Source organism: Bidens hawaiensis, unplaced genomic scaffold (assembly GCF_021521415.1).
Source record: "Bidens hawaiensis isolate Kalapana, Puna unplaced genomic scaffold, B.hawaiensis_p1.1 tig00007410_1, whole genome shotgun sequence".
NCBI classification, from domain to species: Eukaryota; Viridiplantae; Streptophyta; class Magnoliopsida; order Asterales; family Asteraceae; genus Bidens; species Bidens hawaiensis.
The window spans coordinates 1,043,336-1,115,424 of NW_027491514.1; the positions used below are offsets into that span (position 1 = coordinate 1,043,336).

Sequence of the window (72,089 nt, forward strand, 5' to 3'; positions counted from 1 at the left end):
CAGTGGTACACGAATTTCCACAAGTTTTCCCAGAGGAACTTCCTGGATTACCGCCAACCCGACAGGTCGAATTCAGAATCGATCTATTACCTCAAGCTGGCCCTGTTGCTAAGGCACCCTACCGACTTGCACCATCAGAGATGCAAGAATTATCCAACCAGTTGCAAGAATTGTTGGATAAAGGATTTATACGTCCTAGTTATTCCCCGTGGGGTGCACCGGTACTATTCGTGAAAAAGAAGGACGGAAGCCTTAGAATGTGCATTGATTACAGGGAGCTGAACAAGTTGACAATCAAAAATAGGTATCCTCTCCCCCTAATTGATGACCTGTTCGACCAACTGCTAGGTGCAAGCTATTTCTCAAAAATTGATCTTAGATCGGGATACCATCAGGTTAGAATTCAGGAGGAGGATATCCCAAAAACCGCATTCCGGACTCTCTACGGCCATTACGAGTTCTTAGTTATGCCTTTCGGGCTAACAAATGCGCCAGCAGTGTTCATGGATCTCATGAATCGAGTCTGTAAACCCTACCTCGATAAATTCGTCATCGTGTTTATTGACGATATTTTGATATACTCGAAGAGTAAAGAAGAGCACGAGCAACACTTAAGATTAATTTTAGAGCTTCTAAATCAGGAGAAGTTGTATGCAAAATTCTCCAAGTGTAACTTCTGGTTACAAGAAGTGCAATTCCTTGGTCACGTTATAAACCATCAAGGAATACACGTTGATCCAAGTAAGGTTGAAGCAGTTAAGAATTGGCAAGCGCCTAAATCGCCAAAGGAAATCCGCCAATTCTTAGGCTTAGCTGGATATTATCGTCGATTTATAGAGAACTTTTCCAGCATCGCCCAACCTTTAACCCTTCTGACCCAAAAAGATCGAAAGTATGAATGGGGTGAAGAGCAGGAAACGGCGTTTCAAACGCTAAAACAAAGATTGTGCCAAGCGCCGATCTTAAGTCTCCCCGACGGAGACGATGGTTTTGTCGTGTATTGTGACGCATCCCGGAGAGGGTTAGGATGCGTGTTGATGCAAAATAATAAGGTTATAGCCTATGCTTCTCGACAGTTAAAAAAACACGAGAAAAATTACACTACTCATGACTTAGAACTGGGAGCAGTTATCTTCGCACTTAAAATCTGGAGACATTATCTCTACGGTACAAAGTGCGCCATCTTCACCGATCATAAAAGTTTGCAACACATATTCGATCAGAAAGAACTGAATATGAGGCAACGAAGATGGGTCGAGTTGTTAAGCGACTATGACTGTGACATCCGTTATCACCCCGGCAAGGCTAACGTCGTAGCCGATGCCCTGAGTAGGAAGGATCGGGTTAAGCCATTGCGAGTGCGAGCACTGGAAATGATAGTCCAGTCGAACCTTTCGGACCTGGTTCGAGTCGCTCAACGCGAAGCGTTGAAAGAGGAGCATTTGGAAAAAGAGGGACTTTACGGTAACGAGAAGAATTTCGAAAAGCGCGTGGACGAAATTCTCTATTTCAAAAATCGGATTTGGATCCCGACCCTCCATGACCTTCGAGAACTAATCATGGACGAAGCGCATAAATCGAAATATTCCATACAACCGGGATCGGATAAAATGTACAAGGATGTGAAGGAGTTCTACTGGTGGCCGGGTATGAAAAAGAATATAGCCACATACGTTGGCAAGTGTACGACGTGTGCGAGGGTTAAGGCGGAGCACCAGAAACCCTCGGGGATGTTACAACAACCGGAAATTCCCGAATGGAAATGGGAGCAAATCACGATGGATTTTGTGACACATCTCCCTAAGACGTCCCGTGGACACGATGCAATTTGGGTAATCGTGGATCGACTAACCAAGTCGGCACATTTTATTCCGATTAGAAATAATTATAACACCGAAAGACTTGCGCAGATTTATATAAATGAAATTGTGTCTCGTCATGGGATACCCATCTCAATCATCTCCGATCGAGATAGCCATTTCACCTCCAATCTTTGGCAAGCTGTACAAGAAGCGCTGGGAACGCGTATTGATCTAAGCACAGCTTACCACCCTCAGACCGACGGTCAGTCTGAGAGGACCATCCAAACATTGGAGGATTTGCTTCGTGCATGCGTGCTGGATTTTAAGGGAAATTGGGATCAACATCTCCCACTCGTTGAATTTTCCTATAATAACAGTTACCATAGCAGTATAAAGGCAGCACCTTATGAAGCATTGTATGGACGGAAGTGCCGATCACCACTCTGCTGGACTGAAGTGGGCGACACACAGGTTATTAGATCAGATCTGGTCCAGGAAACGACCAGCAAAATCCTTGAAATTAAGAACAATCTGAAGGCCGCACGGGATCGGCAGAAGAGTTATGCCGATACCCGTAGAAAACCGTTATCATTTGAGAAAGGTGATAAAGTGTATTTGAAAGTATCACCTTGGAAAGGAGTAGTCAGATTTGGAAAGGCGGGGAAGTTAGCCCCTAGATACATTGGACCATTCGACATTACTGCAAAAATCGGTCCTGTAGCATACCGATTAGAACTGCCTGATGAATTAAGTGCAGTTCACAACGTGTTTCACGTGTCGAACTTGAAAAGGTGTCTGTCGGATGAGACATCGGTGTTACCACTAGAGGGTGTCCAATTAAACGATAAGCTTAATTTCGTAGAGGAACCCATAGAAATAGTGGACGGGAAAATTAAGCAACTTAGACACAATAAGATCTCGTTGGTCAAAGTTAGGTGGAACTCGCAACGAGGCCCAGAATATACATGGGAACGAAAGGACGAATTTCGGAAGAAATACCCCCACCTATTTCCTCAAAAGGAAGTAGTTGACGCGTAAAATTTCGAGGACGAAATTTTTGTAAACGGGGGGAGAATGTAACGATTCCGGCAAATTCAGGTATACCCTAGCCGGAATATACCATTTATGTGTTATTTAATACTGAATATATAAATTATAATGTGTTTATACGAGTATATAAGATTCACAAGTATGAATTATACTCGAATGTACAGCTAGTCGTATTGGAATTACGATTAACCGATGAACGATTATTGAAACCCGATCGAATCGGGGATTACATTATAGACGAAATATATGATGTTTAGTAAGGTTTACGAAGTATTAAGGCTACGGGATAAGTGAATTATAGCACAGAAAAAGGATTTCGATTTATTGGTACGTCGGTACGATAAACGAAACCTTTAACATCAAACCAAGCAAGAGAAGATCGATCAAGCCGAAAAAGATGCACAATGACCGACAATATGATGTGTTGAGTCAATAAATGTCATGGTTTAAGTTTTTAAAGTTTTTAAATCGGTTTTATGTAAATTTTATTTTTAAGCCGAAAAACGACCGTTTTAGCCTCGTTTTAAGCCGAATTAAGTGTTTAACCGAAAAACGAACTGAACCAGGTTATCCACAACATTATCCGGATTACACAATCCAAATGTGTGGCCAAGGTTTGAGATGTGGGCCCCACCCCACACCATACATGGACCGATCGGTCCATTTGGTGCACACACACATTTCATTTTCTTTTTCTAAACTCCCAACTCCACATTTCTCTCCATCCTCCACACATTCAACCAAAAACCCTTGATTTTTAAGAAGATCCATAAGGTATAAACATGTTATTATGGTTTAATCTTGGTTTTTAATTCCAAAATCTTGAGAAAATGAGGTTTCAAGTGAAAAATGGGTGAAAACCCGAGATGAAACCGATTCTTGCATGATCAAGTGATGTATACAAGTTATACAAGGGATCTTGGTCCAAGAAAGGAGTTAAAAGAGCCAAAAACGAATTTTTACGGTTAAAATCTTTGTTTTGATGTCTCAACCGAAACCATGAAAGAAATGGCTTGATTGTGGGTATAACTTGCTTGGTGTGGTGTTATTGTGCTTGTAGGTGTTATATCTAGTTGCTAGCAAAGGCTAGAAAGCAAGATCTTTGCGATCTAAAGCTAGAAACACAAGGTAGTTCGGTTTTTCGTATGATTTGTGTGATTTTGACAGATTGTGGTAGACTTAGAGTTGGGTCATGAAATTTAACAGAGATGATCTACACATGAAAATATGAGATCTGTGAAATTTTGGTAATTTTTGGATAAAGGATGAATATTTGGTGAATTTAATGCTCGGTTTTGGCTAAAACGGTGAAAAATAGCTAAACATCATGAACAATTATGGAAAAATTCAGATAAGCTTTTTATAAGATATAAAAGTCACACACAAAATTTCAGGTCCATTGGAGAAGTCTAAGTAGGCTTTTCGGTAAAACGAGTTCTAGGGTTTTCTAGCTCGGTTTTGGTGAAAATGGCATGAAAAATGAGTTTTTGGTTCTGTAAATATAACTGGGAACTATGTGGATGGCAGGAGTCATCCCAGAAAAATTTGGGATTTTTCTAAGGTCGTTTGGTATTTTCGACATATTTGGTGTTTAAATGACGTTTAAAAATAGATAAATAAATGTTAAACATAAAAATTAATTCTGGAAATATTTTTATAAAATTCCTTACTGTCAAAAACTGATTTGTGCAAAATTTCAAGATCCGAGACTGAACGGATAATTATTTGTGCTAAACAGAACATAAAAACAAACTTTTAAAGCTTAAAACGCGTAAACCGGCAAAGTTCGCCTAAGCGAGCTGACTGGTGTATAAAAACCCTAAAAATGGACTATTTTCATGAAACTAAGTTGATCAAGTAAAAATAAATCATCCGAAAGTAATTCGGATGATTTGGGTAATTTTACCCGATTTAGCAGTTTCCGGTATACTAAAGACGGAAACGGGCCCCGCGGCCAAACGGGGTGTCTAAACCGAGCTCTAATTTCACCACTTTAATTAAAATATCAGTAACAACTATTTTCGGGTCGTATGTGACCAAACTCATTTTTGAAAACATAAAGACAGTTAACCGTGCTAGGCGCGCAAAACGAGAAAACAAACTAATGGTAATTTTGACTAAAGAACTCTAAGTGATATCACAATCTAAGTCCTGAGAAGTGTTTCGGGGTTAACATTGTCCCCGGATCGTGTACGGTACTGGGTTAACAGTGTCCCCAGACGTACCGGTTAACACGAATTTAAGTTATATTAATAGAAATGTGTAGTAACGACTTAGGGATCGTATTACAGATCCGGACCGGTAGCTGTGCACAGTATTACATCTTTGCTCACAAAAAGGTGAGTTTCACGAGCCCCTTTTTATTGAACTGTTTTAAATATTTTCCCGGGGCGGAAAGCATGTTTTTATCAAAGTGTTTAAGTACATGCCGATCGCATGGAAATGAATGTATTTATATAATGTTTATTGTACGGGAATCGTACGGTAATGTATTAAGATGGTAATTGTCTGAGTTGCTAATATTGTAAGACCCGAAACAGTGTTCTGGGTTAACAGTGTCCCCAGAGGTTATTAAATGTATTTCTGGGTTAACAGTGTCCCAAGAGGTTATTAAAGGTGTTTCTGGGTTAACCGTGTCCCCAGAGGTTATTAAATGTATTTCTAGGTTAACAGTGTCCCCAGGGGTTATTAAATGTGTTTCTGGGTTAACAGTGTCCCCAGAGGTTATTAAATGTGTTTCTGGGTTAACAGAGGTTTCACTTGTATGCTCAGCATAATTACATCGTTAATTTATGATTATTAAAATGATTTGTCATGGTTTATTTAAATAGTGAAACTCACCAACTATTCGTAGTTGACCCGTCTCCTTTACATGCTTTCTAGGTACACCCAAATTGGAATGAGTGATACGTGCTTGATGATGTGTGCTATTTTATGGAAGCTTAAGAGTCTATATTTTGTATTAAACATGTTAACGTACTATTGGTAAAACTTATGTGATAACGCCTAGTCGGTAACGAAACTCGGAACAATGTAATACGTTTAAATTATTGTAGTGGTGTTTTCTTTATAAGCAATGCTGTTGATATCAGATGTGTCTGTTGCATCCCGTTTACGTTTCCGCTGCGGTTACGGGGTGTTACAGAATTTGGTATCAGAGCCATTGGTTATAAAGAATTAGGATGTCTTTAAAAGATACCTAAAATATAACCAGTAGCTCAAGTGTTATAGGATCTGAATATCAACTAATAATTTATTGTGACAAGGTCTGGATGAACTTGGATGGACAAGTGAGTTATTATGGTCCGGAACATAATAACGGACTTGTCCGCACGAGGGAATTCAGGGGAAGTCACGGGGGACTTTAATAGGTAAAATTGGCAACATATGTGCAATATATGATAATATAGTTATGTGGTCAAGTTGTATAAGTAAGTGCATATTAATTTGATTATGATTTACACTATGGAAAGAACTACATGTTTGTTAACTTGTGTGCAGGAAAGAATGTCGAGAACTCCTAGTTTGTCGGTGGAGGAGGACCCGGAGGAAGTCAGCTCCGGGAACTCTGGGAGCATACGCGTATCATCCAGCTCTGAGCCTAGCGAGGCTAGTCGTAGGAGCTCTGGCCAGTCCTCCCCAGTTAGGATTGTCAGATCCCCTACCCCGCCCGCACCACAGGCCATCCCTGTCCCGCCCGGATTCGGACCCCGCTTCACGGCGCGGATCAGTGTCCCACATGTCCCACCTACCACGCCCCCACCCAGACCTGCTACCCGCAGGGGCGAGTCCTCCCGCTCCCAGCCCGAGCCTGTGACTCCACCCGTGTGGGGCCTCCCTAGGCAGGAAAGGGATGCGGCGGCATGGCTTCGAGTGCTCACCGAGCAGGTGAATGAGCACTCCGCCGCCTTGACAGTGGGAGTGCAGAGGCGGATGTACCTGGGGGACTGCATACTGGACCACCAGTATGCGATTTCGCAGCTGAAGAGGGAGTGCTCATACTCCTAGTGGATGATCGGCCGGATGGAGACGCGGATCTGGGTTATGCTGGCTGTGATGGTGGTGTTGGTGGCTGTTTTGGTGGGGTTGGTATACCACCGTGTTTAGTTGTGTTAGGATGGGAGTAGACAGGGACCGCTTTTTGATACTCTGTGTAAGCAGTTAGTGGTGATGCTAACATAGAGTGAATCTTGGGTAGTTATAATACAACCACTGGCCCTTAGGGGGTCCCTTTTGGGGTATATCGTTATAGATACTTTTGGGTATCATTCAAGCACTGACCCATTGTGGGTTATGTCGAGATGATGCCGACATAGGCCCCATGTAGGAAAACTTAACTTATGTAATGATGACAGGAAAAGTATGTGAACTGACATGGATGTAATATGTACTAATGTTTGATAATGAATGGAATGTTTGTTGTGTTTTATGATTGGAACTTGTATTAATTATATGTATTTTCTGATGATGTGTAGAATGGCACCAAAACGATCAGCTCAAATGTCGGAAGTAGATGTGAGCCGTTTGATTGCTCAACAGTTGGAGGCGGCGATACCGGATATAGTATCGCGCATCGCCGCCAGTATTAATAATTCGACCAATCCAACCCCTCCGAGCAATCAAACGACCACCAATAATGACGGGGAACAAAATGTTAATCCTCCACAGAATGATGACACGATTCCGAGTAATGACGCACCGCCTAGGGTGGTCGTTACGGACAGTAATGGCCCTATACCAACTGTAGAGACGAACCGTACTGAACCGATTCCTGCATCCAGGGGATGTTCGATCAAAGACTTTATGTTGTGCAAACCTCTAGAGTTTAGCGGGTCTGAAGGACCAAATGGGTTGGTTAAGTGGATCGAGAAAATAGAATCAGTTGTGAACATCAGCAACTGCCCCGAGGACTGTGTTGTAAAGTACGCCACCTGCACATTCACGGACCATGCCTTGACATGGTGGAACACAATAGTGCAGACCCGGGGTCAGGCGGCGACAAACCGCATGACCTGGACAGAGCTTAAGGCTCTTGTACTGGGGCATTTCTGCCCGAAAAACGAATTGCAGAAATTAGAAAATGAATTGTGGAACCTGGAGATGCAGGGGGCAGACCATTTGGGTTATACGAACCGGTTTAATGACTTGTCGCGATTGGTGCCATGGCTGGTCACCTCAGAGTCGAAGAGGGTTGAGCGTTATATTTGGGGGCTAACTCCCGTTGTAAGGAGTATAGTCAATTCTGGGGGACACCAGACGTATGAGAGTGCGGTGACGCAGGCTGGTATCGTCACATATGATTTTGTAAGGAGCGGTTCACTGAAGGTGGCAGGAGAATACGCTGGGGGAAAGCGGGGTACACATGACCATAGGATCCAGGAAAAGCAGCAAAATAAACGTGCTAGGCCCACTGCCCAAAACTACGCCATGACTAGTTCAGGCGGAAGACAAGAACCGCAGAAGGGAACGTTTCCTAGGTGTGGGAAATGTGGTTACCACCATGGTGGCATGTGCAAAGAGGTGGTGTGCCACCGGTGTGGCAGGATTGGGCACTACGCACCAAGTTGTAGGACAAACCTGAACAACCTGAACCGACAACCGCAACCTATCCGTGCGCAGCCATTTAAGACCCAACCAGCCCGACAACAAAACCCGCAAGGAAACCAAATGGTGACCACCAGCCGTGCTTGCTATGAATGCGGCAGCACGGATCACTTCAAAAGACACTGTCCGAAACTGAACCAGGGAGGAAACGGGAGGCAACCCACTGGTCAGGCATCGTCGTCCAATCCGGCGCGAGGCCGAGCATTTGTGTTGGGGGCGAACGAAGCACGCCAGGACCCCAGCGTAGTGACAGGTACATTCCTCGTCTCTGATCATTACGCTTCTGTATTATTTGATACAGGCGCCGATAGAAGTTTTGTTTCTGTTAAATTCCTATCGATTGCAAACCTTCCAATTAGTGAAACCATAGAACCTTACACCGTAGAAGTCGCTAACGGTAAAACCATGATAGTTAATCAGATAATTCGGAATTGCCCTTTTATTCTGAACGAACAATCCTTTCTGATTGACTTGTTACCGGTAGAATTGGGTAGTTTCGACGTGATAGTGGGAATGGATTGGTTAGCACGTAACAAGGTAGAAATAAACTGTGAAAAGAAAATCGTCAAGATCCGGGTGTCGGATGACGAAGAGGTATTAGTGCAGGGTGAGAAGTCGGGCAATATGATACCGTTTATATCCCACCTCAAGGTGTTAAAATATATACACCAGAGATGCGTGGCATACCTAGCGAGCCTGACGGCCACGGATCCTGAGGAAAAACGGGTGGACGATATCCCAGTGGTACACGAATTTCCACAAGTTTTCCCAGAGGAACTTCCTGGATTACCGCCAACCCGACAGGTCGAATTCAGAATCGATCTATTACCTCAAGCTGGCCCTGTTGCTAAGGCACCCTACCGACTTGCACCATCAGAGATGCAAGAATTATCCAACCAGTTGCAAGAATTGTTGGATAAAGGATTTATACGTCCTAGTTATTCCCCGTGGGGTGCACCGGTACTATTCGTGAAAAAGAAGGACGGAAGCCTTAGAATGTGCATTGATTACAGGGAGCTGAACAAGTTGACAATCAAAAATAGGTATCCTCTCCCCCGAATTGATGACCTGTTCGACCAACTGCTAGGTGCAAGCTATTTCTCAAAAATTGATCTTAGATCGGGATACCATCAGGTTAGAATTCAGGAGGAGGATATCCCAAAAACCGCATTCCGGACTCGCTACGGCCATTACGAGTTCTTAGTTATGCCTTTCGGGCTAACAAATGCGCCAGCAGTGTTCATGGATCTCATGAATCGAGTCTGTAAACCCTACCTCGATAAATTCGTCATCGTGTTTATTGACGATATTTTGATATACTCGAAGAGTAAAGAAGAGCACGAGCAACACTTAAGATTAATTTTAGAGCTTCTAAATCAGGAGAAGTTGTATGCAAAATTCTCCAAGTGTAACTTCTGGTTACAAGAAGTGCAATTCCTTGGTCACGTTATAAACCATCAAGGAATACACGTTGATCCAAGTAAGGTTGAAGCAGTTAAGAATTGGCAAGCGCCTAAATCGCCAAAGGAAATCCGCCAATTCTTAGGCTTAGCTGGATATTATCGTCGATTTATAGAGAACTTTTCCAGCATCGCCCAACCTTTAACCCTTCTGACCCAAAAAGATCGAAAGTATGAATGGGGTGAAGAGCAGGAAACGGCGTTTCAAACGCTAAAACAAAGATTGTAACAAGCGCCGATCTTAAGTCTCCCCGACGGAGACGATGGTTTTGTCGTGTATTGTGACGCATCCCGGAGAGGGTTAGGATGCGTGTTGATGCAAAATAATAAGGTTATAGCCTATGCTTCTCGACAGTTAAAAAAACACGAGAAAAATTACACTACTCATGACTTAGAACTGGGAGCAGTTATCTTCGCACTTAAAATCTGGAGACATTATCTCTACGGTACAAAGTGCGCCATCTTCACCGATCATAAAAGTTTGCAACACATATTCGATCAGAAAGAACTGAATATGAGGCAACGAAGATGGGTCGAGTTGTTAAGCGACTATGACTGTGACATCCGTTATCACCCCGGCAAGGCTAACGTCGTAGCCGATGCCCTGAGTAGGAAGGATCGGGTTAAGCCATTGCGAGTGCGAGCACTGGAAATGATAGTCCAGTCGAACCTTTCGGACCTGGTTCGAGTCGCTCAACGCAAAGCGTTGAAAGAGGAGCAATTGGAAAAAGAGGGACTTTACGGTAACGAGAAGAATTTCGAACAGCGCGTGGACGAAATTCTCTATTTCAAAAATCGGATTTGGATCCCGACCCTCCATGACCTTCGAGAACTAATCATGGACGAAGCGCATAAATCGAAATATTCCATACATCCGGGATCGGATAAAATGTACAAGGATGTGAAGGAGTTCTACTGGTGGCCGGGTATGAAAAAGGATATAGCCACATACGTTGGCAAGTGTACGACGTGTGCGAGGGTTAAGGCGGAGCACCAGAAACCCTCGGGGATGTTACAACAACCGGAAATTCCCGAATGGAAATGGGAGCAAATCACGATGGATTTTGTGACACATCTCCCTAAGACGTCCCGTGGACACGATGCAATTTGGGTAATCGTGGATCGACTAACCAAGTCGGCACATTTTATTCCGATTAGAAATAATTATAACACCGAAAGACTTGCGCATATTTATATAAATGAAATTGTGTCTCGTCATGGGATACCCATCTCAATCATCTCCGATCGAGATAGCCATTTCACCTCCAATCTTTGGCAAGCTGTACAAGAAGCGCTGGGAATGCGTATTGATCTAAGCACAGCTTACCACCCTCAGACCGACGGTCAGTCTGAGAGGACCATCCAAACACTGGAGGATTTGCTTCGTGCATGCGTGCTGGATTTTAAGGGAAATTGGGATCAACATCTCCCACTCGTTGAATTTTCCTATAATAACAGTTACCATAGCAGTATAAAGGCAGCACCTTACGAAGCATTGTATGGACGGAAGTGCCGATCACCACTCTGCTGGACTGAAGTGGGCGACACACAGGTTATTAGATCAGATCTGGTCCAGGAAACGACCAGCAAAATCCTTGAAATTAAGAACAATCTGAAGGCCGCACGGGATCGGCAGAAGAGTTATGCCGATACCCGTAGAAAACCGTTATCATTTGAGAAAGGTGATAAAGTGTATTTGAAAGTATCACCTTGGAAAGGAGTAGTCAGATTTGGAAAGGCGGGGAAGTTAGCCCCTAGATACATTAGACCATTCGACATTACTGCAAAAATCGATCCTGTAGCATACCGATTAGAACTGCCTGATGAATTAAGTGCAGTTCACAACGTGTTTCACGTGTCGAACTTGAAAAGGTGTCTGTCGGATGAGACATCGGTGTTACCACTAGAGGGTGTCCAATTAAACGATAAGCTTAATTTCGTAGAGGAACCCATAGAAATAGTGGACGGGAAAATCAAGCAACTTAGACACAATAAGATCTCGTTGGTCAAAGTTAGGTGGAACTCGCAACGAGGCCCAGAATATACATGGGAACGAAAGGACGAATTTCGGAAGAAATACCCCCACCTATTTCCTCAAAAGGAAGTAGTTGACGCGTAAAATTTCGAGGACGAAATTTTTGTAAACGGGGGGAGAATGTAACGATTCCGGCAAATTCAGGTATACCCTAGCCGGAATATACCATTTATGTGTTATTTAATACTGAATATATAAATTATAATGTGTTTATACGAGTATATAAGATTCACAAGTATGAATTATACTCGAATGTACAGCTAGTCGTATTGGAATTACGATTAACCGATGAACGATTATTGAAACCCGATCGAATCGGGGATTACATTATAGACGAAATATATGATGTTTAGTAAGGTTTACGAAGTATTAAGGCTACGGGATAAGTGAATTATAGCACAGAAAAAGGATTTCGATTTATTGGTACGTCGGTACGATAAACGAAACCTTTAACATCAAACCAAGCAAGAGAAGATCAATCAAGCCGAAAAAGATGCACAATGACCGACAATATGATGTGTTGAGTCAATAAATGTCATGGTTTAAGTTTTTAAAGTTTTTAAATCGGTTTTATGTAAATTTTATTTTTAAGCCGAAAAACGACCGTTTTAGCCTCGTTTTAAGCCGAATTAAGTGTTTAACCGAAAAACGAACTGAACCAGGTTATCCACAACATTATCCGGATTACACAATCCAAATGTGTGGCCAAGGTTTGAGATGTGGGCCCCACCCCACACCATACATGGACCGATCGGTCCATTTGGTGCACACACACATTTCATTTTCTTTTTCTAAACTCCCAACTCCACATTTCTCTCCATCCTCCACACATTCAACCAAAAACCCTTGATTTTTAAGAAGATCCATAAGGTATAAACATGTTATTATGGTTTAATCTTGGTTTTTAATTCCAAAATCTTGAGAAAATGAGGTTTCAAGTGAAAAATGGGTGAAAACCCGAGATGAAACCGATTCTTGCATGATCAAGTGATGTATACAAGTTATACAAGGGATCTTGGTCCAAGAAAGGAGTTAAAAGAGCCAAAAACGAATTTTTACGGTTAAAATCTTTGTTTTGATGTCTTAACCGAAACCATGAAAGAAATGGCTTGATTGTGGGTATAACTTGCTTGGTGCGGTGTTATTGTGCTTGTAGGTGTTATATCTAGTTGCTAGCAAAGGCTAGAAAGCAAGATCTTTGTGATCTAAAGCTAGAAACACAAGGTAGTTCGGTTTTTCGTATGATTTGTGTGATTTGGACAGATTGTGGTAGACTTAGATTTGGGTCATGAAATTTCACAGAGATGATCTACACATGAAAATATGAGATCTGTGAAATTTTGGTAATTTTTGGATAAAGGATGAATATTTGGTGAATTTAATGCTCGGTTTTGGCTAAAAATGGTGAAAAATAGCTAAACATCATGAAGAATTCTGGAAAACTTCAGATAAGCTTTTTATAACATATAAAAGTTACACACAAAATTTCAGGTCAATTGGAGAAGTCTAAGTAGGCTTTTCGGTAAAACGAGTTCTATGGTTTTCTAGCTTGGTTTTGGTGAAAATGGCATGAAAAATGAGTTTTTGGTTCTGTAAAAATTACTGGGAACTATGTGGATGGCAGGAGTCATCCCAGAAAAATTTGGGATTTTTCTAAGGTCGTTTGGTATTTTCGACATATTTGGTGTTTAAATGACGTTTAAAAATAGATAAATAAATGTTAAATATAAAAATTAATTCTGGAAATATTTTTATAAAATTCCTTACTATCAAAAACTGATTTTTGCAAAATTTCAAGATCCGAGACTAAACGGATAATTATTTGTGCTAAACAGAACATAAAAACAAACTTTTAAAGCTTAAAACGCGTAAACCGGCAAAGTTCGCCTAAGCGAGCTGACTGGTGTATAAAAACCCTAAAAATGGACTATTTTCATGAAACTAAGTTGATCAAGTAAAAATAAATCATCCGAAAGTAATTCGGATGATTTGGGTAATTTTACCCGATTTAGCAGTTTCCGGTATACTAAAGCCGGAAACGGGCCCCGCGGCCAAACGGGGTGTCTAAACCGAGCTCTAATTTCACCACTTTAATTAAAATATCAGTAACAACTATTTTCGGGTCGTATGTGACCAAACTCATTTTTGAAAACATAAAGACGGTTAACCGTGCTAGGCACGCAAAACGAGAAAACAAACTAATGGTAATTTTGACTAAAGAACTCTAAGTGATATCACAATCTAAGTCCTGAGAAGTGTTTCGGGGTTAACATTGTCCCCGGATCGTGTACGGTACTGGGTTAACAGTGTCCCCAGACGTACCGGTTAACACGAATTTAAGTTATATTAATAGAAATGTGTAGTAACGACTTAGGGATCGTATTACAGATCCGGACCGGTAGCTGTGCACAGTATTACATCTTTGCTCACAAAAAGGTGAGTTTCACGAGCCCCTTTTTATTGAACTGTTTTAAATATTTTCCCGGGGCGGAAAGCATGTTTTTATCAAAGTGTTTAAGTACATGCCGATCGCATGGAAATGAATGTATTTATATAATGTTTATTGTACGGGAATCGTACGGTAATGTATTAAGATGGTAATTGTCTGAGTTGCTAATATTGTAAGACCCGAAACAGTGTTCTGGGTTAACAGTGTCCCCAGAGGTTATTAAATGTATTTCTGGGTTAACAGTGTCCCCAGAGGTTATTAAAGGTGTTTCTGGGTTAACCGTGTCCCCAGAGGTTATTAAATGTATTTCTGGGTTAACAGTGTCCCCAGGGGTTATTAAATGTGTTTCTGGGTTAATAGTGTCCCCAGAGGTTATTAAATGTGTTTCTGGGTTAACAGAGGTTTCACTTGTATGCTCAGCATAATTACATCGTTAATTTATGATTATTAAAATGATTTGTCATGGTTTATTTAAATAGTGAAACTCACCAACTATTCGTAGTTGACCCGTCTCCTTTACATGCTTTCTAGGTACACCCAAATTGGAATGAGTGATACGTGCTTGATGATGTGTGCTATTTTGTGGAAGCTTAAGAGTCTATATTTTGTATTAAACATGTTAACGTACTATTGGTAAAACTTATGTGATAACGCCTAGTCGGTAACGAAACTCGGAACAATGTAATACGTTTAAATTATTGTAGTGGTGTTTTCTTTATAAGCAATGCTGTTGATATCAGATGTGTCTGTTGCATCCCGTTTACGTTTCCGCTGCGGTTACGAGGTGTTACACTCAGGCTGTGGTATACGTATGTCTGGATCCTTACATAGGTGGTACTATGCGATGTATGGGCATGATCGCACCACCCTTGGTCGTAGGACGCTCTCCTGCAGGAAGTACGACCGTTGTGTATATTTGTGGGTACTTAACTAAGTCGAACGCTGCGGTGTTTGCTGAGGTGACCTAGAGTAGAGGCTCGAGTTTATAATGTGTTATTTGACTTTGTTATTCCTAAGCCACGATGGGCCGAGGCAGGCGTAGTCTCGAGGGGTAATAAAGTAAAAGAAGTTATTTTTGCGTCAGCGAGTTCACCAGCATTCGTTGCTGACGTATTTACTTACATTTTGCAGGTGAACAATGATAGCGCTTGGAAGTGACGAAGTGCTATAAATATCCGATGGCTCGGATTTGTTTTGTAATAACTTAATATGGTGGTTTGTAAATATAAACAAGTATTGTTTTGTTAACAACTCTAACGGGTGTTTTATAATCCCGACTTTTGAACATATATATAAAAGTTATCTTTTGATCCTTAAAGTTTTATAAGTCTTCCGCAAAGTAACACAACTATGATTTATTTACAATTATGGTACCAACTATTGGGTCACGCTCCTAGGCCTTAGACAGGGGTGTGACATAAAATGTTCATAACCTTTTCTCCAAACATATAAACTTAATCATCTTAAAGTTGTGTGTCATTGGTTTTATTATTTGATTTTAGATTAAAGTTGTGTGTCATTGGTTTTATTAGTTGATTTTTTTGACATGTTGACTTTTTCAATGATGCAACCACCCCATTTCATGTATTTTCTTAGTTCGACCTCCAAAACACAAACCTTCTCAAATCACAAAGTAGCATGTTTTTATAATAACATCGTAGAATAATCCGGTAATGGTATGGGTCCTACTAGATACACCCCAAACACCCTTTATATGCCCCATATATGACAATATAAAGTTATATAATGGCATATACGCCCCGTATAGGGCTATAAGACTAAGCGTACTTGGACGAGGAAATGGGCGGCACAGGGGACTTTTTTAAGGAACACCAAACTCCGGGGCGATAATAGGGGTGATAAAGGGGGGTGAATATTTTTGTCAGTCAATGGTTTGAAGAATATTATTATATTCTTTTGTGTATGGTGTATATATATTTAGGGCTACAACACCACTACCCCCATAAAACAAAAATTCACTATTTGTTAATTGTGCGTAACATGGTGCAAGTTGCCATATTTTATAGCCTCTCCATTACACTTAGCCTAAGAGGTGTATAGGTCCCTCATATAGCCCCTATATAGCCTTATACAGGGTGTATAGTAGGTGTTTAGTGTCCCAAAAAGACCCCGAAATAAAACGATTTAAAGGATGAGAGGTGGTGATGTTCATTAATGTTTTCAAAAGTAAGTAATATCTATCGTAACAAAATGTTATATTTGATTTTTTTTTCTTATTTTCTTTGCAATAAATTTTATGTCAAGGAAAATACTTGATTTTCAACGTGACACAGGTTTGATACATGCTCCAAGCATTTAGTTTTGGCCGATATTGGGTGATGATGAGAGACTAGGCGAGTAGGTGACGCTCACTATTTAGATCCTTGAACTGAACGGGTTTTTATCTCACATCAATGTCGTGCCTTCGAGCGAGTGTTCACAAGCGTTGGCCTTAAGTGAAGGTTTTCTGCGTATCGAAAGGCGAGTGTATTCCATTGTGGTGAATTTAGTCAGTAACTCATTTAAAGGATTCGTCGGCTTTTCAAAAAAAAAGTCACCAAGTCCGTCCCATTTTTAGCTAAATGTAATTGACTAGTTTTAGAACCCACAAATACATGGGATGGCCCAAAAAATAAAAAATAAAAGTTTGACTTCTACACTCAAAGATGACATTTTCATATTTAAAACTAATATGATTATATATACATGTTAAATGAATACAAATCCCCCACTTGTGTCCTACTGGTAGGAGGCTTGAGTTTTCTACTGGAGACTAAACTTCAAATATTACACGTGTCACTTTTGGGTGGATATTTGCAATGAAGAATTTAAGCTAGGTCTTGTGTAAAGGTTGTCAGTTTGAACCATGAGCCCACCCGGGTTTTTGTCCCACCGTGTGTTAGGCAGAGAGTTCTGCTCTTGTGGTGGCACAATGACTGTCAAGTGGCAGTCGGCGGTATGGTTTCACGAGGGAACTGTTTTGGTCAAAATACGATTAAGGATAATGTAACCAAATTTGTAAGGCGACGTTTAATGCTTGTATGACAATAACAGTTATGAAACGAATGTAAACAGGAACACAAAGATTTTTTGTGAGGAAAAGCCCTTGATCTTGGTCGGATCGCCGACACAAAAACCCCGGGGGATGACAAATCGTCTATCATCAGTTTATTAATCAAAAAGAGTGTTACAAGGGTTGGAGATAATGATCAGTAATACAATGATTTCTATGTGTGTGTGTATATTGCTAGAGAGAATTCTGAGTATTGCTTAACGAACGTGAAGTGTGTAACTAGCTGATCATCATCTCATTTATATACAAAAAATAGAAATAACAACTACTCCTATCTTTGTGCCACTCTCCCACTAGTTGCGTCCATGCCTTTTGACCACATGCTGAATGAGTCCAGTAGCGAGATAATAGGTAGACCAGGTCCCATAGCCGTTATACCTATTAATTACAACACCACTCAAATACAATCGTTAGTAAACAAGTAATACCGAGGATCCTTGATCCTTCGCAACCTGGAACATATATCTAGGATAAAGAACATAAGGAAGCTCCTCAACCCACTTGCCTTTCTTAGATCCGAGTTTCTTCTTCAAGTTGTTGATAATAATCTTGTTGCTCGACTCTGCTTGACCATTGAATTATGGATGAACTGGTGTAGAAGTTATCATCTTGATGCCCCAACCTTCACAAAAATTAGTGGTTCTTTTCCTGATAAACTGGGATCCATTGTCACAAATAGTTTCTGAAGGAATACCAAATCTAGTAATAATGTTCCTTTTAATGAAAGATATCACATCTTTTTCGCGGACTTATACAAAAGTTTCTGCTTCTATCCACTTTAAAAAGTAATCAGTCAAGGCAAGTATGAACACTTTTCCTCCTGGTGCCTTTAGGTAGCTTACCCACAATATCCATGCCCACTTCATGAAAGGCCATGATGAGGATATAGGATACATAGGCTCCGCTAACTGGTGCAGAATATTGTCGTGTCTTTGACAGGCATCGCACTTATTTGAGTATACCATGGCGTCTCTCTTCATGGTTGGCCAGAAATATCCTGTTCTTAGAATCCTAGATAATAGGGCTCTGCCTCCAGTGTGATTACCACAATCACCTTCGTGAAAGTCTTTGAGCAACTCTTGGATTTCGGGTTCCTCAATACACCTCAAGTATGGACCTGCAAGAGATTTTCTATACAGAATATCATGTAATAAGATATATTGTGATACCTTAAGTTTGAAGGTTTTAGGATTTTCTGTGGCGGGAATCTCTCGATCTTGAATGAATTTCTTGATCGGAAGGATCCAAGATCCATGATTATTTGAGAATAACGAATCCCAAAGCACAATCTCTTTGTTAGTTGTTGTCTCCATGAATTCTTGTTCTTCTATTGCTGGTGAGAGTATATGGATGATTGGGATTTTGTAGCTTCCGGGATTTTCTAGGATGATGCTAGATTTGCTAAGGCATCTTCCCCAGCATTCTCTTCTCTTGGTACCTGTATAATACTAAAAGAATCAAAGAACTTTGCTTGAGCCTCATGCGTTTAGCTAGTTGCAAACCTGTGATTAAATCTTCATATTCCGCTTCATTATTTGTGGCTTGAAACTCACAGACTATAAACTGGGGTATTATGTCCCCCTGTGACGATTTCAGTAGAATACCTAAACCTATTCCTCTAAGGTAGGATGCCCCATCCGTGAATAAGATCCAAGGATCCTTGGTTTCCTCTAACTGTTGGGCCTCCAAGTAGGCTTCCTTTTGTAAATCACTACTGAAATCAACCACAAAGTCAGCTAGTGCTTGAGACTTTATCACAGTCCTTAGCTCGTATTGGATATCGTATGCACTCAGCTTTACAGCCCATTTAGTCATTCTACATGACATCTCTGGTTTTCTAAGAACATTCTTGATAGGATAGTTAGTTTTCACAATTATAGTATGAGTTTCAAAGTAATGCCTTAAGTTAGTAGAAGCCATAATTAATGCAAGAATCAATTTTTCTAAATGAGAATACCTGGCTTCGGCATCCAGAAGACTTTTACTTACATAATAAATAGGATGTTATTCCCCTTCATGATCCTTTACAAGGACAACACTTACTGCATTACCCGATACGGCTAAGTAGAATGATAGAGGTTCTCCATCTATTGGCTTCATTAATGCTGGTGTTGAGGATAAGTAATCATTCAAGGCTTTGAGTGCAGCCTCATGCTTCTCCATCCACTCGAGCTTTTTATTCTTTCTAAGGATGTCATAGAAATCCTTACACTTCTCCAAATATCGGGAGATGAATCTATTCAAGGTTGCGATCCTGCCAGTCAGCCTTTGTACGTCTTGTGCATTTGCGGGTGACTTCAAGTTGATGATGGCCTTTATTTGTTCTAGGCTAGCTTCTATACCCCTCTTAGTGACCATATAACCAAGGAACTTCCCAGCTTTAACACCAAAATGGCATTTGGATAGGTTGAGTTTCATGTTATACTGGTCGAGGTATTAAAGGCTACCTCCAAGTCTTTAAGATGATCTTCAGCCTTTTTGGATTTGACTACCATATCGTCTATATATACTTCCATGGTATTTCCTATTTGATCTTTAAGCATCATGTTTACTAAGCGTTGATAAGTCGCACCTGCATTTCTTAGTCCAAAGGGCATGACAATATAGCAATATATTCTAGTAGGAGTCATGAATGTTTTGTCTTTTTTATCAGATGGTTCCATCTGCATTTATTGAAATCCAGAGGAAGCATCCATAAAAGTAAGCATCTCATGTCCTTCTGTTGCATCCACCATGGAGTTAATGTGTGGTAATGGGAAAGAATCCTTGGGACATGCCTTGTTTAAATCGGTGAAATCGACACATACCCTTCACTTTCTATTCTTTTTTGAAACAACCACAACATTAGCCAACCATCGAGGATACTTAACCTCTCTGATCATACCAGCCTTAAGAAGTTTTTCAACTTCTTCTTGTATGATCGCATTCCTCTCAGGAGCAAATTTCCTTCGCTTATGGTGAATAGGTTTAATAGAATTATCAAGGCCTAGTTTATGAGTAATTACCTCTATTGATATACCTGTCATGTCGGAGTGCTTGAAGGCAAATGCAGATTATCGTTGCTTGAGGAAGGATACTAGATCTTCTTCAAGATTAGTAGGGATACTGGATCCTAGGAAAACTTTTACGTATGGATCCTCGGGGTCCAATGATACTTCTTTCAGGTCTTGTTCTCGAGCCTCCAGCACGTTCCTAGGATGTTGTTGTAGTTGCTATGCTATCGTTTGCTTAGCTGCTGGTTTCATGGACGAGGAAATGTAGTTCTTAGCTTCCACTTGGTCGCCGTCTATTCTCACTACCCCCTGAAGGAGTTGGTAGTTTTATACACTGGTGATAAGTAGATGCTACAACTTTCATTTAGCGTAGCCATGGCCTGCCAAGAATTACATTGCAACAACACAAGTTATCTATAACACAAAAATTTTTATAAGAGTTTACTCGCTTAATGTATATAGGAAGCTTGATGTCCCCCATTTTTTGCTGAGTTTCACCACTGAAACCAACGAGTACGGATGATCGGGGAACGATTTCTGAATTTGGAATATTCATCTTCTTGAGTACATCATATTGAATTATGTTAACTGAACTTCCTCCATCAACAAGGATCATGCGCACATAATGATTAGCAATAAATAGAGTTATAATCAAACCGTCGTGGTGAGTATCCTGGATGCTCGTTTTATCTTCTTCGTCGAAGAAGATTATCTTGTCATTGATTAGGGTAGTGGATATGACTGGTCGCTCTCCGTTCTCAAACTTTGTTTCTTTAGCATGTCTCTTGGTCAAGGAGAAGGAGGTTCCACACATATATCCGAACCACCGGAGATGAAATTGATGACTTGTGTATTAGGTGGGGGCAGAGCTGCTTTCTGTGGAACTTCTTCAGGATCCTGGATCCTTGATTTCTTTCTTCCCAGAAGCTCTTTGAAGTGGCCCTTGCTGAGAAGATTCCCAATTTCCTTTCTTAGACCGATGCACTCATCAGTCAAATGGCCAAAATCTTCATGGAATGCACTCCATTTGGACTTATCCTTGAAGGATGTTGCCTTCTCGTTTTTCCGAGGTCATCTTGCTTTCTCTCTAAGATCCTTCATAGCACGTATTAAGCCATAAGTATCAACAGAGAATCAGTACTCGGAAATTTTTGGATAATCTTCATCATCATCGTCCTCTTCTTTGACCGCACAGACATTCTGGTTGTTGAATTTTGAATACGGCTTTGAATTGTTGTTCCTGAATGAGGATCGTTGTTTCTTGTCATGTGAATCTTGTTTTGTTGGAGCTCCTAACCGTTCTTGGACCTTTTTATCATCCTATAGCCTTATAAACCTAAGTGCCCTGTTCCTCACTTCATCTAATGTCCTGCATGGGGGTCATAACAAGATCATCATAAAATAGGAATTCCTTTTGTAACCCCATCTTGAATGCCTCAAAAGCCGTAGTCATGTCAAGATTCGGGATTTCTAAGGCCTCCCTTCCAAACTTTGTAACAAAATCCCTTAAGTATTCATCACGAAGTTGGACAACTCTATATAAATCACTAGTTAATTTCTTGAATTTTCTACTACAAGAAAAATTGGCTATTGAATAATCAAACTAAGTGCGAAAAAGAAGTAACAAAATAGGGAGGAAGACTTAGCAGCCATTTGAGTGCGGATCCTGTTAACGTGGATCCAAAGCCTTTGCATAGGTATGCCTCTTTGAGTCTTTCAGGAATGGGGTTGATCTCCGTCCTCTCCCTGTACTGAGCCACATGCTCTTCTGGATCGGTGATACCATCATACACCCTTCATATTGGGGGTTTGGAAGCGTTTTGGGATCTCAGCATCACATATTGGTGGAAAAAATCTTGATAGCTTGTGGCTTCCTTCTGGTATTTCAGGAATGGGTCGGACCACTCCTGATACACTGGATGTCATATCCTTCAGCTTCTGAAGTTTCTTGGCCATGGCGTGGTTGATACATGTATCCTGCATAGGACCAAAGTTAGTGTATAAGGATATGGGATTATAAGGATTACCTCTTTGTAGACAAAACGTTGGCATCCCAGAAGAGTAGCCAAGATAGGAAACATCTACTATGGTAGTTGGTCCACCAGAGGCAATGGTCTGCATAGGGATGATGTCTCCTCCACGGACTTCCAATGACCTTTGATGTTGAAGTCCCGAGGATCCTTGATTCTGCATGAAGGATCCCTGAGGTTGGAAGTTGAAGGATCCCTAATGATACAATCCAGAGGATCCTGGATGAAGGATTGATGATCCTTGCTGAAGGAAAGAGGATCCTTGAGTCTGCTGACCCATGGAACCTGGTTGAAGGATAGATGATCCTTGCTGAAGTGTAGGTTCCCAGCCGGATCTACACGAGATATCGCGTTCTACGTATGTGCGGAATCCCTACGTAAGACGTTACGAGTATAGAGAACGATACGAGCTAACACACGATACGATAATCAAACACACGTTGTATTCCAACCGTAAACACGTGATACTATGATCACCAAATACAAACTCTCTAACCCGAATACACGAATAACAAACTCTTAATTCTTAACTGATAAGCCATAAACAAATAGCTTATATAGACACGACAACTTCGCCTGGCATGTTCAGGCGAAGTTGTCCCTAACTTCGCTTGTCTAACAAGTTCGCCCATATCAGCGAACTTGTTAGCAACTTCGCTTACATACAAAACTCAAATCTAACTAACACGATTACAGACACTCGACACTGAACTACTGACATCATGCACCAACAGACTCCCCCTTGGCAGTAGCTTCACCTCTTTAGCTTCAAACACGTGTCTTGTAATCTTCAATCTTCTATCTTCAAGCATTCACTCCTTCTCGAACACAAACCGAGACAACTCTTTGATATTTCCTCGCTTCGTCTTTCCAAGCAGGAATATAAAATATCTTCTTATCATTCAACACCTGCAAATCAGCTTGCGATAAGTTTACCAAGTGCATCGGATCATAAACTCTTAGCACCTCTTGTTCATCCTCGTCTTCCATCACTGCCTCAGCTGTTTCACAATCAACAAACCACCACTTCAGGTCTTTAAGCACATCCTTGGGCATCTGTTTCATCGGCACTTCTTTCAAACACCGGATCGGTTTATACTTCATAATCATCCAAGGTTTTCCATCAGCTCTTAAACCTCTATCCTTGTCTTCAACAAGTTTTCCCTTTTATGGTTTCAACAGCTCAAATTTCTTCTCTTTTATACTCTCTTTCCACACAATCTTCCCAATGACTCTAGCCATATTATCGTCACTTCTGTTTATCAATCCCAATCTGGCTAAGTCTTTCACTTCACATTCTGGCAGTGTATTCAACGATCTCAACATCCTTCTAAAGTACTGAACACCGTCATACCTTTTAATCACGAAGAGCCTCAACTGCTCATCATATATCCAGCATATAATCCCTTTCTTCGCTTCAGCATAACCTTTAATGTTGTAACTCTTCTTAAACATTGTAGGGACGGTTTCTTCGTTTTGACGAACCACTGAGCATAGCCTTCTTTCCATCTAGGCTGCTCTTCCCATTCAGACTCATCACTTGCCATCTCTTTGCTCATATCTGCTTTCTCAACATCTGGAATGTCATGCTCAATATTTTCCTCTACTATCTCTCCCTCTTCTATCTCATTATCAATCACAATCTCTTCTCCAATCTTCTCTATCACATCACTCGGTAGTACATCATCATCACCAACCAAACCATCATCCATCTCCTCTACGTCCACTACCACCACATCATCACCACCAGCTGCAGTTGTGTACTCCCCCTGAGTTGTGGAAGTTCCAAGAGCTTGATCAGTTCTTGGAAACTCACCACCTGCATCTTTCGATGCATTGGGATCATCGTCTCTATCATTTCGTCTCTTGGTCCTCAACTCATCGCCTTTACATCTCGTCTCCCCCTGAGATGCCAAGAACTCCTTGAAAGCATCTATGATTTTTCCATGTTCTACCAGCAGGGACGACTGCATCTGATTCTCTGCAACTAGGCGCTGAATATTCTGGGTCTGGATAAGATTAATCCTTGACTGCTCTGCCACTGCCCGTTCAAGTGCTGCTATTCGTTCAGAGTCTGATAGGGTTGCATCGAAATCGAACCTCATATGTGATATATCTTGAGTGTACTGAGGAGGGATTTCCGATGTCACCGGGACCTCAGAAGTAGAAATAGACGTAACCGCAGGTGGTATCGTCACCGATAACCCTGCAGTGGCCACAACAGTCGACTCGATAAATTGTGCCACGACCTCCGATGGAGTAACAGTCAGAGGCGGCAATGAAACGATCTCAGGAGCCGAAAGTTGGAAAGTAGTGGGTGGGAGGCCAAATGATGAGGTAGCCACCACGGGAACAACCGTAGTGCTTGGCCTTGTAACCTGTAGTGATGAGGGAACCATTGTCATACCGGATAGTGCTGGTGGAGTGAAACGTACCACCCTAGAGCTCTCACCGGCTCCCGATCCTGCACCTATCCGTTCCCTTCTTGACCTCCGGATCAACTGTTGTACCTCTTCCTCATAATCTGACTCACTGTCATCATCTGTTCTTTTTCTTTTCCCATGTAGTCTTTCTCGAGTTACCATAATCCTTCTTGCCTCTGCCACTTCATCATCAGAATCAGAACCAGCCACCGTAGCAGCTGTCCTAGTAACACTCACACCCGAAGCACGTTCAACCGGGACCTGTATGTTCTCCTCTGGATCCACCCGATCCATGTCAAAAAATCCTTAACCGCCAAACGCTGCGTCAAGGTCAACGGTCTCCTCCGGTGACACAACAGGAGCAGCAGGTATAGCTTGAAGTGCTCCTGCCTGTTGTGGTGCCGGGTCCCTAAACTCGTCCCCACGAGCAGGCACATACCCCGGGTTGATCAAGTACCCAAAGAGTGGAGTATGCCGAGGACGGAGCTCAGGTTTGCTCCTCGCACTGGAGGATCTACATTGGGCGAAGATCCGTTTATTCACACTCTCAACGTATCGGATCGGACGACGCTGAGGAAGCGTTGGAGCAACATGATTCAAGATCATTTGTAGGAATCTTGGATACATGATGAATCGCTCACGCGCCATCGCTCTTCTTTGACGATCAATCTCATAAAAAAAACCATCTGACTAAAGCTGTATCGCTTGTTGTAAGTCAGAGCAGTCATCGCTGACTGCATGGTCGCGCCCATGCCATCAGTGCCCGCCTTTCTCCCTGACATGCATACTATCATAACATGCATGAGAAAGCGCCACAGGTCAAGTAAAAATCCTTTCCTCCTCTGCATATCCCCCAAGGGACCAGAGTATCCCATTCTCAAAAACGCTCCATCACGGAAAGGAGCTACAAACTCTGTCGGACCTTCCCTTGTCTCATTCCCAAATCATAAAGCCGCCCGGATTTGTTCAGAAGAGAACTGAACAATCTGATTGTTGACTGTTGCGCGCATCACCGGGGGCTCGACTCTACAGTCGTATTCCACGGTCTACCAAAAATCCTCAATGTTGGGCAAGGATATTGGCAGAGTTGTTGTAATCGCGTGGAATATCCGCGAGCGTAACAGAAATGTGATGATTTCGCGGAAATCATCAACTCCGCTCGCCTCCGGGTCTAGTGTTATATACATGTTGTGACCCGGAAAGAACTGCCTCTGGTTATCACCTCCGTCATCACCGCCTGCACCACCTGCTCCAGCAACAGCAGCCATATCTGCAACAAACAGGCTAAGTTAGATAAACGTCAAAGCGAATCACAAGTTCGCATGTTACCATTGTCGAAGTTGTGATCTATTCTGTATAGGCGAAGTTAAAGGTGGGGCGAAGTTGGGAAACAACTTCGCTTCAACTTGAACTTCGTCTGATAACTGTTAAGTAAAATGGTCCAGGCGAAGTTAATGATAACTTCGCCTAATCACAACATCGCCTCATAAACTGTTTCAAAATCTATAATCAGGCGAAGTTAAACCTCAGGCGAAGTTACGGATAACTTCGCCTAAACTGTAACTTCGCCGAATTCGAATCGGCAACAGTTAGGATATTCGAACGACGTGTAGATGATGATTTTGGAGATCGAGGACTCCGTAATACATGATTTTATGAAGTTTTAGACGTTCAAGTAGTTTACTATCACGTAATAACTAGTTTGAAATCGGGTGTTTAAGGTTCGAAAGAACGAGGTCGAGAATCGAGTCGAAACGACCGATGATTAACCTCAAAAGACATTGATAATATGATAATCGAACCCTACACACCTTGAATCAAGGATTGGAATCGAAATAAGAACACAGACGCTTTAGATCGATAAGTTCGCTAAGGTTGACAGTAAGTTCGCTGGTTTTTGGAAAATAATAAATCGTTTGACCTTAAAACTTCTTTATATAGGGTCAAAGTTAGTACAGGCGAAGTTATCGATAACTTCGCCTATTCCAGGCGAAGTTATGAACAAGTTCGCCGGTATTTACAAAACAAACCCCTATACTTTGAACAATTTTCAATAAAGTTTTAAAAACATCCTTTAAAGCGTTAAATGATACGATCAAGACCAAGTAACCAGGTATAAAATCAAACAATTACAAAAGTAACAAAATTTTGAAAAATTAAAGTACACGGGATCAAATTTCAGTCTCGACAGGGACTACCATGTTTTAGAAAAGATCCTAACAGGAATCATACTAATTACGTGACTGTCACATAGATCCGTGTTCAGCAGTATTATGACTTAAAGAAACAGGTTGTAAGCAGGTAATATACTCAAAATGGTTTTCATCGTTTCTGTGATACGAGTTAGGTTCAATTAAGCTCAAAACTTAAGTGGGCAACAACTCAGAGATTATGATGCCTCCTATCTATTCTCAAAGCGTATTTGGCTTTCCCCAAGTCACCCCGAATTGACCTCAACCCGTAGTGTCTGATTAAGTAACAATTACTCTTCGATCTTAGACTCTGCTTCCCATTCACCTTCTTGCGTCTTGATTGAGAATCATTAACATTATGAACTCTAGAAATATTTTTTTTTTTTTTAATCTGTATATACACAACTTCAAGTAGAAAACAACTGCAAGTCCCGAATCTGGATCACTGCAGTGTCTTGACACGCTATCTTCACGGGAATCAGAACACTCACGGGCTCGTGTATGACTGGGTAATCGCTTTTCTGCCTATCATTCGGAAAGATATATATGAAGACATGCACAACTCTTAAGGAGTTTCCACATAAAATCGAGTAGATTTAGTTAGTATCACTTCTACTTTTACGCACCATAAAAAGCTACCATGACATACAATGACTGTTCTAAAGTCTTTTAGGCCTTATAACTTCACTAGTTAAGCACACAAAATCAGTATATCTATCACTTTCAAAGGTTGGATCAATTTTCTGTTAACATAGTAAAGAAACTTCTTACGAAGTAGTAGACTTGAAAAATAATTTCATCTCCCGAAAAGAAAAAAAAATTTTTAACTTTAATCGCCCCGACCAAATCAAAGTCTTCAGGGAAACGGCTATCCCGAAGATCCAATGGATCAGCTGGACCGACCACATACTAGTATGTGTCCTTCTAACTAAGTATGATCGACTAATTTTCAGCGAAAGAATGAAAACACATCATAAACCGCCCCGGTCACTTTCAGTCATCTGGTTAATGGCTATCCTCATATTCTACAAGTAGAAATGAGGACCAAACACATCCGAAGACATGTCCTTCAAACTGAAGCAACTGACATAATTCTAAGCGATAGTGACGTTTTTTTTTTTTTTTTTTTTTTTTAACAAACACAAACACACGACATGGTTACTCGGGATTGATCATCCCATTCAGCTCAACAAGGTTTTGAAATCTAGTTTTGTCAAACGCTTTCGTGAACAAGTAAGCGAAATTATCTAACGTGTCAACCTTTTCGAGCACAATCAGTTTCTTCTCAGCACAATCCCGTATAAAATGATGACGAATGTCAATATGTTTAGTTTTACTGTGCTTTACGGGATTGTTAGTTACTGAGATAGCAGCAGTGTTATCAATGCATATAAGAGTAAGTGAGAAATTCGGACCATAATCGCGCAACTGTTGTTGAATCCAAAGAACCTGGGAGCAGCAGTTCGATGCTGCCATGTATTCTGCTTCACAGGTTGAAATTGCGACTGAGGTCTGCTTCTTGCATTGCCACGACACTAGTCTGCCACCAAGAAACTGACATCCACCAGTTGTAGACTTCCGACTCTGATTGCACCCTCCATAATCAGAATCTGTGTAAGCGACTAGCTCCAAATCTCCTCCTCTCGAGTACCACAACCCCAGCTTCGGCTTGCCTTTGAGATACCGCAGTATCCTCTTCGCACCCTTCAAATGAGATTCTTTTGGGTTTGCCTGAAAGCGTGCACAAAGACAAACAGCAAACATTATATCAGGCCTAGAAACAGTTAAGTACATTAAAGAACCTATAATAGCCCGATATTGGGTTGGGTCCACGTCTGCATCGTTTTCTGAATCAGCACCCAATTTGTGATTGACGCAGACTGGAATATCATATGGAGTGCTGTCCTCCATCTTGAAGCGTTTGAGAACATCATGGACATACTTCGTCTGATGAATGAACATCCCGTCTTTCTTCTGATCAACCTGCAATCCTAAAAAGAAAGTTAGTTCACCCATAGCACTCATTTCAAATCTCTTCTTCATGACGGCCTCAAACTCCTGACACATGGCGACCTTTGATGCAGCAAAGATAATGTCGTCCACGTAGACTTGCACCAGCAGAAAGTCGCTACCCTTTCTCTTGAAGAACAATGTGCTATCAATTTTACCTCTTTCAAACTCATTCTCAAGCAAGTAATCTGATAAGGTTGAATACCAGGCACGAGGTGCCTGATGTAGTCCATACAGCGCTTTACTTAGCTTGTACACGTGATCGGGAAAGTCAGGGTCAGGAAAACCCGGAGGTTGCTCAACATACACAACCTCATCGACTTTACCATTTAGGAACGCACTCTTCACATCCAACTGAAAGACTTTCATCTCCTTATGAGCAGCAAATGCCAAAAACAGCCGAATGGCTTCCAATCTTGCCATAGGAGCAAACACCTCATTGTAATCAATCCCCTCTTGCTGATTAAATCCTTTAACAACCAGCCTTGCCTTGTTCCTGATAACAATCCCTTTCTCATCTCTCTTGCATTTGAAGACCCATTTTGTGCCAATCGCATGCATATTCCTTGGTTTTGCAACCAAGTTCCATACTTCCATTTTCTTAAACTGAGCTAACTCTTCTTGCATGGCTTCGACCCATGAGCTGTCCTTAAGAGCCATTTGATAGTTCTTTGGTTCAATCTGGCTGATGAAGCAGGTGTACAAGCATTCGTTGATAATGCCCGTGTCTTTAATGCATGTGAAAACACAGGTGTGCTCATTCAAGCTTTTTCTTGTTTGTACACCGGCGGACAGATCACCTATCACGTTCTCCAAAGGATGATCTTTGTGAATTCTCGTAGTCGGAACCGAACTGACATTCAGATTATCTTCCAAGTTCGAAGATAGCTCATCAATGGGTGATTGATGTTGAGAGTGAAACGGATTAATGAATTCCTCTTCAGTAGAGGTAGCAGGGGTATTGATAGCATTTGACGAGGAAGGCTGACATTCATCATACTGTGGTGGTTGCACCAAAGTGTCTTCCTCATTGCATAACATCTTCGTAGCAATTCTTTCCTCAACTTCTGCAAAATCCAAATAAGGCATGTTAAAAGATTTAAAAAGTCTATCATAGTCGAAAACCCCAGCGGGTCCCGAGCTTGGTTTTGGTGATTTGTAACTTGTGATATCAGTGTTACACACCACCTCAACCTTGTTGTTCGATGTATTAAAGACCCGTCTGTTGGGAGTCCCAACAACGTATCCGACTAAGATTCCTTCGTCGGCTACTTCACCAAATTTAGAATTGGTCTTTAATATCGAACACGGGGACCCGAATGGTTCAAGACCACTCAAGTTGGGCTTTCTCCCATGCATAAGTTCATAACAGGTTTTATTTAATCTTTTAACAGTTAACACTCTATCAAGGATATAACAGGCTGTTGCAACGGCTTCAGCCCAGAACACCACGGGAAGTTTCGAATCAGCCAGCATGGTTCTGGCTCCTTCAATTAAAGTTCTGTTCTTCCTCTCAGCCACTCCATTTTGTTGCGGAGAATACGATGCGCTGTATTGGTGTTCTATCCCCTTCTGTAAGCAGAAGATCTCCATCTCATAGTTCTTGAACTCAGTTCCATTGTCACTCCTGATGAATTTAACCCGTTTCCCCATGATATTCTCAACCTTGGTAATCAAATTCTTTACCATCTGCACTGTTTCATCCTTTGACTTCAGGAAATATACCCAGGAATATCGAGAGAAATCATCAGTGATCACCAAGCAATACGATGTTCCCCCTAGACTTCTTACATTCACGGGACCGAAGAGATCCATGTGAAGTAATTCTAGGGTACTAACAATTGAATTGACCTTCTTGGTGTGATGGGATTTCTTGTGTTGCTTTCCCTTTTCGCATGATAAACATTTGTCTTCAAAGTTGAAATTCTTCAAGGGAACACCCAGCACAAGCCCATTTTTGACAAGGTAGTTCATTTTCCGAAGATGAATGTGCCCCATTCTCCTATGCCACAACTCGGACTCCGATTCAGTTGCTTTTGACAGAAGACACGATTCTTCTGTGGCCATCTCAGTAGACCTCATATCCATGATATACGTATTCTTCACTCTTGGAGCCTTCATAACAATCCAATCCTCTGGTATCTTAAAACCAGGATACAACACAATCGCTTCATTCTTTGTAAAATGTACGGTGTAGTCTTTGTCACAAATCTGCGAAACACTCAGCAGATTGTGCTTCAGTTCTTCAATAAAATTTACTTTCTCCAAAGTCATCTTTCCATTCGACACCGTCCCTATTCCTGTAATCCTTCCACCGCTCTCTCCTGCGAAACTCACTCTTCCTCCTTGAACAGGTTTCAAGTCGTGTAACAATTTCTTGTTACCCGTCATGTGCCGGGAACAGCCGCTATCCACAACCCATTGATTGTTGGCAGCCCTGTTCAACTGTTCCTGCACGATTAAAGCAGATGATTAAAATCTGGGGACCCAAGACCGATTGGTCTTGAGTCGATACATTCCGTACCTTGGTTGTCCAAAGTTAGTATCATAATAATTTCTGTGAGTCCTAACAGGATACCTTCTTGTGGATTGACTATGAGGCCATCCAAACCTTCGTGAATTAAAAGAATTATTACTTAAGGTTTGGTTGTTTGCAGTGAAAAACTGAGATCTATTTCTTTGAAAACCTGGATTAGTCCATTTTCTGAAATTTGATGGGTTTTCATTTTTACCATTATATTGATTACCGTTAGTTCTTTCCTCAGATTTTGAAGTCCTCACACCTCTGAATTTCTGCTTCAGAGGGCAGTCAGCAACAAGGTGTCCTAATTGATTACATCTAAAACAACTCCTGTGTTCAACTTTCTTATCAAAAGTTGTCTTAGATGTTGAGGCTGTATTACTGCCCGTTTGTCTCACATAAGGTGGGACATACGGGTTTAGTGGAGACTTCTTTTCAGGTGTTTTATTTTTCTCTCCACTTTTTGGTAACACTTCCTCTTGTTTTGTCTCACTCGACTCAGAAGACTTGTCTGAGTTAGATGAGACAGGACTCGGAGCAGAAATCTTAACACTAGTAACAGGCTTACTAACTTCTGGTTCTTTAATAGTAACTTGAACTGGAACTGTCTGACCATAGTCAACATCAACAGATTTCTGATTACTAGGGTCATAAGTGTAATTATGATTGAAAGGTGGTGGAACTTCATGATAACCAATTCCTCCCCTTTTTGGGGAACCTTGATCACTAACGAGGTGATCAAGTATAGCGGAGGAATTTCTGAATTGCTCAAGTTTCCTGTTAAGTTCCACCACTTTTACCTGGTGATCAGCTATCTGTTTTTCCCTTTCAGCTATTAGTTTGGTTTTCTCTTCTAGAACTTCATAGCTAAGATCAATCACTTGAATTTTTTCAGCAAGCTTTGCTTTAAGACTTTTAATATCTTTCTCACTAGCTTTAATTTTTACTTTGTAACTATTTTCTCTAGCTTTAGTGAAATGATGATCTTCTTTTAAAGTTTTAAATTGCGCATCCAAACTAACAAACTGATCAGTTATAGTTGTCAGTTGTTCAGACAGATGTTCACACTTAGTACAAGGGAGTTCGGTACTTACCTCGGAGAGCTGGTCTGCCACATCTGCCATGTAAGCTTCATTTTCGCCAGTTCCCTTCTTACTATCTGCAGTTTCGATTTTTGCCAAATTTGCCTGTTCAAATACTTCTTCAACATGCAGATTCCAGTTGTACTCCTCGTTCTGTCTGGAAATCATGGCTCTGTAGTCATTATCACTACCACTCTGCTGTGTAGATCTGTTTTGACTGCGTTCTACACGTTTATTTTTGCCCTCTTTTGCAAAGTGGCCATTCTGCTGACAGTTGTAACAGCGAACCTTCGATTTATCAAACCCTGGCCTCTCACCGACAAACTTCCTGCCAGTCTTCTTCATGAACCTCTTAACCCTTCTGACAATCATAGCCATCTGCCACTGCAGATCCATCTCCTCCAGATCATCAGCATCGATCTGATCATAGTCTTCATCCAAAATTGCAGGATCAACAATCTTACCCTGAATGTAATTCTCATACGAAGCAATAAAAGATGCATAGAGAGCAAACTGCTGTTCAGCAGATTTAACACTCATGGGCATCTTCGAGTAGTTGTTGTTTGAAACACTTGGGGAAAAACTACTCTTGGTCGCTTGAGGTTGAGAAGCATTTGATCCTCCAGCTACAAAGCATACATCACCGTTCATGTTGAGAGATACATGTCCTTCGTGTGTTGAGTTAGCGCCTGACTCTCCCTTAGAGTAATAAGCAGATGATTCAGTTTTTGAACTTGATCCTGAGTTAATCTTTGCACCATACATACCCGGATCTTGAACCTGATCGGTAGGTGTCTCCTTTCGTACCATGTTCAGTTCAAACGTTCTTAGCTTGTTAACTGCTGTCTCCAGGTCATAGTCAGCAAAGTCTTTGTCTTCTCTCATCAACACGGTATACATCTCCCATTTCGGTGGGAGAGCATCAAGAAGCTTTTCAACAATCTCATCTTCTTTGTAAACAATTGAATAGTTGCTGAGTTCAGTCATCAGATGATAATATCTAGTAATGATATCATCAAGTGATTCATTTTTCAGATACTTGAAGACCGAGAATTGGGTTTTTAGAAGTTTAATTTTCGAGGCACGAATTCCCACATTGCCCTCAAACCGGTTCTCAAGTGCTTCCCAAAGCTCTCTAGCAGTTTTATACTTTCGGAAGGTGTGAAGTATCTCTTGTGGAAGAGCCATTGTAATTGCTGCATGAGCTTTGCTTTCGGCCTCATACATTTTCTTCTCTTCTTCTTCCATCTCTTTGTATTTCTTGATCTGATCACGACCCTCATACTCAGCAGTAGGTGGAATGTAACCATCTTGTATGCACACCCACATCTTAGCATCTTGGTACTTGACATATTGTTCAAAACGATCTTTCCACGCTACATAATCAGTTTTCTTAAGCATCTTAGGTGCCTTTGTAGCCGAACCCGCTTCTACTTCCATCTTTACCAGTTCGGTAATGTTTATCGAAGACATCTTTCACAAAACACAAAACTTTCTGAAGATTAGATTTCTGGGTTTTTCGAGGTGTGCGAAGGTGTTATGGGTTGTTTTTGAAGGTGGGAGGTGAGTAGTACACAAAAACTCAGAAAACTCGTCCCGCGAATAGTCGAACGGAACGATTTCTACACCCGCGTGATAATCCCGAACCACACAATCGAGCAAAATCTCTAATACCAATTGTAGGTTCCCAGCCGGATCTACACGAGATATCGCGTTCTACGTAGGTGCGGAATCCCTACGTAAGACGTTACGAGTATAGAGAACGATACGAGCTAACACACGATACGATAATCAAACACACGTTGTATTCCAACCGTAAACACGTGATACTATGATCACCAAATACAAATTCTCTGACCCGAATACACGAATAACAAACTCTTAATTCTTAACTGATAAGCCGTAAACAAATAGCTTATATAGACACGACAACTTCGCCTGGCATGTTCAGGCGAAGTTGTCCCTAACTTCGCTTGTCTAACAAGTTCGCCCATATCAGCGAACTTGTTAGCAACTTCGCTTACATACAAAACTAAAATCTAACTAACATGATTACAGACACTCGACACTGAACTACTGACATCATGCACCAACATGAAGGAACGAGGATCCTTGAGCTTGCTGGCCCATGGACCCTGGTTGAAGGATAGATGATACTTGCTGGAATATCGAGGATCCTTGAGTATGCTAACCCGGGATCCCGGTTGAAGGATGGACGATCCTTGCTGGAAGATGGAGGATCATTGAGCTTGTTGAGCCACGAATCCTGGAGTAGTGAAATCCAGCATCGTTGGCATTAAAGGAGTTTGATCCTCCAGTGGCCTCTTATTCTTCTTGAGATCCTCTATCTCACGTAGGATCTTCTGGTTAGTCCTGTTCTGCTGCTCCATGTATGCCTTAACCTGTGAAAACATAACAGAATCATCATTGTTAGAATTTACCACATAAGTGGCAGTAGTGGTCTTTGAGCTCTAAAAGACTGGAGTTTGTGCCTTGTTTTCAGCAGCGGTGGTCCTCGGTGCTCCCTTGGATGGAAGAGGCATTGGCAGTGAGGCTTTTGATGAGAGAGAAGGTGATGAAGGCATGGTGGTTGAAGCACAGGTTTTTTAAGAGGCCATCGATGATGGTATATGTTAAAAAGGTTGAAATATGATAGAAATTTTCTTGATTATATCACCAATTGCCCCACGGTGGGTGCCAAATTGTTTTGGTCAAAAATCGATTAAGGATAATGTAACCAAATTTATAAGGTGGGGTTTAGTGCTTGTATGGCAATAAAAGTTATGAAACGAATGTAAACAGTAACACAAAGATTTTTTGCGAGGAAAAGCCCTTGATCTTGGTCGGATCGCCGGCACAAAAACCCCCGGGTGATGACAAATCGTCTATCACCAGTTTATTAATCAAAAAGAGTGTTACAAGGGTTAAAGATAATGATCAGTAATACAATGATTTCTATGTGTGTGTGTGTATATTTCTAGAGAGAATTCTGAGTATTGCTTAACGAACGTGAAGTGTGTAACTAGCCAATCATCATCTCAATTATATACAAAAAATAGAAATAACAACCACTCCTATCTTTGCGCCACTCTCCCACTAGCTGCGTTTATGTCTTTTGACCATGTGCTGAATGAGTCTAGTAGCGAGATAATAGGTAGACCAGGTCCCATAGCCGTTATACCTATTAGTCAAAGAACCACTCAAATACAATCGTTAGTAAAACAAGTAATACCGAGGATTATTGATCCTTAGTGTGACATTCGTCAAATTTGAGTCTCGAGTTATATTCGTATTATAAACTTTTATTTTGTAAAACCGTTCAAACATTTTTAGAACCTTATCTATTTATTATATAATATTATAATAGACATCGATCATTAATAAAACCGATGTTTGTCATATTATAGTGACGCTAAGAAAACATAAGGACTTCAAAACGATTTTTCGTAAAGTCGTTATAAGTTTTTACGAACCTCTAAACTTGCTTTAAACTTTGATGAAACTTGAGGGTGGTATTTTGAAAATATATATTATATATATAAACACCTAAACTAAACCTAAACCTAATATTAACACACACATATTCCAGCCGCCTCTCTTTTCTTTCTCTCGAGATTCCGGCAGCCGTCTCTGGCGGCCGGAGCTGCGGTCCGGCGACCCCAACTCAGCCACCCTCTGGTCCGTAACACCACCTCCGATGCACTCCGGCCACCCTGATCCCTCCCCCGTAACTCCGACACACCTCATAACCGATTTTTGGCGACCTCCCCTAGCTCCGGTGAGCCCCTTTCCCCTCTCCCCGCGTTTCCGGCCGCCACCGCCTTGCACCGCAGCTCTCTCCATCTCCTCGTCTCTCTCTATCTCACCGTCTCTCTCTCTACTCTCACACTCTCTCGGCTCTCTCTCTATTTCTCTATCTCTCTCTCTCTCCGTCTCTCATCTCCGGCAGTTTTGTTTTTCGTCTCCGACGACTCGTGAACAATATAATAGGTACAATTTAAATTCGGGTTTTGTCATTATTAATTTTCATGTCGATTGTCGAATTTAAATTAGTAATAAACGGATATATTGTTTGGTTGTATACTTTGAAACGAGTTGGATTGGATATAGTGTTGTTTTGAATTTGGTTATGGGTTTAAATTTAACAACTGTTATTTTGGTTCGGTTGGTTATACACAAGTTGTTGAACTAGAGGTCTCGGGTTCGAGTCTCATCCTAAACCGGTTTTGGTGTTGTTTTTTTTATACTTAACAAATTTCGGTTACTATTGGTACTAATATCATTACACACAAATTATTATTAGTATTTTAAACTTACTAATATATGTATCCATTAATAATAATATTATTTTTATCATTATTATTATAAATATAAAAGTTGTTATTATTATTTAGTAAAATCATATTTTTATTCATAATTATTAGCAATAATATTATTATATTTAATTTGTGAACTCGTTTAGAAACCGAGCCAACATCGAGTATGGCATCGTTATTACTATCAATATTATTTATTACTATTATCATTTTTTATCAACAACATTATAATTAATACCGAGATTTCTATTCTACAACTATTAATATTAGTATTATTCAAAATAATTATTGTTATTATTATTATTTTATATATATATATATATATCTAACATATATTTTTAGAATTATTATTATCATTACTATCTTATCATTAATAATATTGTTGTAACCTTATTATCTATTCATTTTTATAAAACCGAACTCTTAAATTAAGCCCGTCTTCTTTCTATTTTGATATTGGTTTAGTTATTTAAAAGCCCAATAAAATAATAATATTTTATTTTAAATTATCAAATAAGTACGAGTCCCTAATCATTTACAAATTAACAGGTATTCCGATTTACAACCGAACCTCATCGTTCATTGTTTCCAATATAGTTTCTTCATGGTTCCAAGTTCATTAATATATTACATTATTTATGTTTAGCTAAGGTGTTTATCGTTTCAAATCGGATTCGTTCGTTTTGTTCACAAGCTTTCTATATGTCGATCATTTTATTATTTCCCGATTCGTCAATCGAGGTGAGTACTTTCATACCCCTTTTTCCATCTTTCGTTTTGGGGTGACATTTCATACCTATCAAACTAAATGCTTTATTTATTTGAATCTTAAACCCACAAACGTGATTGTATACTTTACTTAAATAATTGCTCGATTTGGTGTTCTATGCTTACATGCTTATTTGCCTATGTGTTTATCGCTTTTGGATGGTGGAACTATAAATCCTAGACCATTTGGCAACCCCTCATGGCAAGGTGTTGTTAACGTAATGCAATTAACGATAACTATTAAATCCTAGACTACTTGGCAACCCCTTGTAGCTAGGTGGTGCTAATGTGTTTAGCAACTGTCTATAAAATCCTAAACTATTTGGCAACCCCTTATAGTTGGGTGTCGCTAACTTCTTAGCGATAACTATTTTATCCAAGTTGTTGCTTTTATTTATCGTTACGTATACAAGTTTTGTGGCTTTTTATTACTATATACTTATATGCTCAAACTTATAAATTGCTCACCAACCTTTGTGTTGACAAACTTTATTTTATGAAATGTTACATATTTGACTTTTGTTGACTTGAGGACTTGACGAAAACGTTACCAAGACTATTAGGATATTAGTAAAACAAACAATATAGTTGTTACTTGTATTCAACTTGTTTGTGTGGACGAGATGTGTTGTGTTATTGATTTGTTGCAATAAAATGAGTTAAATAAATATTGTCACTTTAAATAGTGTCTTGTGTTTTTGGGCAATCGGTTGCACCCCGGCATGTTCCGCCTTTGGTCGGGGTGTGACACTTCGCAACCTGGAACATATCTCTAGGATAAATAATCCACAAGCTACATATGGAAAAAGTATCCTTAGCATAAAATCTATGCCTTAACAAGAACACCCAAGCCAACTCTGAAGCTAACGTGAGTCCGGTTAAGACAACATAGTCTGGTCAGATTGGGGCATCAGAGCTCTCAAAATTTGGAGATTCCGGTAGCCTAATTACAAGAAAGTCGTCGTTCTATTTTTTTTAAAAATGAATACAAATATCGAGATATACATGTAAAATGGGTCTTACACAATATAAAGTGATTGCATTAGAGCATTTCATCTTCAAATCAAAAATTACACTTAAAATCATCACATTTTCTCTCATTTTCAATTAAATAATTCTTTTTTTATATATTTATCATTACATTTTCTCTCTTCTTTACTCACAACCGCTTTAAAAAAAATAACAAAATTTAAAAAATTATAGAAGATGAAAAGTGTTTCTCCAAATCTAACTATGAACAGTAACATTTTCTCTTTCATTCCCTCGCAAGCATTCCAACTACACCCTAAAAAATGGATAACACACCCACATATATGAAGAACGCGTTGGGGTTTCAAGTAAACAACCTGAATTTAAAATAACTGTGAATCAACCCAAAATAAAATCCAACACGCTAAATTACTTATGGATTAAATCATTGCAATTTGAACTAACCTGAAAAATAACTTCCTAAAATGCCTTTGGGTAAAATTTCGATCCGTTTGACATTTTAAGTAAACACTTATTAGAACTTTAGCATTTTCAAAATTAAACTTATATTGTATTTCAAACAAATCATTTGACCCATAGTCAAAATATGCATTTGTTTTTTTAAACGCGTAACTAATATGAACCTTGTGACCCGAACCAACTGCATTGAATTCTAACCAAATATCAATATCTTATGAAATATCAAAAATGTCTTTTGTAGTCAAAATGACCTCTATTAGCTTTGACCCAGTTTGACTAACCCGAAATAACTTGAGTTAACTTTTCTTTGACCCATTTATTTTGACCTGCATACGGCCCCCTTAATCTCCCATAATTACAATCTCTTGGTGATAAACCCCATCACCCCACAGTTATGACACTTCAGGCCATTTTTACAATCGTGTGAGTAGTGGTCGGTCTTTCCAAACTTGAAATAAAGGTTGCTAGGTTGGAACCCAAACAATATTCTGTAGAGTGCTTCTTGTCATATTTCTTGCACAACTCATACTCATCTTCACTGGGTTTCATGTCTTGGACTAACCCCATCAACCAATGTTGTTGAGATCGGACCGGACCGGACCGGACCGGTCGGTCGAACCGGTCCGACCGGTCCGGTTCTTCGCTCGGCTGTTTTGGGAACCGGCCGGTCCGAACCGGTTCATCCGGTCGGACCGGAAAACCGGACCGGTTGAACCGGTTTTCTCTATAATTTTTTTTTTTTTGAAAAATCATTTTTTAGGCTTGACCTGCCATTTTTTGAGCAAATGTGTTCGGCCGGTCTGACCGGTTGAACCGGTAAACCGGTAGGTTATGAAAACATTGCCATCAACTCACTTAGCAGGAGCGGTTCATTTATTCTTCCCAGGTTCTTTAGCAATCACTTCCTCCACATCCACATCATCATACATGATCTCACGAACTTCCACCACATAGTCAAAGGTACTTAGGCCGTTGGCCCTCAAAAAAGCCATAATCTTCTATGACAATCCTTCGACATAGCACCTGTATCCACCAGGCACGAAACCAATCTCATAATCCGGTTAAACTTAGTTGTGTACTCCTTCTTAGTAGAGATGTATAAAAAACCAGTTTTAACCAAACCGACCCAGCAAGCCGGTTCTATCGTTGGTTTCCCTTCTTAATTACCAAACCGGTTATAAAACCGAATTAGTTATGGATTTCAACCTTTAAAAACTCCCATTTAAGTAGACAACCTGAATAAAAAATAACTGTGAATTAACCCAAAATAAAATCCAAAACACTAAATCTAAATTACTTATGGATTAAATCATTGCAATTTGAACCAACTTGAAAACTAAATTCCTAAAATAGCTTTAGGTAACAAAAACGGGCCGTCAGAAGGCCCAAGAAAACGCAAACCGGGGGGCATGAACAAAAAGTCCACAAAATACACCTGCTACTAGTCTCCACCCTTTGTTTCTCTCACACACACTCCCCAGTCATCAATTCACCTTTTTCTCACTCTAAAACACACACACAACCCAACCTAGGGTTCTTTCATTTCTTCTCACTAAAAAATGCTCTATAATAATAATATCTTCTTCTTCTACTAGCACACATCATCCCAATCACAACATATACTCTGTGCTTAGATGACAGACAAGGATCTGGATTATTATTATTATACTCACCTGTACCGTACACTCTGCAATCATCTTCAGATCACACTTCTTCCGATCAAAACCTTCAGGTATGTGCCTGCACCTTACATGTTATTCCTTTTCAATATATATGCTTATGGTTATGATTTTAGGTTTTCTTTGGCTTTTAGTGTTTTAGGTTTTCGTTAATTATTCGCCACCAATAGATACAATTACCGAAGTTACTTTTGATAAAATCCATGGATAGGATTAGGATATATACTTTACCATAAGCTATTGAACGTAGGGGTGCAAGATAGGCAAGCCCAGCCCGAGCTTTACTAGGCTCGCTTAAATTACACATAGCTCCACTTGTGAGTAGTTTTTCAAGATCGGGCCCGGCTAGTTTACTGTTTATTAATATGTTTTATTTCATGCTCTCCAGCCTGATGAGTTGGAGTTCAAAAACTGTATGACCTCTTCTGAATCTTTCAAGTAATTATAATATATATAACACAAGTGGTAGTAATAAAGTATATATTAATGGATTTACTGAAGACGTTGTGGACAGTCAATTGAATTGATGTTCATTTTCAAATTTAAGTAAGTAATCTGATTCTTAATATAAGGATATTTTGTATTTAAAGGATACATGGTATGTAATGAGTTGGTTTATTCAGAATAAGTAGTTGTAGATAATGAGAAGCCTTCATGTTTTAGGTTGTCATATTCACCCTGTTTAATAAGTGGGCCGTGCTCTGGTTAACATGTTTAACCAGTTTGATCAAACAGGTCGAACCAGAGTGTCAACTTGTTTACGAATCATTTTAACTCATTTATATCATCTTCAATCTACTTAGCACTTATACATATAACTTGATTACAACCTGCATACATGTTAACTCATTTAGATAATTCGGTTTGACTCATTTGTATTTTTCATTGACAGGGCTAAATCGTTTATGCAGTATCCATGTTCCCAGAAGGCTAGTTAATCTATGGATTCTGTTAAAGCAGCCACACTTCTCGAGGGTATCTTAATTATAATAATAAATTTTTATTTCATGATTTTTCATAATTATTCAACTCCTAAGATAAGTTATTCTAATTGCAGGTTCATTGTGTTTTCACATCTTTCTTTTCACAGTCTTATTATCATATTCCCCAAATGTAATTTCTAAGAACCTTCCACCCCCTTCTCAACTAGTTAGCCTTCCCAGTTCTGGAATCTTCCAACCTATAGAAATCTCCCCATCAGTTTTACCAAATTACCCCTATCTTGGGAGGGTATTGCCACCAATGTACCCTTACTTCCCAAAAACATACAAACCGGTATTAACAGGTCGATGCCCGTTCAACTTCTCGTCTATTTCAAACATCATGGAAAAAACCGCAGCCGACTGTTCTGTACTTTTAGCCTCATATGTCGAAAACGTGATATGCTGTCCACAATTCGCTAGTTCACTTCACATATTCCAAGGGCATTTTAGTCAAAACACTGATAGTTTAGTTTTACAAAACACCACAACCGCTGATGACTGCTTTAAAGATATTGTGGAAGTTTTAGCCAGCAAAGGCGCGTACAACTCGATCCTGTTAATGTGTTCTTATAAATCGTCAAATTTAACGGGCGGTTCGTGCCCCATTAAGGATATTAGTACGTTTGAGAAAACGGTCAACACGAGTAAGTTATTAGATGCGTGTAGCGTGATCGACCCGCTTAAAGAATGTTGCAGATCGGTTTGTCAACCCGCGATTATGGAAGCTGCGTTTCAAATATCGTCATCGGAAACTATAGTTGATAAAAGTATGAACACGGGTTTATCTAATGTTGATGTGTTGAATGATTGCAAAGGGGTTGTGTTTTCTTGGCTTGCAAGAAAACTTCCATCAGATGCTGCGGATACTTCTTTCAGAATATTATCTGCTTGCAAAGTTAACAAAGGTATAGCTATAGTCTAGTGGCGAGCATGGGTTGGTTCGGTTCGTTTATCGGCTTAAACCGAGTTATAACCATAACTTCGGTTATTGAAAAATCATAATCGATTGGTTTCGGTTAAGCCCATTTCCAAAGTGTGGTTCGGTTAAATCGGTTGCTGAAGTTTTGAAGTTGTGGTCATTTTTCCTTCGGTTAAATTGGTTTTTGTTTTGTTAATTTGTTTTTTTGGCTGGTTAAATTGGTTATTTGTACGTGTGTGCATATATTGTAAGAATTTATTTTTCTAGGGGTGTAAACAAGCCGATCCGATCCTAAGCACGGCTCGTTTCGAGTTCTATTTTTAAAGCTCGAGCTCGGCTTGTTTCGAGTTTTATTTTTAAAGCTCGAGCTCGGCTTGTTTATTTTTATATAGCAATAATAATAAAAGAAAATATTTGATATGTTAAATAGAAATAATAGGTTCGTTTAGGCGCGCGAGCCAGCTTGATCTAGATAAATGATGCTCGAGCTTAGGCTCGTTTTCTGAACAAGCTTAGTTTTAGGCTCGAGCTCGTTTAAGTTTGGCTCAATTTGGTTTTGTTTTGATTTGAGCTTTTAATGAGCTGATCTCGAGTAGTTCATTAACGACTTGGCTCGTTTAAACCCCTATAATACACAAACGTGTATGCATATATATCAGTCTAGTTTTTTCGGTTGCATAAGTACATATAACCAAAACCGAACCATCATAATCGGTTACTAAAAATACCTACATAATCACTGTTTTCTCAACTGGTTCTACTCAACCCAAATTTACAAATTGTTTGGTTGTTTACCCAAGAGAGAATATAATTTCTGACCGTGTGTTTATTAATGCGTATGGGATGCAGTTTGCCCATTGGAAATGAAGGAGCCGGTTGGTGTAATAAAGGCTTGTAAGAATGTGGCTGCACCAAGTCCTTCATGTTGTAGCTCATTAAATTCATACATCGCGGGAGTACAAAGGCAGATGCTGATTACAAATAAACAAGCAATACTTTGTGCATCGTTTTTGGGGTCAATGCTACGGAAAGGTGGAGTGCTAGATGACGTTTATGAACTTTGTGATGTTGACTTGAAAGATTTTAGTCTCCAAGGTAAATTAGTTTTTTTTCGAACGGGTTGAGTTACGGGTCAATACGGGCCGGGTCCACCTGCAAACACTTTTTACCTAGTTTTTGAAACTTCTGTAATATTTGCTAAAAGTAAATTTAACTTTTATGAATTTGAATATTTGACCTCTTCAAATTGTAGGTAAATAAATTGAAATTCTCATTGCTATTGTTATTGTTATTGTTATTATTATTATTGTTGTTGTTGCTGTTGTTATTGTTATTATTTTATAATGTTTCTGATATTTGTTTTTATTTTTGTATGCAATATGGTTTCTGGGGCTGAAGTAGCTTCTGGAGGTGAAGGTATATTTTCTATGATTTCTGTAAGCAAGTTATAAGAGGTTTATGGTCCGTTTTGGGCGGTTTCAATGAAAACACAGGGTTGGCTTGGTTGGTTGTGTCGATGAAAACGATTTGGTTTGATGGTTAAAATTATTAGTTTGTATCAAAATATTTAAAATTGTTAAAGATGGGTGGGGCATAATTATTATACAGCACGTAACCACACAAACCATAACTGTAAACCGTGAATCGAACTGTATAAATCTTAATCCGGTCAAACGAACCTATTCGTATAATTTTGGACGGAATAATCGGTTTAAATGGTTTACAGCTTTTATTAATTTATGATTTGGATATGCCTGCAGGGTGTCTACTTAGAAGTTTGCCTGCGGATGTGGGGTATGATAATTCAAGCGGGTTCAGTTTCACGTGTGATTTAAGCGACAATATTGCGGCTCCATGGCCTTCATCATCATCTATGACATCCTTCTCTCTTTGTGCTCCTGGTAATCAGTTTGACTTTTGAAATTTTTTACGCAACCTGTTTTGACTTTATTTTATATGTTTGATTTTTGTTACTTTATTTTATATGTTTGATTTTTGTAGAGATGTCATTGCCTGCACTACCGACGTCGGATACGGTATACCATGGTGTGTGTTTTTCCTTAAATAAAAAATCTTTTGAATGTTTTTATAATTTATTATTATTATTATTAATATTCTATATATATATTTTTAAATTTTTTTGAAGTGAATATTAATGTGTATTTGCAGGCTGCAATGGGTGGTTTTTGGATGTCTTCATGACTGTGGTTGTGCTTTTTGTAGTTCATTTGAACGATTTGTTGTAAGTGTGTTTTGAGTTAGAGACAGTTGGCAGAGTACGTGTATATTTTCAGAGTGGTTTTCAATGTATAGTGTATCCATTTATTATTATTATTATTATTATTATAGCCCTGCTTGCGGTGCGCACATATGATGTATATATGTGTGAACCCTCGGGTGGGCAAAAGTGAAATTGCACTAATTTTGACGTTATTTTACTAATCTCGTGAAAATAACGTTAAAAGTGACGGACGGTTAATCAGGCATCATGTAGTGGCGTTGATAGCCGAAAGACAAGGGTACATGCACCGATCAGCCGGTGTCCCGATGATTGAGTGCTATGTGCCTTATGTCCAAGGCTTGATGCAAAACTACTATCGAGCCGGGGGTCTCACCGGAAGCAGCCTCTCTATCCTTATGGGGTAGAGGTAAGGCTGTCTACATCTTACCCTCCTCAGACCCTACTATAGCTTTGCTATTGGTGGGATATACTGAGTACGATGATGATGATGATTATTATTTACTTATTTTGTATAAGAAAGTTAAAACTTAATAGAAGTTTAATCAAGATCATGTTATTTAGCAAGTGAAAACCCGAACCAGTTTTAATTCAAGGAGTCAAGGTTGAAGCTGGTTGTAATAAAATTTGAGCCGCTTGTTTCAGCATTTTTAGCTAGGCAAGAAACCAGAGGCGGATTTAGGTACCGGGTGTGGTTTCACGGGAACCCACTGAGTTTCGTATTTTATATAGAACGCCTAGATAAAATATGAAAGTGAACCCACATATAAATTGTGAGTGAAACCATATACAAATTGGAACTATGGTCTGGTGGTAAACTACAAGTCTTTCTATTGTGGAAACCATGGTTCGATTCTCTCTCAAAGCAGGGTTTTTATTTTAATTTTTTTAACTGGTAACAGCATTAATTAGGCTTGTGATGCACCACATAATATCCTCAATTAATTTCTAGGCAACAGGTTTTTTCATTTTTCATTTTGATTAGGTTTCTTTATGTTTATATGCTTATAGGCCATTTTTGATATAATAAAGGCAATGAAAGTTATGAAGAATATTGTTCCAACCCCTGGTTTCCTCAATTGATTTCTAGGAGCAAATTGGTCTAATCACACAATCACAAATGATGTTAGTGTAAAATGGTCAAATATTGTAAAATTCTCATATAATTCATAATTGTCTTTCTTGAGTTAATATAGTCACGCTGCTATCATCAAGCGTGTAACTAATAGATTTATATTTGATCATGGCTTTTTAGAACGGCATTTAATGCACACAATTTAGTTACACACATGGTTGTAACTTATAAATTTATAATCCATATCTTTTACACACATCTTTTAGGCCCTGCTTGCGGTGCGCGCATATAATGTATATATGTGTGAACCCTCGGGTGGACAAAAGTAAAATTGCACTAATTTTGACGTTATTTTACTAATCTCGTGAAAATAACGTTAAAGGTGGCGGAAGGTTAATCAGGCATCATGTGGCGGCGTAGATGGCCGAAAGACAAGGGCACATGCACCGATCAGCCGGTGTCCCGATGATTGAGTGCTATGTGCCTTATGTCCAAGGCTTGATGCAAAACTACTATCGAGCCGGGGGTCTCACCGGAAGCAGCCTCTCTATACCTATGGGATAGAGGTAAGGCTGTCTACATCTTACCCTCCTCAGACCCTACCATAGCATTGCTATTGGTGGGATATACTGAGTACGATGATGATGATGATGATCTTTTAGGTTTAGTAGCCTTAGTTTTAAAATATTCATTGCTAGACTAACATATATGAATTTTATTGATTAACTGATGAAAAAAACTTGAATATTTAGCTTTGAGTCAAGGTCCATAGAATGAATCGTCCGCCAGTCAAGGCTGAGGAGGCGTTTGCGCAAGCCGAACCGATTTAAGTAGAGGTCCATGATCATACTTTATAAATTGACATCTTTAACTGTTTTTTATCACGTTTGTTAATATCCAATCAGTTTGTAAAATTATTTGGGTGAACATGTTTGTTAAGTTTGACTAATGTTAATTCCGAAAACCTGACTGGGACGGTAATAAAACTAGTTTCTAATGACGATGCTTGTTTATAGTTATTGTACCGTATATTTATTATGTGAACTGACCCGAATCATCAAACCGACTCAAACCTTCGAGCTAGACCGAATAGTGAACCCACTGGAAAATATTCCAAGATCCGCCACTGCAAGAAACTAAGCTTTTATATCTTAAGTGAACATGGCCCTTACGAGTTGACTATTTCGCGATTTAAAAATAGAAGTCCAACAGGGTATGAATATAAAATACATTAAGATCGTTGCTACTAAAGCCTATCAGTTCATAAGTTATTATCAACTCAGGTTTTTATACGAGAGGCTACTTTCAACTTTAATTTAGCATGAACATCATTCAACAACACTGGAGATCATAATCTCCGTGATTGACGTAGCTCCAAACTAACTGCAGAAGGGAGAAGGCGAATAATCCCATGTGATTACGGGGGCTGTTTTATATTGTTTGTTCTAATATTTATTTATTTTTTGAATTTATAATTTTTTATTGTATGAAAGTTAATAATATACTTATGGTTTGATGATAAATTGTTTCATAAATAAATGAGATGTTATAACCCGGTTTAAAAGTTATAGGGTTTTGATGAGACCTAAGACCCGTTTATATTTTTTACTATAAAATTGGTTTTTTAATTATAAATAATATTTATGAAAGTTAATAATATACTTATGGTTTGATGAGACCTAAAACCCGTTTATTTATGAAAATTGGTTTTTTATACACGTTTTTGATCGATCGATGGGGCTAAGTTTCATTAGAGTTGTTTTCCATCCACAAAGAAATTACCTTGTAAACATCTATTTTTTAATTATTATTTATTTTAGACAATTTCTTAATATGAATGTAAAACTTGGATTAATTAAACTTATTTATAATTAATTTAGGTGTTACAGACTAGAATTGCACAGTTATCTATTTAATATATCATTTTTTCAAAATAATTGTTATGCAATTTGTTAATTTATCAACTAACAGCTTCCAAGTACTCAGAGTATGTTGATAAAAGTTTTTCAATTGTGAAGCCTGGGAAAATTTGAGAAAAAAAAAAAGAAAATTCACGACTTCATTAGATCTAAATTTATTTTCCAATAAAGTTCTTAACAGAAAGAAGGTTTTGATTTCTATTGAGCGACTTATGTTCATATAATCAACTATAGCAGTAGAGTGTGCTTATGTTTTCTTTTCTTGAATTATTAAATTAGGATTGTATTTGTAAAATACATAATTGTATAGAAATATCATGAAGTTTGATCTTAATGAATCAAACTAATAAGTTATTTATTGCAATGTGAGCCAGGTTTTATTAATATGGAGTTTTCTGCATCATCGTGATTGTTGGTTGGGCTTCAAGTCAGTTTTTCAAGGCATTCTACTTTCTTTTGAGGGGTAAATGAGTAATTTTATTTTCCACACATAATATTTTATATATGGATTTGCAAAGACATAAGTTGTAATTTGTTTTGATTGGTTTGATGTATATTTGCAGGGAAGAATTCTACTGTCTCTGTTGTATTGGAGCATTGATTCATCTGGGTATTGCTTTTGATTAATTCAACTATGGCTTATGCAACTAAGTTGACCATCACATTCATCTTGATAAATTTTTTTCGCATCGTATGTTTCATAGTTCACGAGTCATTGGCCAAAATGGGTATTTCATAGTTCACGAGTCAAAGCAAACCAGTATGTTTGATTGAACAAGTGATGCATTTATAAAGTCAAAACAAGTTGGGTGTGTTTGATTGAACAACTTATGTATTTATAAAGATAAATAATTCATTTATTATAAATGCGAATTGTGATAAGAAAGTAGAATCTACCTAGGAAGTTATAGTGAATTGGTAAATTGTCATTAGGTTTATTTTAGACAAATAAAATTTTTTAACTTACATTGTTATTGTATATTTGAGTAGGAACATACACAAGTTTCTTAAAGTTAGTTTATGTTTTTATTAGTATTTTAACCTTCATGGCTAATGAAAATCAGAGTCTATTATGTATCAGGGATTATTTTGAACAAGATAAAAACAAAGAACTGGACAATTAGAAGATGAACAATTGAAACAACGGGTTAAAAAGTCAAAAAAGTGATAATTTTGTTTTTAAGATTCATGAACATTATATGAATTTAGCATGTTAATTTTTCAACCTGTGTAGCATACGGGTTTGTAACCTAGTACTAAATATATATGAAAACCGGAAAGAACACTATTAGCTTTTGGGTGAAATATATAAATACAGATACATTTGTGATTCACAAGGGCTATCTTTCTATTCTTTCTACAAGAACGAACATTCAATCAACCGCTCCTTTCTCTCTCTCTCTCTGTGACTGTCTACTAGTATTTATATATTTATTTATTTATTTGTTGATGCTGAAATCTATCACATCATCACACTCATTTCAATCCTATATTTCAGTAAGTTTCTTCCTTTATTTTTATCTTAATTAATTAACCGTCAAAATTCATCTTAATCGCTCGATTGCTGAAAGAAATATTATGTTGAATTAGGGTTTCATTTTCATAATATATATTTCCCCAACGCTGGTTAACACATCCGGCAATGTGTTCCGCATCAGTTAACACACTCCGCTTAACACATCAGACGCACGTCATTGGTTGCTTGTCTGCTGTTGGTTAACACCTCATGAGTCCGAAAGGTGTTACCGGTGTCGGACGCCTATCTGACTCATGGCGTGTGCCGGACAAGCAATTAATGATGTGCGTCTGATGCGTTAACTGGAGTCTGATGTGTTAACCGGTGTGGAACACATTCCAGATTCCGACTCGTAAACCGCATATAAATATGTAGAATATATGTTTTAGGAAGAGGAGATATTCTTTAGTAAATATAAGGGTAAAATAGTCATTCAATAAATTAATTTTAATAAAATTAACATACAAATAACTAGAGTAATTACAGTTTTGAACTAGAGTACTTATGTTATAAAAAATAATACAGTGTAATAATAATTACTCTAGTTCAAAAGTTATAGTGTAATAATAATTACTCTAATTATTTGTACAATTCTCACGATAACGTCATTTGTATTTGATCCAAACCCAAGATATGTAATATATATGGTTTACGAAGTGGAGATATGTAACTGATTGTCTTAATTAATCCATTTTCTTATGTATGTGTTGCAGTAGATTTTGAAGTGGATGATGATATTAATGGTGAGGTATTAGTTAGTTCTGCTGATGTGGCAGGCAGGACTATTATTGATGATGATGACGTCGATGTTGATGATGATGGCATGGTAGGATGTTCAATTGGAGGTATGCTGGAAGATCATGATATCAAAATCGATCAAGATGATGATGAAGACGATTCAGAAACAGGTATAGATCCGTTAGATTTGACTCAATCGGCCGACACATCACTTTTAGGGGATGAACCATATATAGGTCAGGAGTTTGAATCAGAAGCAGCAGCACACGCGTTTTACAACGCGTATGCTACGCGCGTCGGATTTGTGGTTCGTGTTAGCAAGCTTTCTAGGTCGAGGCGCGATGGGACCGCGATCGGGAGGGCGCTTGTGTGTAACAAAGAGGGGTTTAGGATGCCAGATAAGCGTGAGAAGGTTGTTAGACAAAGGGCGGAAACGAGGGTTGGTTGTAGAGCAATGATTTTGGTTAGGAAAGTGAGCTCGGGAAAATGGGAAATTACTAAATTCGTTAAGGAGCATACTCACCCGTTGACACCTGGCAAAGGGCGTCGGGACTTGATCTTTGACCAATATCCGGTTTGTTGATTTCTTACTCAATCTGATTAGTTTTATTTACAATATCTTTCATGTTTCTACTAAATATGAACATTAAATTTTTGGTATTGCATTTATAGCATATTTGTGCATCATAAATTAATACTAAAGTTAAAGATTTTGTGCCTCATGTTTTGCATATAGCGTATATGATACCATGTAAAGTCACATGATTTATGAAAAGAATAAACTAAGATTTAAATTGCAGAAGCACCAAAAGTTTGTTTGAAATGGAAAAACTGGACTAGGGGAATTAGACCATGATTAATCCTATGATCTTCTTAGGAATTATATATGGAACAAGTGTGATGGGATCAACGGACGATATTTCTCATTTTCTGATATATAGTTTTTTAAAATTACATTGATATGTCGTGGCCATAATTTTAACTGGAAAGGTACATGACCCTAAAACGGGTACCTATAATAAATTAATAATAGTAGAACCGGAAGCTAGAAGTCTGATAATAGCTTATAGATCTTTTTATATTAGGTAGGAGGTCTTATTAATGCTTAATCCCACATAGATCCTATACTCCCTCATTTATGTTACTGAAGAAACACAGATCCAATTCCCGGGTATGGGTCCTGGATCTAGTGAGTCCACAGGGTACAATACGATAATTACAACCAAGATATGAGTATAACTTCCCAAAGTCCAATGACCGGAACTTGCAAAACAAACCCCGTGAGTCTCGTTACAGGAAGGACAAGAGGGGGGGGGGTCTTCCTGTAACCACCCTCCGGCGTGAGAATCAGTAACGTTCGTAGAGAAGAAAGTACTGAAGTAAATAGACTAAGTGTAGTCAGAATGTAGGTGAGTGAATGAATACCTCATACCATTTGACAAGGTATTTATAGCCGAAGGGTGTAGGAAGGTGATTGGGCCAGCTGTCCTCTTCTAGAAGATCTTTGATAACTACCTGGACGCGTGTCCTCTTATGATAGGTTAAGCTATACGTCCCATGTGCATGGGTATAACAACCTGGACACGTGTCATCCAGTGATAGGATGGATTGCATCCTGGCCATGTGCACGGTTATAACAACCTGGCCAGGTGTCTCTGTTCATTGGTTGATATATCACGTATTCCCCAAGTAAGAATCGTGATCCTCCTTCTAGAGAGTAATTGATTGATGACAGCTGTCCCGCTGGTATTGTTTTCCAGTTATTTTAGGCAGACAGGTGTCTTGTCCTGCGGATGCCTTTTGAGGATACCAGGATGCTTCCGCGCGTGTTATGAGGACGTTCTTCCTCTATCGCGATATGCGGGTGATTCATATGTTCCGCGGGTGGCCTATTAGAAGTTCCTCTGCGACCCGCGGGTGGTACTTAAGGGTATTTGGGTCTTTTTGGTACCCTACCTCTATAGTTACTAAGCTATAGTAATTATTATCAATCAATCATACCCAGTTAAGTCCCACCAACAGCAAAGCTATAAGTAGGGTCTGGGGAGGGTGGGATGTAGGCACACCGTACCTCTATCCAACGGGATAAAAAGGTGGCTTCCAGAGAGACCCTCAGCTCTAAAAAAAAATATGTATGAGGCAATATAAAGTAAATGAAATAATAATAATAATAATAATAATAGTAATATTAATAAAAATTAATAATAATAATAATAATAATATTAATAAAAACAATAATAGTAATAATAAAATAATAATAATACTATATGGTGTGTGACCAAAATAAGGTAAATAGAAGCCTTAAGGTGCTCCTTTCTCCCTAAAAATCTTTAAGAAGCCTTAAGCTATAGTAATTATTAAATTATCAAAATTACTGTAAGAACCTGTAGAATTTAATTAAATACTAAGATACAGAATTTAATTAAATACCATAAATATAATGAATTACTTGCAGTCAAGGTTCACTAATTAATATCAACACCGGTGGGTGGTGGTTGTACTGCCATTAAATTAATAATTAAATTAACAGTAGAACATAAACATTGATGTTCAAAGATAATCATAAAAACCTCTTCTTAAAATTAACATAAATATCATATAATCCGGAGGGCATACACACAAGTTTTTATTGTAGTACATAAAAATTATCTAGCGCCTATGGTGATTGGTGTGGAAAAACCTGTAATCACTTTTCATAATGTGGCAACTACAAATATGATTTCTGCAGAAACATCGTTACCTTTTTTCTACACGTTTAAGAGGAAGAAAATTCTAAGCTCTAAAGGTTCATACTATTTATCTAACATGTGGGAATTATTTTGCATAAAATCAAGATGGTATACCTTTTGAAACTGTATATTACCAGCGTAGTGTATTATAGTCTAAATCATGATCTGCTTGACCTGTTTTTGCCCTGTCCTGTGTAGACATGTGGTATTTATATTAGTTGATGCTAGCTATAGTCGGTTTATGCCTTAGCTATTGTCCAGGGTGCTAAACGAGTCATGTTCGTGGTTGATGGATCAAACCTGACATGAAACTGAAAATCGTGTCATATACTCGAACACGAGCATGACCCTTTTAACCCGGAAATTTGTTTCTATTTTTATCTTTGGGCAGATTAAACATTAGAATTACAAATTTACAACCAAAAATAAAAATGTGTATAAAAAGTAGTTAAGATTAGATTTCTCTTTTAACTTTTGGCACGATTATGTGAATTATGACACAAAACACAATTTTAAAAAGTTATAAAAATAAACTGGTTATACGGATCAGCCTGAGAATCTGTGAGGTTGTCCCGAACCCCTGAATTTCACGTTAGGTTGCATTTAGAGGTCTCGTATGCTGATGATAATCCAAAAACGTCGGTAATTAAAAGTTTCCTAATTAGATGTTGACCGAATTAAGTTATATTTTCACTCCCTGAGGATCCTGATGTGTTTGCACTCGTTTATTGTAGAATGAACATGATAAAATTCGGGAACTTTCACAACAGCTGGCGATCGAGAAACGAAGAAGCGCAACATACAAAAGACACCTGGAAATGATAATCAAGCACATTGAAGAACACAATCAGTCTTTGTCAAAGAAGAATAAAGACATTGTAGACAGTGTGAAGGAAATGGAGTCCAAAGAGATGCAATCTCATATATAGTTTTCCTCTTTCTATTGATAAAAAGTACAAAAAATCAAATTATTCATAAACTAGTATCATTTTTGGTGTTGCTTGCTTATTTGCAACTTTGGTTACAGGTAAACATTTTTTGTTACAATTTTCTTTTCAAGTTAGTTTGTAAAGTTTTGAATGTTACATAGAATTCAAGGGTGCATACAATGTTTTTTGGGTTCTTTGATGTCCTTGAAGAATTCATTGATGATTAGCTTTATTTTATATGAAAATCGTTTTCTATTTGATTACAAAATGGTTGTATTTGTGCGTACGTGATCTCTCATTCCACACAACTAAAAGTTTTGTTTTATTTGTTGACATCGTCACAAAGTTTTGTAGCCCATCGAGTACCAAAAATTGGTATCAGAGCATTGGTTCTAAGAATGATCTGACTGATATAACAGTAAATTTTATGATTGCCACATTATCGCCGTTATTTATGATAAAATGCTATATAGAATGAAAGGGAGGCGGATTCTGAGGAGGATGAATGGGATGTTGAGTCCGAGAGATGGCATGGCACGCTTCATGAAGCCAGGTAGCTTGAAAAAGAAAAATTGATTGTTGTTTTTGTCTTAGATTGATGTTTTGGTTCTAGTTATGTCTCATGTGAACGCTTCATTTCTTTGTGGTATCTTCCCATCCTTTATAAAATGTCCAGGAGGGGGGAGGTGCGCTTGTTTGTAATCCTCTTTGAGTTTTAATTTTATTTACCAAGGCAATGCCCTTTTAACAAAAAAAAAAATCAAAATCGCCATTATTTAATTGATTACATAATGTGTACACTTCTAGCAATTATAACACCACTAAGCTTTTGGCAATTATAACACTCTGTATTAATAATAATAATAAGAAGAAGAAAAAACCTCTTATAATTCACAACTACTTGCATATAATAATAAGAAATAAAGAACACTTAACACATACTTATGCAGAGATACTTCAAACTAATTCAATAAAAACAAATCCAAAATGGAGGTCTTAAAGATGCATGCATATAAACACCAACTATCCCATCTGACAAAAGTCACCTACAATAACCACCAACTACCCGTCTACTCAATCCTTGGACCCATGATTGTTAGCATCCGAATCATGATGTTCTTTTGAGCCTCTTGCTTTTAGGTCACCGCTTTGCCCCAGCTGCTGCTGCTGCAGCTGCTGCTGATGGTGGAGCAACTGCTGCTGCACCAGTTGGTGTTTCTGCTGCAACTGCTGTTTATGAGACTGAATCTGAAGCTGCTGAAACTGTTGGGCCGTTAACATGGTGTTCATGGCTTGATTCTGTGGGTAAAACGCTTGGAAATTCATCATCGCTCCACCATTTGCAAACCCGGTTAAAGTTTTCAGATGCTGGATTTCCTCTTTTAGTGCATCGTTTAAAGCTACACGCGCACCAATCATATCATTATTAAACAATATGTAAGATCTGGTTGGTTTAAGAACTACTATAGTAAACCTAAATCTTACCAAAAATGATGACAATTATTTATCCATTTTTAGAGTATAACATTCCTTCATAAGGTAAAATATGTTTAAATAAACTACAACAGAAACCGAAATATTTACAAAAATGACACTTTTTGTCCATTTTTTAAAATAAAGCATTAATATATGTTTAAAAACCTATAATAGTAACCTAAATCTCTGCAAAAATGAAACACTTTTGTCCATTTTCTAGAATAAAACATTAATAAATAATGTAAAATATGTTTCAAAAACTACAATAATAACCCAAGTCTTTACAAAGATGGTTTGAAGATCATGTGCATTAACAATACGCCTTAGATTCTCTTTAAACAAGCCCGGTATCTCTAAGACAATATCTATTACTAGGTCATCACAATGCATTAAGATAATGATTTATTTACGAGTCGATTAGTATTGAAAACCTTACCATCTTGCAAGTGAACCTGTTGCTCCATGGTTTGTAAACGCACCCTCAATTCATTGTTTTCAGCTGTCATGCAACCCGTATCTCTCTAAATAAAACAAAAATAAGGAAAGCGAGATCAGTTTGTCAACCACAAAAATATTATCGATCATTTTTATTTTTTTGAACGTAAAAAATAAAGACTCATGCTATATATGATTAGAGACTATATTATGGCAACAATAATCAAAAGCCCATTTCAGATAAAAAGGGTTATATGCGATTAAATACACTCTAGATGACTTTCAGCCCACTTGACCTAATTGACCCATGTCCTAATTAAGTAAATATTTTTGCGAAAAAAGATAAAAACGTAACCTGCAAAAGGGTGAGCTGGGCCGATAACGAAGTTGCTTCAGTTTGCAATGCCTGCACTTTCCTTTCAAGCTCCGCAATGTATCTCATCTTTCTTTCCTTTGACCTTGCAGCTGACTGCCTATTGGCCAGTATCCTAGAAACCAAAATTAAAACAGTTAGCAAACATGGAACGGTTTCGGTTTTTTTAGTTTTGCCATTTGGGTTTGGAATTTTGGGGTGAAATAATGAATTTGGACTGTAAACTTTGGTTATTAAATGATTACACATTTGAGACTAAACCTTCTAAAATACACCACTAATTGATTTTTTAAAGATTACTTAACATTTTAACAAGAAACAAGGTGAAAAGAATTTTCACTTTTTTTTTAACATTCAATAATAAAAATTGCAATTCATAAATTGAATAACAAAAGTCGTTTTTCCCAGTTATTACGAGTTCGGTTCGATTATAAAAGTCGGTTCGGTTGTAAAGCCTTCGGTACATGCAAAACTGAAAATCAAACCAAAACTTCTGTTTTTGAAAAAACATACAATCAAACCCTTGCTTTTGGGTTGAGTTTTGTTCTTTTGGTTTCGGGTTGGTATTTTCCCTAACATAATGATTGAACCTAAAGAGTCTACTTCAAATTATAACACTAGAAGTAAAAGGCATCAACTTTAGTTAATTTACCTTTTTGCCCTCTTCGGGTCAACAAGAGCCAGCTCAGCAAGCTTAGCAGCAGTCATAGCTTTCTTAGGTTCAGAAGGCGTTTCTTCCAGCATTTCAGGCTTAATCGTGGTCGACCCATCCATGGACTGACTATGCTGATGCCTAACTCGGGGCCACTCACTCGATCCCGAGTCCGCAGCCTCAGCCCCAGTTCCCAAATCAACTGAAACTTGATCCGCAGCCGAAGACGATTCACCAACCGAATTGATCTTATCCATATCAAGATACATCGAAAACAGTTCCTCTTCAGTTTCATCCGAAAACATAGGCCCGTCAAACCCACCCACCACACCAAGATCGCTATCGAAGCTAATATCATCGGGTAGAGTCAGAATCTCCGAATGGGCCCGTCTATGGCCCAAATTCCTAGGCGGGTTATCCGGCATTTTGCTGACATCATGACTAAAACGGGTCGGGTCAGTAGTACCCGGTCCAATAGGAGGCAATGGGGTTGATCCTAACGGCTCCGGCTTCACACCGAAACTGTTACCAGACGGCGGTGAATAAACCGAGTGTCGTCCAGATGGCGGAAGCGAAATCCCACTAGGGTTTGGTGACTTATTATTATTATTGCCACCATCCTTCTCCATTCACAAATTTCCTTAACAGATTCTTGTTCAAAATCAAAACCCTAATTCAAAAAACATGAATCATCAAAATTAGCAACTAAAAATCAAAACCCTAATCCAAAATTGAGAATCTTGATTATCCGAATACTCAAAACAAATGGTAAATCGAAATGCGGGTGAGTTGGGTACTGCAACAGTTGATGAATGCAGGTGAATAGTAATAATAAAGTAAAGATCTTGATGCAAAATTAGCAATATTTTCCTCAACAGATTCTTGTTAAAATCAAAACCCTAATTCAAAAAACACCAATCATCAAAATTATCAACTAAAAATCAAAACCCTAATCCAAAATTTAAGAATCTTGGTTATCCGAATAGTTAATAAAGTGAAATGCTGGTAGGTTGGGTATTACAACAGTTGTGAATGCAGGTGACTAGTAATAATAAAGCAAAGATCTTGATGCAAAACTAGCAAGAAAGTGTGCGCAAAAGAAATAATTAAACTAAAAACAAAGTAAAAAAGGTGGGAATTGTTACCAGTGTAGATCGATGCCTATGAAAGCTTTCGATTGCGATAAAAGGGGAACAAGATTGACTCAAACGCTTTGGACAATGGTCTTAAACAAGCAAAACCAAGTTTATTATTTATATTTATATTTATATTTTTATTATTATGTGACTATCTTTTTGATATCTTCCACATTAAATATTTTTCTATAAATTGTCTTTAAAAAATTGTTTTGTTTTTATCTTTTAATAATTTTAATTTTAAATACTGGGTGGGGTGGAGAGCATGAGGGAGGAGGTCTAAAGCCAAAGGAAATACAAGACACATGTAATAAGAAGATAAAGAACCAACATCTTTTTAGGTGTTTAATATTTTATATGGATGTTCAACCTGTTGGGTTTCAGTGGTGATCAGTCAACGATTTAACTTTTAAACACGGTTTAAATAAATTGGTTTCATAATTATTAATCACATTAATATACGAATACACAGCGGAATACAAAACGAGTAATCACCATTTAACGGAACCGTACAGGATCCGGTTACAAACAATACGAGTACGAGTAATAATATACGATATATTGTTAACTACCAATGAGATAAATAATACCTCGGTTAATGATTAACCGGTTGAGACACCGAGGTACAACGAACAATGCTAGGTGACGAACCGAACACGGTGACGGTTGGTAGTGATGGCGCGTTGGCGGCAGGTGACGCGAACACGGCTGCAATACCAGATCAGCGGCGGTGACAACAACACGACGACTATAGCGGTGCGGCTGTTGGCTGTAGCGGTAGTCGGATACGATTATCGGGAATGGCGGCTGGACCCTTTTTTGCTTGCGGCAGATTTGTCAAAAACCCTACCCTTTGTTTACGTGATATGTGTGTATATATACATTCTCCAAATAACTTGGAGTAATATCCAAGTAAACAAAAAAAAAAGGGTTTTATTTAAGATAATATTAATAATATTATTATTTATCAATAATAAATTCTAACCGGGTCCAAAGTCCAACTCGTTCCAACACTCGTTTAAAGTCCGAACCACTATATTATCTATAACGATTATAAATAATAATTTCGTCATTTATCGATCAAACAATTTGAGCGGATTTTAGTTCGTTGCCCAAGGTGTAACTCTCACGGGTCACAACCCGGTCGGCCGCGTTGACTTACCCGAACTGGTCCATAATTCCAACAGTCTCCCACTTGGACGAATTCGGTTAAGTTTCTTAACGCTGACAACCAGCGGTGCTCTAGCTACACATGGCTGCCCCCAACAGGTTATGACATTTTAAATTCATTAACCAAAAGATCTTGGAATACACTATTGCAAGATGGTGAAAATATAGTAATCGTTGTCATCTATCCTTTCCGTATAAGACACCAATTGAACAATGAGACATGGATCAAATCAATCTCATATGGCGTTCAATCATTATCGTTTTCGTTCTCGAGTCAAAGTGGTCCAATCAAACACACAGTAAGTTTGGGTGAGGCCTCACACTTTACCAGTTTGAATCAACGAAGGCGCCAAGATGTCTAACTGTTACATATCATGTAAGAGTACAAAATCCCATCTTGATTACATACAACTCCCACTGAACTTCAGAATACTCCCAACCAATGCCTTTATGACTGGTAGTTACGCGACAGCGGTTGACACTGATCAAAGAATACCTTTAGTAAACGAAAGTTCTAGTATGTATCTCAGGTCTAAGGATACTAAATGAGCATACCAATACCAAATCCATTTTATGACTAAGATCCATGAAGATGATTTGATGCGAGTTACATCCAACGTCATTCATAATGAGGTCTGTGAGTTTGGAAGCCAACCATTTGAGTCCAAAGTCAGAATAGTCTTAATTCAGAATCGCTCCCACGAGTCTGACCGACTACGGATAATTTAGAATACAATATTCATGGATTAAACGTATTAAAATGAACACAGTTATAATATTCAATGTTTGCATTTAACCATTAAATCAAAAGTGAACTCAAAAGTATAACTGTTTAAATGTTCATACATCCAAATAATAAATCAAAACAAATTACTAGCTAATCTAAGACCGATAGCATCCCTGTGTTGGTCATGCTTGTCCTGAGTCATCGGCTTAGTGAACGGGTCTGCTAGGTTTTGATCTGTGTCTACTTTGCTTATTATGATGTCACCTCGTTCCAGTATCTCCCATATAAGGTGGAACTTCCTTAGAATGTGCTTGGCTCTGTGATGAGATCTGGGCTCTTTGGCCTGAGAAATAGTACCTGTGTTATCACAGAACACCTCGATTGGTTTGCGAATACTCGGAACCACATCGAGATCGGTGATGAACTTTTTCATCCAAGCAGCCTCTTTAGCGGCATCCGATGCAGCTATATATTCGGATTCAGTGGTAGAATCCGCCACTACACTTTGTTTGGAGCTCTTCCAATAAATAGCTCCTCCATTGAGAGTGAAAACGAAACCTGACTGTGAGCGAGAATCATCTCGGTCAGTCTGGAAGCTGGCATCAGTGTAACACCTTACAGTGAGCTCCTCCCCTACTCCCCCAAACACCAAGAACATATCTTTGGTCCTATTCAAGTACCTTAGAATATTCTTTACGGCAGTCCAATGGGCCATGCCAGGACTCTGTTGAAAACGACTGGTCATGCTCAAGGCATACGAGACGTCTGGTCTAGTACATAACATAGCATACATGATAGAACCAACCGCTGAAGCATATGGAATTGCTTGCATATGCTTAGATTCAATGTCCGTTGCCGGAGATTGCGATTTGCTCAACACGGTTCCTTTAGTCATTGGAACAGCTCCTTTCTTGGAGTTTTCCATTGAGAAGCGTGCCATTACTTTGTCTATGTAAATGCTTTGACTTAGCCCTAGAATCCGCTTAGATCTATCTCTATAGATCTTTATTCCCAGAATATATGCAGCTTCTCCAAGATCTTTCATTGCAAAACAAGATTCCAACCAGTGCTTAACTTCCTTAAGCATAGGAATGTTATTTCCAATTATCAGTATATCATCCACATACAATATGAGGAATGATACAGTGCTCCCACTAGCCTTTCTGTAAAAACAAGGCTCATCTTCATTTTTGACAAAACCAAACTCTTTGATTTTCTCATCAAAGTGAAGATTCCAGCTTCGAGATGCTTGCTTAAGTCATAAATGGACTTATTTAATTTGCAAACCATATTAGGATATTTAGGATCAACAAAACCTTCAGGCTGAACCATATAAACATCTTCAGAAAGATGTCCATTAAGAAAAACGGGTTTGACATCCATTTGCCATATCTCGTAGTCATAGTACGCGGCTATGGCAAGTAATATCCTTATTGACTTAGTCATAGCAACGGGCGAGAAGGTTTCATCATAGTCAACACCTTGAGTTTGAGTAAACCCTTTCGCAACTAGCCGTGCCTTATAAGTTTACACATTTCCATGCATGTCGGTTTTTCTCTTGAAAATCCATTTGCTCCCTACTGCCCAACTATCGGGGGGTAGCTCAACCAAGTTCCAAACTTGGTTATCCTTCATGGATTGCATCTCGGCGTTCATGGCATCTTGCCATTTCTCAGATTCCGGATCCAAGATAGCAGATTTGTAGTTAGTAGGTTCGTTGCCAGATTCGGCTACTAATAAGACTTCGGGACCATCTAGATGCCACAAGTATCTAGAATTTGGTACGGGAGTCCTACTACTTCTGCGAACGCTTGTGTTCCCGTCTGATGTATCAGCAACAACAACTTGTTGATCAGACGCTCCAACTTCCTCAGCGGTTGTTTGTGGTTCTTGAATTTCCTCAAGTTCAACAACGTTATCTCCGGTTCCTCGATTGAGAAATTTCTTCTCAAGGAAGCGGCCTTTCCTCTTGATAGAAATCGTATTTGTATCAGGATGAAAGAAGTAATAACCGCTTTGGTTATAATATCCGACGAAAACAACTTTTACGCCGCGGGGATCAAGTTTGTCATCAGACTCACTTGAGATGTAAGCATCACATCCCCATACTCTAAGGTAAGACAATTTGGGCTTCTTTCCCTTATTCCATATCTCATATGGGGTTTTGTCTATCTTCTTAGTTGGAGCTAGATTGACAATGCGGGCGGCGGTCATAAGGGCATAACCCCAGAAGGAGTGAGGCAAGTTAGTTCTACACATCATCGATCGAACCATGTTTAGCAATGTTCGATTTCTCCTCTCGCTCACGCCATTATGTTGGGGTGTGCCAGGTGGAGTGAGCTATGAAACAATTCCATGCTCTTTTAGATAAGTGATGAATTCTGAGCTGAGATACTCTCCACCTCGATCTGATCGAAGCATTTTAATGGTTTTACCAAGTTGTTTTTCCACTTCGCTTTGAAACTCTTTGAACCTTTCAAAAGTTTCATGCTTGTGTTTCATAAGATACACATAAGCGTATCGACTATAATCATCAATAAAAGAAACGAAGTATCTTTCATGATTCTGAAAGGTCCACATACATCAGAATGTATGAGTCCTAACAGATCACTTGCTCGTTCACTTTTATGAGTGAAGGAGTCTTTGGCGAGTTTGCCAGCTAAGCAAGATTCGCAATCATCAAATGAGTCCGGTCCTGTGGATTTAATAATCCCTTCGGATTGGAGTCTTTTAACTCTTGCCTTGCTTATGTGGCCAAGTCGGCAATGCCATAGAAAAGTATCATTGATGCTAGTCTTGATACGTTTTGAAAGATGATATACGTTATTATCAGGTTGAACATCAATCTCATAAATACCATTTCGAGGTTTAGCCTCAAAATAAAAGATATCATTTAAGTAAGCAGAAATAGCCATGCCATTAAAAACGTACTTAAAACCTTGTTCAAGCAACAATGAAAATGAAATGATATTTCTAGTCAAACCAAGAGCATACAAACAGTTTTTCAAAGGAAAAACTAGGCCAGATGGACAAGTAAAATGAAAAACTCCAGTTGCCAGAACCGGTACTCTCTTCCCATCTCCAACGATGAGTTCCATGCTGCCTTTATTTAGTTTCTTCCACTTCTCAGGCTCCTGCAAGACATTAACAATGTGGAAACCACATCCGGTATCAAATACCCATGTGTTGCTAGAGACGGTGAAAAGTTCAATAACGTATATGAAAATACCTCGAGAAGAGCCTTCACCATTGGCCTTCCTCTTGGCTAGCTCAACTAGATGTTCGGGGCAGTTACGCATCCAGTGCCCCATCTTTTTGCACTTGAAGCACTGGCGCTCCTCAGGATGCGGCGGTGGTGTCTTTGCAACTTTCTTGTTAGTGTTGGTGGCAGATTTGGCAGCAACAGTAACTTTCTTCTTGCCTTTTCCCTTATAACCTTGATTCTTGGGTTTGGGCTTCTGTACACCAGCAGATCGGATCATCAGAACTTGATTGGTCCTAGAAGGAATGTTCATCTCAACCGTTTTGAGCATGTTGTGCAGCTATGGCACTGTCTTTACCCAACCATTCATGTTGAAATTCATTAAGAACTGGTCGTAAGATCTGGGGAGAGAGTTGAGGATGAAATCCGATGCCATCTCATCAAGCATGGGATAATCAAGTTTCTTGAGCTGATCGATGTGCCCCTTCATCTTAAGAACATGTACACTAATGGGAGACCCTTCTGCCATCTTGCAACTTATGAGTTGTTTCATGGTATCGAACCGCTCCTGACGGACTTGTTTCTGGAACATGCCTTTGAGTTGTTCCAGCATCTCATAGGCACCGAAGTCTTCTAAGCCTTTAGCAAGCTCAGAAGTCATGGTGGCTAGCATAATACAGGAGACCTCAGCCGAGTCATCCCTATGCTTGTCAAGAACTTTTCGAGCAGCGGCTGTGTTTTTGGAACAGGTCCATCGAGAACATACAAGCGCTATGCCATAGTAAGAACGAGTCTTAAGTTGAGGTGCCATTCGATGAAGTTGGTACCGTTTAGTTTCTCCTTCTCAAGGATAGACTTAAGGGCGTAGGGTGAATTTTCCTTTGAAGACATCTGATTAATAAAGCAAAAGTAAATTTAATTAGTATTTTCGATGTTGTAATCCTATTGTTAATGACCCAATAACATTAATCAAATAGGAGTATGAGAATCTGGCTTCCAGTTATTAAAGGCAGCTGTAGCACACAACATTAATAAGTGGTTAGGCAGACCGACAACGATTGTCAATTGTGAATAGAGCACAACTCTCGGTTATGAGGCCTATAGGGACAACGATTGTCTATATATATACGTTTAGCCTCATCTTTGCCCACATTAAGTCTCCAGACAGCTTTTGCACGTAACAGGAGAGTAAAGTAATAGTTGTCCTAGTATAGTGACGTGTGAAAGCGCCAGATGTGTCAACGAAACACTTTCACCTTGATGGGATAGGCTAGAAAACGAGTGCGGTGCTGTAGCTCCAAACACTCGAAATTTCGCAGTATGCCTCAAGTGTGGCTTATAGTAGGATGGCATTAACTATTGATTTTAAAATTGGGATTAATTTTAGAATTTACCGAATAGAGTAAAAGTCCAGTTTTACTGTATTAATCGGGACAATTAGATGAACCCTTTCATCTCTCAGGACACTCAGTTTATTGCTCAAGCGTTATTCAACCAATGGATGTTTATTTCTTTTTGACTGAGATATTGTAACGAGATAGAATATGTAAGCATAGTCGGTGTGCCACATGTCTTTATACGTACTACACTCATGTAGCGGTTAATGATATCATGTAATAGAGTTGTAGTTATTCAACACCTTGTCACATGTTTTGGTGGATACCAATGTTTGGTTGTTTATGAACGGACATCGGACCTATTGTAGTTATCCTCAGATCCATTGAATATGTTTGGATATCTTAGGATGTTTGGATGTTGAGACCAACAAATTAATACTGTTGGTAGCAATTGTGTTGCTGCCGATGCATTAAGATTTCGGAAAACGTCCAACTCAAGTAATGGATTCTCCAAGTCGTTAAACTATTTTCTTTTAAACTTTATATTGATAATGATCCTTTTGATTCCATACGCGCCTTTACAAGATGTAATCGATTCTTCCAATCATTACACTTATAGGTTTCCGGTAGTTAGAGCACCACATGTCTTGTATTTATGCCTAATCTACTATGGTAACATAATAATTTGTCTATTCTCGCATACCATGCTACCGCAAATATACTCCCTTACAAAATATACACACTTCTAGCCATTTAGCAGCTTTGGACGTCTAAGAATTATCACACCGTTTGTCACGAATGTATGCTTAATTAATTTGGGTAACACAATATTTGACCATTTTGCATAACACACCGCCTTCATCACACACTCCCTTACATCATGTATATGCTTCTGAAGATTATAACTCTCGTGTTCTGCATTTATGTGTAGTCAATTAGGGTAACACGATAATTTGACCATTTTCCCATACTATACTTTTTCCATTACGCACTCCCTTAGTAAATGTAAACTCTTTTAGAAATTATAGCACCTTTAAGCTTCATGCAATTATAGTAGATTCACATTTTCTTGGCTTTTAGGGTTGTGTGAATTCTCAAATTTGATATGGCAGAGTTGTGACTAACTGAAATCTAAGTGGAAACAAGAAAAAGTAAATTAACAGTGTTATTAATATTAGTACTATTTATCCTTGGATCTAATGATTCTTAAAAGATTTAATTTTTTAAAGAATTAATATCTGTGCATATGATTATTCACTTGTTTATCTGGTTTAGGGGTTAGTTGTAATATGCAATTTGTTTTAACATGTCCAAACTGGTTATAGAGATCGTCTATTGCATCACTAATGGGTCGGTCAATTAAGAAAAACAACTTAAAAGGAAACGAGTCAAATGAGTTGGACAACTACATATACATATATATATATATATATATATAGGGGAAGGATCAAGAGAAAACTCTTTGTTAGGGAGAGAACTAAAGAACTCCTAACTTAAGGGTTAAAATTGTAAAATTGCTTTCAGATACACACCAAACGCTTTCCCTGTTCGATAGAACCCCTGCTTCATCAGGGGATAGAACTCCTACTTCTATTGTGTGACGGAAAACGCATACAGTTCGCAAATCCATACAATTAGATGATGTTGAACCCTAATTGTTGAAGATAGATTCCCTTCTCTTGCGTCGGTTCATCTTGATTTCTATTGGGGAATGATTCAGCGGGATTTCAATGTTTACCATGTCAATTGAAGGTATTACTAATGCTACTGTTATCTTCTTTAATCGTTAATATTTTTATAAAACTGATATACAGTCGTTTCACTGTTAAATTGATTAATTTTTGCTTCGTTTGAAAGTTATATAAGCAAAATTGATGTTGAAACTCCATAATTAGACGATTCTAGGTCAAAAACAGTTGCAATCTGAAGAAAAAAAACCCTACTTTGTTTGATTGGCATACCAAGTCTAGTTTGTCAACTGATACCGTTTTAAATTATGGAAATTCTTATGCTATTTTATTGTAGTCTGTTGGTGTTGATCAAGTAGGTAACATTTTATTTATATACTACATATATGTAATATAATGTTATGTGATACATATATGTAATATAAAATTACATGTGATTATTATATTACATATAATATCTTATAGTTAGATAGTATTTAACAAGCCAACAAGTAAATCATATATTACACATGTGTAATGCTTATATGTTGTATGTATGATGTTGTATACGTAATAGTGTAATACACGTGTAATATTACTATCATGTCTATGTCATAATCGTCACATTTTGTTATATCTTTCTTTTTTCAGACGAGTTCTCAACGTTTAAAGTACACCAAGTTTTTTGCAATTCTAATGATCTCTTGTAAATTGGTGGTGTTAATCAAACTACATAAAGCTTAGTGTGCAGCAACAAGGGAGTTATGTTATGCCCTGATTTAGCAGTTCATGATTTATATTATCTTATGACTTAGCATGTTACTATTTATATTATGTTATAATTTGGAATGTGCAGTAGCCTACGTGATTATTAGAGTGTGCAGCAGTTATGCCTTGAGGTCAACATAACTAAAATTGTTTAGATTATTCTTAAACATTTGATATAACTTTATAAATGTTCTGTGAAGATATCAAATTCTAAATTTGAACTTAAGAGTTAAAATTCTTTATATTCTGATTAAAAATCAAACTTTGATCGGTAACATATATACATATACCAAATTTTAAGTTTTTGTGTGATGAATAATAGTACTAAAATGATTTATGTTATTTAAAAATAATACTAATTGATAATGTTTGCTTGTTATGAATATCTCGTTGAGAAAAGAACAAATACATGAATAGTTAATATTAAGGGCAGATTTTGTCTAATTGGTATTGCGCAACATTAGGAAAGTATAAGTGCAGAGAAAATGCATACGATTCTTCCCACAAAGACATGGACCCGTTCTCGTAGGACTAGTTTAAAGACATGGGCCGGCCCATTTGTAATAAGTCATGTTCTAGGTTTGAGATATGTTGCAAAATGGTCCTGGTTTGAAATGGTTTCGGTTCGGTCGTACCCGTTACACATTCCAATTGATTGTGTTATACTTAATTGATTTATTTACTTATTTATTTATCATTGCATCATTATGGATGCAGGAAACATATGGACCAGTAACACTGAATGATATAACATGTTGGAATCATGATATGCTTGTCGTTGGCACGATTTTGAAAATTGGAAGATGCTGTCAATATGTATGATACGTATCCTGATCCAGGGTTATGTCGTGTGTGTAAAAATTTCTTTTTTTACCGAGACTTGTGCAATTGTAAAAAGGTTCAAGTTGCTAAAGAAGCTGCATTGCTATTGTAAAAAGGTCGATGTTAACAGTTGTTAAATATTATTTTATATACGAGGCTCAATTCACTGTCCAATAATGTTGTCTTTTTCAATTTTCGTGACCTTTTGACATTCTCTATTTTCTTTTCCAACTTATTTTTGTTGATATCTTCTTTAATTTAAGATATTTATCATCTAGTTATAAACTAAAGTCAGCGGTTAATATTTGCATGCGCATATATGTAACATAGTAGCGCGGCCTATATGTAATACACTAGTGTTGCATATATGTAACACAACATCATTTATTACGTATATGCAATATGTCTAAATACGTATGCCTAAAACATAAACACACATTCAATACGTACTACGTAATGAAAAAACATAATTTATGTACTACATGTATGCGTTATAGCTAAATTTATGTAACAAACCGGGCAATAACATTCTTTCAGCTACAATACATAAATGCGTCGCAACAAAAAAAGCTATAGTACATATATGCACCACAACTATAAAATACATAGTATAAAATATTTTCAAATGCTCTAACATTACATTTTCATCATTGTGACTTTGTACTCCATAATATATGGCCCTCCTTCAAACATTACAAGCTCGTGCTATGCACGCGCATTTTATGTTTTACTTCCATTTGTAGTATATGCATTTATGCACATATGAATGCAAGTTTAAATTGTAACAGTTGGCTACAAATTTCATAAAGTCTTCAAAACTGCCATACACATACCATAATATACATATTCATGTTCGTAATATTCTTACATCTTCAATCCTAACAACTAATACACGAATTGATCCGATTCTACCATACAATTATCATGTATTATAAACCGAATTCTACCAAACAATTGACACTTTTAATTAGTCTTATCGTTGCTTGTCCCATTTATACCTTTCAAGCATCTTCTGATACTTGCTTTCTTTAATTTTCTAACTCTTGTTTTCTTTTTTGGATATCTAGTCTGCTTCATTCTCATAAGCACATGTTTGCAGATTAAAGTTGACAATTAATATCTACATATAACACGATAGTAATACAACAACAATGCATGTATGTAATACATCATTATCACGTCTATATAATGCACCAGTACATTGTAAGTGTAATATTTATCACATTTGTGTTGCATATATGTAATACAACAGTTATACATATATGCAATATAACTAAGTGTATGTAACCTTATGTACTGTATTATGCAACATGTCTAAATATGTATGCCTAAAACATAAACACATTCAACATGTACTGCCTTCAAAAACCTTTTTATCTACTACATACGTGCATATTGCGTATAAGTAATATACCAAAACCGCGTATACGTCTAATACATTAGTAACGCATACATGCAATACAAATGTGTATTTCATATTGATAATACATTTGTATTTTATATATGTAATACATATCTATCACGTGTACATCATTAATGCATATATACATGTAATACAGTTGTATTTCATATATGTAATACATATCTATCACGTGTACATCATTAATGCATATATACATGTAATACAGTTGTATTGCATATATGTAATACACAAGATCCGCATACGTGTAATACATTAGTAATGCGTGCATGAATACACAGGTGTACTGCATATATGTAATACATCTGTATCACATGAACATCGGTAATGCATATACATGTAATACAACCGTATTGCATATATATAATATGTCAGAGTCGCTAACATGATAGCTTTATTGGGCGTAGAATAAGCCTAAACATTGACATAATGTGTGAAATTTGTCACACCGCAACCTACGGCGGAAATGCGGGGCGGACTGATTGCTCACAGCATTTCAAAGGTTACTATCATGCAATATTTAAATGACAATATCTATTAATTGAATTCAGTTATCAATAAATAAAAATAAAAACAAATACATAATTCATACAACAATACAAATTTTATACTTCTTGATTATTATATTCTTCTAACTAAGTCTTCACTAAGTCTTCACCAACCTGCATACGCGTATAAAACAGAATTTTATCAACAACACATGTTGAGTGAGCAACACACCAGTTTAGTTGTACATATAGTATATATAAAAAAATACGTAGCTGCAACAAGTCATATGAGAGTATCAAATAACAAAATGAGCAAGTGTAACTAAGATGTCAAAAAGCACAAGGCTATAACGACTAGTGTATGATCATACTAGACTGAGATTATGTTGGACCTCTCCGAATACGGAAACATACAAAACAAATAAGCACATAAACAAGTAAGGTATAAGTTGTTAACACATAAGACCATAGTTACAGTTTTGTGTATAAGTATATATGAGAAAGTATATTTACGCATATGTCCCCAAAACGTGGGAAAACAAGTAAAATAGGGGAATGTGGTACTCACCTTAACAGACGAACAAAAGTGGAAAGAGAAATATTAGGAATAATGATTCACGGAGATCACGCGTTGACGTTAAGCCTAATAAGGAAAAGAAATACGGATACGTTGAGTTAAAGAACTAGATCGATTAAGAAAGCTCTGTAACTATATTTATTATTAAGCGATATTATATTCTTTTTAATCATAATTAATTTAATATTTATTTTATCTAAAGATATTATATGAAAAATTATTAGTTTGTTAAATTACAAATAAAGTATATAGTACTTCATTATATATAAAATTATTGTATAAGTAAAACCCGTCTTTAACGATATTATTAGTTTATTAATCCGTTTAAAAGTGTATTATAATATTTAATAATATATATAAAAATACTATATGAATAAAATACTTCTTTAATGACTATCAATTTACTATAGTATATAAATATATATAAAGTTTGCCTTTCATTTATCTTAAACCAAAAATGTTAGTTTACGTGATACTATATATAGATATATATACATATATGTATAACTAATTACACGTATACGCGAACGAGTGACACGAGAACACAAGTGTTATAGACGGCTTTAAATAAATAATTTATTTATTTCATTTACTGATTTGTTATAACTAAAATTTATTAAAATAGTTTCACCAAAATAAATACTAAAAATAAACAATAAAAACAGGGGTGGCAGGGTCTTGGACCCGTGACCTGCCACACCCTAACCAAGACACAAACCAACTCAACCAACCAGACCTGTTATAATTTACAGAAAATTAAATATAAACGAACAAAGACTGAACATATTTATACTATAAACCCTAACAATCGATTTGATCAAATCCGTAAACGTTAATCAAATCAATTATGGGGCTTTTGATCAGCATCAAGTCGCGATCATAACCATGCATTTAATTACCCAAAACACTTACGGATCGATGGTGAACGAGGAATACCCAGTCACGGCTAATAATGGATCAAAACTGATACATGGAGGCTGATATACAGATTTAGAGTTAGGGTTTATGTTGGCGACTAAATAAGGATGATAACTGCAAAACTAATTGAAATAGTTTAAACGTTTATGTGTATATTGATTAGGGTTTAGGGTCAGCTAGGTTTATTACGAATTATAGATACGTTATGATTCAATTAACATACTAACGAGTGTCGGCAGATCACATAAGGCAAGATTAACATATCTTTTGATTCAATTTCCATAATATCGGCGAGAATTAAGGTCCAAGTAACAAATTATTGAGTCGGGTACAAGAAATGGATGTGGTAATGGGTTTGGGTAAAGGATATCCAGATTATACCATATGGGTTATAAGGTATTTGCAGTTTAGTGTAACGATTCCGACGAAACCCGGTATACCCTAACCGGTAGACAATAGTTACGTCATATTTAATGTCGGATACATGAATTACCATAGTAATTATACGAGAATACATGGTTCACTGTATTGATTGTACGTGAATATATAATTCATCGTATTGAATATGCGATCAATCGATCGATAGTTATTGAAACCCGAACGAATCGAGGGTTCAATTATAGACGATATATAGGATATTTAGTGATGTTTACGAAGTATTAAAGCTTCGGGATAAGGGAATTAAAGCTCAGAAAAAGAATTTTCGATTTAATGGTACGTCGGTACATTAAACGAAACCTTTAATACCAAACCGAGCAAGAGACGATCGATCAAGCCGAAAAAGATGCGCAATTATTAATAATATGATGTTTCAAGCTAATAAATGCCATGGTTTAAGTTTTTAAAGTTTTTAAATCGGTTTTATATAAATTTCATTTTTAAGCCGAAAAACGACCGTTTTAACCTCGTTTTAAGCCGAATTAGACATTTAACCGAAA

General features: G+C 38.2%; 3 protein-coding genes across 4 annotated transcripts; 2 read left to right on the forward strand and 1 right to left on the reverse strand.

The window, feature by feature from the left end:
• Positions 1–40,809: 40,809 nt before the first annotated feature.
• LOC143635100 (putative GPI-anchored protein At1g61900) lies at positions 40,810–45,168 on the forward strand. 2 transcript variants are annotated; one of them, XM_077102998.1, is made up of 8 exons: positions 40,810–40,989; positions 41,829–41,911; positions 41,994–42,824; positions 43,688–43,933; positions 44,237–44,254; positions 44,599–44,739; positions 44,840–44,884; positions 45,008–45,168. In XM_077102998.1, exons 2-8 carry the CDS (start codon positions 41,878–41,880, stop codon positions 45,082–45,084), a joined length of 1,392 nt encoding a protein of 463 aa, XP_076959113.1. In that variant the 5' UTR covers positions 40,810–40,989; positions 41,829–41,877; the 3' UTR covers positions 45,085–45,168. The 2 variants fall into 2 exon arrangements, with proteins under 2 accessions (XP_076959113.1, XP_076959114.1); XM_077102999.1 differs by having other exon boundaries at positions 44,240–44,254.
• A 5,063-nt stretch (positions 45,169–50,231) lies between these two features.
• On the forward strand, positions 50,232–54,203 carry LOC143635089 (uncharacterized). The gene is made up of 3 exons (XM_077102985.1): positions 50,232–50,253; positions 50,301–50,899; positions 53,789–54,203. The coding sequence occupies exons 1-3, from the start codon at positions 50,232–50,234 to the stop codon at positions 53,981–53,983; spliced, it is 816 nt and encodes a 271-aa protein (XP_076959100.1). The 3' UTR covers positions 53,984–54,203.
• A 719-nt stretch (positions 54,204–54,922) lies between these two features.
• Positions 54,923–58,176, reverse strand: LOC143635101 (putative transcription factor PosF21). Its single transcript, XM_077103000.1, has 5 exons — positions 58,065–58,176; positions 56,920–57,589; positions 56,250–56,382; positions 55,896–55,980; positions 54,923–55,383 (listed from the first exon to the last, which is right to left on the reverse strand). The coding sequence occupies exons 2-5, from the start codon at positions 57,546–57,548 to the stop codon at positions 55,058–55,060; spliced, it is 1,173 nt and encodes a 390-aa protein (XP_076959115.1). The 5' UTR covers positions 57,549–57,589; positions 58,065–58,176; the 3' UTR covers positions 54,923–55,057.
• Between the last annotated feature and the right edge of the window lie 13,913 nt (positions 58,177–72,089).

What these genes read in the sequence shown, in the direction of transcription:
- LOC143635100 (XM_077102998.1), top strand. Translation starts at nt 41,878, where the DNA reads ATGGATTCTGTTAAAGCAGCCACACTTCTCGAGG. An exon ending in TGCTTGCAAAGTTAACAAAG is followed by an intron (nt 42,825 to 43,687) that starts GTATAGCTATAG and finishes TATGGGATGCAG; the next exon opens with TTTGCCCATTGGAAATGAAG. An exon ending in GTCGGATACGGTATACCATG is followed by an intron (nt 44,885 to 45,007) that starts GTGTGTGTTTTT and finishes GTGTATTTGCAG; the next exon opens with GCTGCAATGGGTGGTTTTTG.
- LOC143635089 (XM_077102985.1), top strand. Translation starts at nt 50,232, where the DNA reads ATGGTTTACGAAGTGGAGATAT. An exon ending in GGTTTACGAAGTGGAGATAT is followed by an intron (nt 50,254 to 50,300) that starts GTAACTGATTGT and finishes TATGTGTTGCAG; the next exon opens with TAGATTTTGAAGTGGATGAT. An exon ending in TGATCTTTGACCAATATCCG is followed by an intron (nt 50,900 to 53,788) that starts GTTTGTTGATTT and finishes CGTTTATTGTAG; the next exon opens with AATGAACATGATAAAATTCG.
- LOC143635101 (XM_077103000.1), bottom strand. Translation starts at nt 57,548, where the DNA reads ATGGAGAAGGATGGTGGCAATAATAATAATAAGTCACCAAACCCTAGT. An exon ending in GACCCGAAGAGGGCAAAAAG is followed by an intron (nt 56,383 to 56,919) that starts GTAAATTAACTA and finishes TTTGGTTTCTAG; the next exon opens with GATACTGGCCAATAGGCAGT. An exon ending in CCCAGCTCACCCTTTTGCAG is followed by an intron (nt 55,981 to 56,249) that starts GTTACGTTTTTA and finishes TGTTTTATTTAG; the next exon opens with AGAGATACGGGTTGCATGAC.